The following is a 60,603-nucleotide window of genomic DNA, read 5'->3' as shown; positions in this document are numbered from 1 at the left end:
GGCACTCAAAAAAAGCCAGTAAAGCCTCGACTTTCTGGTATGTTTAAACCACGGAGGCCGCAGCAGGTTTTTGTTTGCAACAGATACAGAATCACGTCTAAATTTACGACAAAAACAATCTGAGAACTTACGTCTGAACGACCCTTCGCTAACATCCTCATCTTCAGTCTCAAACACACTCAAGTCACTTTCACTACTTCCCTCCCTTTCATTAACTCTTACTGATCACATGAATTGGTCCATGCTGTGATTCTGTTGCATGATGAATACCATGGCATAAATATAGTATACATAGTGCAAATACCCACTGTAACTGTACGAGTGCTTTAAAGCTTTAATAACTGGACTCCCATTGATAGTCACACCTGGCGAGGACGGACGTCTAGAAGGTAAACCTGCGGCTGTTGGCGTGGCCGACTTTGTCCAGATTAGGGTTGCAGGCGAACTGGATCATTGGTGGAGGTCCGCACATGAGGATGAGGCTGTCGTCGCTGGGAGGTGGAAGATGATCCCTAATCATGTCTTCATTGATGAAGCCTTGACTGTACTCCCAGTCTGAAACAGAGAGAAGACATAAACGTTTAAATACAACTAAGTAGAAGATGGTTTATGCTTATAATGACGCCTGTAAGCTGCTATTAGTTACTTGAGGCCTCATTTAACACACTGTTCATTAGTGACATCTGCTGGTGAGAATGAGTTACAGCAGCTGGTAACTTTCTTTTACAGATCCCTACATTTTAACAAGGCTGCAACTAAATGATTTTCACTATCAATTCATTTTTAGATTATTTTCTCGATTTAATTGATAAGTTGTTTGGTCCAGCACCCCAAGGTGATTTCCTTATATGTCCACAACAGTCAACAAGCCAAAGATACTTGGTTTACTTTCATAGAAGATTAAAGAAAGCAGAAAATATTCACATTTGAGAAGCTGGAAAAAGAGAAATTGAAGGATTATCAAAATAGTTGCATATTAATTTAGTCGTTAGAATGAATTAAATGTATTTTTTTGACATTTTACAGATCAGATTAATCATTATCGAAAATAATCATTAGTTTGCAGTTCTTATAAACTAATCTACAACCAGGAACTAAAAATGAAACAAAAACGAAAACATGATTATACAGAAAGCTAAATCTTATTAATCATTTCCTGAGATCAGGGAAACATCACTATCTGCTGCCTCAGTAGTTGCTATCTTTCAAAAGGAAACACAGAAATAACACAAGACTGTCACCGGTTAGAGACTAACAGGTCCAAAACACAGATTAATTACAACAAAGATGGAAAAACAGAAGGTATAATTAACAATAATACTGTAGTTGTGATAAATGATGCTGCTGACAGGTTTTGACAAGTGCTTACAGAAACTCTCCCATAACAAGAAAATCAGACACGCTCTGCATGAGTGCATGAACAAAGACTCTGTGAAACACCTGAAATGTCAATGAGACAAATCAGCATGTTGGCAGCACTAATATGCAATTTGTTCTGAGATATTTTATAGTTAGAGAATTTACCATCAGGTGCTCTGTCCAGGGTGAACCACAGATTGAACCGATCTGGATTATTGGCCTGAATCTCTTCCAACTCCGGTCGCAGCAGGATGTCTTTCTCCGTCTGGGGGGGAAAAAAAAGAAAAAAGAAAAAGGTGCTTGCTTTAAAACTACTGCATGAACCAATCAATCAACTCCTTCTTTGTATTAGCAGGCAGATAACACATTTACAAGCATGCAAACGACCGTGCAGGATGTGATGTGAAACACACCTGGTTAGCAAACAACAGGTAGCACACTGTCTGGTCCTGTGGATCCTTCATTATAGCTGTGATGATCTGCAGCATGGGTGTAATCCCTGGAAGAAAATAGCCCAAGAAGAAGAAAGAGGTGCATTGTGTTATGTTAATCTCAGACAAAGAATTTCCATATTCAGACTTTCACTATATAAGGTCTGAAGTATGTGAACAGCTGACTAGAGCCTTTATTACCATTTTAAGAGAGACTTTACGCTACAGTATACAATAATATTTTAGACAGTTACAGTGTTGCCAACTTTATAGCAACAGTTTAATGTTTAAGCACTTGACTGGCCTGCGTAGAGCCCCGTCTGAGGGCTGGATCAGTGAGCCAAGCCTTATCGCACAACATCAGTCACGTCCTCTCTAATGCTAAAGCGACAGAATGGAAGAAAATCCCTGCAGCCAAGATCCAAAATCTTACAGAGAGGCTTCCCAGAAGAAGAGTGGAGGCTTTTCAAACAGCAGATTAATGCCCATCAGTTTAGAACAAGATATGGGTGTAGTGTGTGGGTGCCTGCATACTTTTACACTTCTGTATTCAAGCACTGATACAAATATTTGACACATGGGAGATGTTTGCAGCTTAAAAGCGTTGCATTAACTCATTGAGAAATCAAACTTAGGAGACAACCCTTAAATAGAAACATGAGCTTTGCTTTTACAAGTTGAAGAATGACTCACCAATATTTATTTAACCTTTTCTTAACCACATCAATCCCACTGAGGTCAGAAACTTCTTTACCCGAGGGAGACCTGGCCATCAGTGGTTGGCACTACAAGGGTTTTTTGTGTGGATATTTTATAATATATGCTCTGGAATAATTAAAATCCAAGCATGAATAATTCCTGCACCTAACCTAAACTGAAGACCATGATTTAAAAAAAAAAAGCACTGTAACCTTTAACAACAAAGAGCAGATGTGCAAAATCCTCTATTTATAATGACTGTGGTTATTATTGTTGTCTCTGGGTGAAGAGAGTGAAAGGTTTCTCTTACCCGTCCCTCCAGCAATCATGCCCAAATGTTTGGCCGTCTTGATCTCAGCTTCAGATTTTTTATCTGGTTGAATGGCGAATTTTCCTGCAGAGAGAGAGAGAGAGTTACAGCATCACACATGTATCATCTGACTCACTTACTACAAACATCTGTTCATCTGCATATATTTTAGCGCTGACCTCTGCCTTTGTAGACGAGAAGGCCGCTGGGTCCTCTGAAATCAATTACGTCATTGAGCTTGAGGCTCTCCAAGTACTGACTCATCTTCCCGCCCTCGGGGAATTTAGGGTTGACATCTTTGAAGTAAATCTGTGAACAAGGGATGACAGGAAGATTGGCTTAGAAAAACAAAAATGAAACCATTGAACTGTACAGCAACAACTTTTTTTATTTTATTATATTTTAACGACAGTACCTTCACCACCAAATCCACACAGCCTTTGTCATCATCACTTGAGGTCGGCGTGTAAGGACGGACCACAAGCTTTCCGTCTATCTTTGCAGACAGATAGATATGCTGGCCTGAGAAAGGAAACAGATGTACTTTTGTCAATTTGGTTTCTTATATTGGTTTTCATATTTTGCATATGCACGTGACTTGAGTGCACACACTAACCTATGGGGAGACCAAGGATGTGTTCAGGGGACGGCAGAGCAAAGCGGAACTTCCTTGTATCATGGCTGACAATCTAAAGAAGCAGAAGTGTTTAGCAGATAACACAGTTGCAGCTAACAAGCATGACAATACACAAATAGCAGTGGGGGTCCTTGAACGCATCTGCTGCGTTTGCAAAAATGTAGACTTTAATTTAGTTTATTTGCACATAAAAATATAAAAATTAAGACATAATACAAGTAAAGTAATACATGCAGATGTGTTGGAGATTAATAAAGTAAAACAATAAGTAACAAAAGGAGAAATGTGCAGGAGGAGTAATATCAGCTGGCCCTCCTGTAGTGAAACATACAACCTAAAAACTTAAAGAAAGAAAGACTTCTGCGTTTTTATTATTTATTTTCACAGTGGTCACCTGTTTGTCTATCAGCCGCAGTGCATACTTGATGTTGGGGTCCTCTAAGGTGATGGCAGGTCTCCTTTTTCGGAAGAAAAGGCTGAGGATGAGGTTTATGATGCCGTCAAAGCCGCCTCGGATGAGCTGCAATATAAAGATCAAGAAGTGGGATAGTATGAGTCAAGCAGTCTGAGGGGCGTTGACTCACTAATGTCAAGCCATTTCTGTGTTTTGGTTAAATCCAAAAAGGAGGAAATGAGTCATATCTTGGCAAATCCTGCGGTCAGGCCCGTCCAGCTCCCAACAAACACCCTTGGCAAAGCTATACTAAACCACAGCTAATGCTAGTCTTAGCTAAAGCGAAAGGAATTAGCTGATATATATACAATTAGTCTAAGATATATCTTTCATTAAAGTATACTTACGCCAATGATGTAGGACAGCATTTTTAGTCAGTTCAAGTAACTGCAAAAGTGTTTCTTAATGCGCCACAGGAGTTTTTCTGCAACTAACGCTGACAGGAGTACGAGCTGTCAAGAAAGCCCGTCAAGCTACTGTAAGCTAATATAGTAACATCCGGTTAATATGTCAAAAATAAAAGACATGTATTCCGTTTTTTTCATGTTTTTTACCTGATAACATCCATAAAGCCTGTTATAACTATCAATGTAATTATGAATTGATTATTTAACGAGTAATACGTTTTTAAACATCTCAAAACACCGTCTTTATACTGTTTTTAATTTACATATTATCGAATTCTAGGATGGCGTAGTCTTGGCCCGCCCACCTCTGCACCTGATTGGTTGGTTGTAATATTTTGACCGTTACTATAACCAATTGAATTCCTCAACTAATGAAGGCTGCGAGTTCTAGCCAATCAGAAGCACAGTAAGGGCGGGTCATGACTTCGCCACTTGACACTGTTGGCGTCACTTCCGCATGTCTGTTACTGGATTTCAGTCTAAAAGTCCTCGATAAGTACAATCAAGTAAAGAAATACTTCCCACTATAAAAGTTTATGATTGACAGAGAGAGTTTTATGAAGCTAAATGACAGATCAGTATTATTCATGGGCAATATATGAACATTACTTCCATCACACTTTAGCTGGAATAGATCCTATCTTTGATTATTATTTTATTGCAAGAACACAGAAGCAGCAGTGATGTTCTGCAGAGTGCTCAACAAAAGCCATTACTACTACTACTACTACTATTACTATTAGTACCACTACCTGTTCTTATTTTATAGTGACACCTCACAGTCCCAGAGGTTAATAAAGTTAGTTTTCAAGTCATAAAACTAAGCTTTTACTGCGAGCATGTGTGAAGAGGTCTAAACTCCAGCAACAACTTTCATAATGAAGTTGTTCTTAACTTCCCCACAAACCATGGAAGTAGGTCACTTTGACACTTACTCTCATTTGTCTTGTTTGTTCTATGTAGTCATATTTTCTTCTGTAACATTTTTTAGGTCTTCATTTGCTAGTGTTTACATTTCATACACTGACCACTGTTACTACAGGTCACACTGTCTATATGTTATTAATATCACTCTGTTCATACAGTAAATATCTTACCATAGTCATACATACCCATATTTCACTGTACAACTGTATATGTGACAAATAAAGTGCTTTTTACTTTACGGTTTATTCTATTTATTATACCTATGTGCATTACACTGCACTGCACTTTACTGATTCTTCTGCATTTCTGGTTAGATACTAAACTGCATTTTATTGTCTCAGTACTTGTACTCTTTGCAATGACAATAAAGTGGAATCTAATCTAATAAAATGTTGTACAGCAGTATGTTAAGTCTTTGGTGTCAGTGTCAGTCACTATAAACATTATATAGCTGGAATGAAGAGCTACAACAAGTTGACAAAGAATAAATAATGTGAAATAAAGTAGTTTTAAAAATGTTTTTAAGGGAAAATTAATGGAGCCTGGATGTTAAGGGCTTAAGCGTACATGTATGTGTCACTGACTACTAAGAAATTCATTGATATTCTTGACTGAAGTTTTGAGTCCATACTCCTAAATGAGCTTCATTTCATAGCAGTGACCTAAAATCTATAAATCTACATCATCCAACTCATTCTCCTCTGAGCTTGACATTGATTGACATTATCCATTTGGTGGGAGGACAAACTCTTGTTTTCTGGCTCTAGTAGACATCAGTGAATATTCACTAATAGAAATTGATCAGTGCTCTGGGCAAAATGGAAAAACATAATCCATTTTCTTTCTTTTTTTTCATTGTTGTGCTGATCTTCTGCTGTTATGCTCCTTTACGTCCATTAGATGGCAGTAGTGACCTATTTAACAGGCCGGTTCGGCTGATTCTAAACCAGTCCGAAGTGTTTAGAAACAAACATCATTTGAATTGAATTTGTCATGCAAGCAGCACATGGAGACACTTTTCTTAAGAGCAGTTATTCACACTTTTTCTGCCACTGTAGTTGTAGTAATGATTGTTTTTGTTAATAAAAGCTTGATATTAAAGGCATCCTTTGCTACTACAATGAACATATGACATGATAAAGTTCTGTATCAACAGGAAATAAAACATTTTTATTGATCATTTGTGTATATGAAGTTATATAACAACAGTCAGAAAACTCCACAGAGTGAATCACTACACAAAGTGAAACAAAACTGTAAAACACCTCGTCAAAAATGAAGGTATACACAGCAAATATAACTGTCAGCGGCTCGCCGTCACTGCGAGCGATATGGCAGGAAAAAACACCCCAAACAGTTCTACAAGATTACAGAGAAAATTTCCACACACAAAATACTCAAGCAGGCAGTTGATATACACAAAGGCAACTAGGATCTTTCTACAGCATCAGATTCTAATACTTTACACAGCTTTGTTTTTGAAAGGTCAGTGTGGCTTTTCGTCGGTGTCAACCGGAGAGAATCTTGACTTCCTTGTCACACAGAGAGCTTGATTATGTATCTTACACAAGGAGAATTTGGGTTCGATTATGCATGCATACTTTGGTAGGAAATCGTAATAAGAGGAGCATTGCGATGCAGTGCAGGTAATGGCTTTTGCTTTGTAGTTTTTCCACACACCTCGCAATCTGATGGGTTCTGCAATGCTACCCATTACCCAATTCCCTGATTCCCGTTTTGCACGTGTTACGTCTGACGTATTCTGTTTGATTTTCTTTCAGCTTTGATCGGATTACTCCGTTAGTACAACCTATTTGCATTAATGTTTAATTGCTCAGGCCATTTTTGTAGACCTTTACCTTGTACTTTAATCTTTTTTTTTCTCCTCATTTAAATCTGAAACTGTACTTGTTAATCTACAAATGTCAAATAAAAAAAATCCCCTGTTTGAATAGTGATTGGGAATGCAATTGTATTAAAGTATATTCAATGATTTTTGGAATGCTATCGGACAGGGGAGATTTCTAACCCAAAGGGTTATGAAATAAATTAATAACAGTTGAAAAAATATAAACAAATGACTTTTCTTTTTTTTACAACAAAAAGTGCAAAGTACATCTAATCTCACGGTTAAAATAATCTACACCGACACAGTCCATACTGTACATTCAAAGTTTTCATCTCAAATATAAAAGGGTTCTTAATCAACAGAGCAGTCAACAAATTAAAAATAAAATAAAAATCCAGGATGAAATGAAATGATGATGAGATATAGTATTATGAATGATAGATATTATAACATGATATTTGCAGCTGAGTAATCAAATTCATGTCACTTTATATTTATTCTAGATATACATTTTTGACATGATTATGTAAATATATACATGGCATTTTTAAGGGGGTTAAGTAAATGTAGAATCTCGTTTGGTATTTAACTAATACTCCCTGAAACTTCTGATGCTGGAACTGTGTGCAAGAAGAAAAAACAAACCTGCGAAAAGGGAGGGAACCCTAAACAGAGTTCAACAAGTGGTGTCAAAGCTCCAACCTACAAGCTGAATCTATGTGTGCTGTGTCCTAACCATTTCACTGGAAAGGAGAAACATCTCTCTGGACTATAATCATCCTCTAGAGTAAGAATCTTTTTTCCTCGAGCAACGCCACCCACGTTAACACCATGGAATGAACATACAAGTATTGCACAGTGCTCAACAAAATGCTGTGTGAAGCAACCCGCTCTTGCTCAGATAAAACGTCTTTCCGCCTTTTTTTATTTGTATTTTTTTGGCCGCGTGTGGTCAAGGTGACGTCACGCTCTCTCTTTCTCTCAGTCTCTCTGCGTGTAGAAGGGAAAATGGCATTAAACGCTACGACATCACTACAGAACAAACTGGTTTCGCTACCTACTGATAAGTCTACATTTCTAAGCACACACGGCAGTCACAGTGATACACAAAGCAGTCCTCAGAGACTCCTATGGAATGACAAGTAGCTTTTTCATAATAGTGCTATCAACTACACAATAACATTGAAAACATTTAGAAAGTCCTCCTGAAGCTAGCATCGAGTATATGCAAGAGGTTCCTCCAAGATAAGAGACTTCATGGTTTTCATGGATTAAACTTATTCCTTTTCTAATTGGACCCGTAGTAAAGGACATGATGGACTAATAGCCTACGCAGACCATTAACTTTTACGGTTGTTTTTCGTATTCGCTTGGTGTAGTCCTGTGCCAACAAGAAAATAAAACTGATGTAACCGCTGTTGGCTGAAACGTGATTTGTCAATATTGCGTTATTTTTTTAATTGAGCCGACGGAGCGGTATTTCTGGCTCCCCCTGTAGGTGTCCTGGAATAAAGCCAGCCAACAATCGTCCAAAACAATAGTCGTAAAGAAGTCAACAAGCTAGGTCAAAGACATCCAGTGCAAAACAGCAGCCACATAAATGTTAAAATTGGCAGTAAAACATGGCTAGCTCTATTGTCACTGTGAGAAGGCAACGCAAAGCAAAGACTGCGATTCAGGGCACCATTGCAGCCAAAGACATTGTTCCCAATAAACCAAAGCTACAACCACTAGCAAGTGGGAGTGTGCATGAAAGAGAGGGCCTCTACACAAGTCACCTCCCTGAAAATGGCAGTGTTTAGAAACTCGCTTCACTTCTGTCAATATAGTCATACATTGACCCAAAGTTGAAACATTACTCTTGATTTTTTTTTCTCCCTCTCCTCTGATTGAAGGCAAGGGGATCGTATCAGAAGAGACAGCCCCTGGTGTCAGTAGATCTCCCCCCGTCCCAGCCTTTAGTAAAGATTGTAAAAAAAATCATGCAGTTTACTAAAAATAGTCAAGACGTTTGTTGAATTGCTCTAAAAAATAGTCCTCTTAAAACCAGAGTCACGATTCTTTTTTTTCTTTTTTCTTTTTTTTAACTCCCTCTCAAAGATCGGACCCCGGCCTAAATGCGATAATATCTCCGACAATGACAAGGCTGTTTAAAGAAAGCAGTTAACAAAAATATTGTTAAACAAGCTTAAGGACACAATGGCTACAGCTTGGTGCTTTTTTTTCCACAAGGGGTCTGTTTCTGAAGGGTTAGGAAATGAGTCTTTTTTTTTTTGGAGGCATTTTCCATTTTTGGAAAAAAAGAAAAGAAAAAGAAAATAAAGAAACAAACAAAATTAAGCCAGTAGAAGTGAACGATAGCCTTTAAAACGAGGACCTATTTCACTTAGAAGAAACTGCTAAACATGGAGAGATGAAATGCTAACTGGTTTGCATTGACTATTGTTTCTGGTAACAGTGTGCATCAAGCTAAACATATAGGTCCTCTGATTGAGAAATAAGTACAAAAAGTTGTAAGAAATCATGTGCTTGTATAATTTCCAGCAGCATAATTTTTCCCACAGAACCATAGTAGTTAATGGCCTTGTATTTTGGAGTTTAGTGTGTATATATATTCATCTCTTGGTCTTTTCTGTAATGATCCTTTGCTGAACTTAAAGCCAGACATTGTCCTTTACAATGTGAATATATTTCCACTAGCATTTTGCAGGTTGAAATTACTTTTTCTTTTAATATCTGGAATGCAATAAGGTAATAAGGTAGAATTTTTAAATCCTGGGATATATAATATTGGCTTTCCTCTATATCTGCATTTACATAATTTAAAATAGAACATCTTATTAAAAACATCAAGATATACACAGATTAGGAAACGGGTAACAACATACAAACACATAAACTAGAAATCATTTTTGTCTGCATACTTATATATACAACTGTGGTACAATAAATTCTTTCAGTCATGCGCTATCTATACAGATCATATTGCTTAAAAGAAGGGGGCATTTGGTCGGGGCAGTTAAGTGCGTGGCGATGAAAAACAAATAACTGCTGAATCAGAGACAAAAAAAATAAATAAAGAAAAAAGCAAGAAAAGTAGGACCCTGATAGAAAAAAAGCAGAGAATGGGAATGTCGCAGGAAGTTTGAACAATTAGGGTTGATTGTGAAATTAGGAGCAGTAAAGCTGGGAGAGGCTGGGAGGTGGGGTAAAGAGGAAGGGGGGGGGGGGGGGGGGTTACATGGATGGACCCATATATCACTGAGGTATTTACACATACTGGCTAAAGAGTACTACAAGGCAGGTGCTGAAAGGGCCCTGTCTATTTCTTGGTGGAGAGCTGAGCGTCCACCTCCTCCTCGGGCTTTAGCACGTGCCACTGGGCGATGGGTCTCCTGGGGTTGGCCAGCATGTCGGACCAGTGGCGCAGCTCCGTCCCCGAGCTGTTGAGGCCCACAAAGACCTTGCCGATGGCATCGTTCTTGCCAATCTTGTCATAGTCCAGAACAGTTATAACAACTTGCACTTTCTGTGAAAAGGGAAGAGTGGGCGAAGAGGGGAGACATAAAAGTAGAGCGAGGTATCGTCAGCATAAAGACGGTTAATGTTCATTTGTATCAGCAGGGATCAGATGTGCTGTGAGAGTTTTTAAAATGACATCCAGAGAAATAAAGCAAACAGAGGTACACATTCTAACATCTGATATATCATAGTGAAAAGTTAAAGTTATTTTTATCAGGCAGACTTTTGTCTCTGCTATCACATTCAATTTAAATGATAATTCTGGAAGATTTGTTTCTCCCCATCTTTGGTGATATGTGCTTTCTGTTACAGTTTTTGCCTTTCTGCCCTGAATTTCTCAGAGGCCATCTGTCAATAAGGGCTTTTAAAAAAACAAACATTTTATTTGGTGAACTTGGAGTTTCTGTGGGAGTTGGTTTTCTTCTTTTCACTTGAACTACTGCTTTGTATTCAATTGTATATTCCTTGTAAATATACTATTTTTATGTACTTCCTGTACTATTTCATTGCCAATTTTATCGTTTTATTTTGTTTTCTGATTTAAAACATTTGTCTATACATTTTCTGTGTGTGTAGTGTGGAGGGGGCCACATTACATTGTATAGTACTGCACTGTACTTAACTGAACTTTGAATCATATATTTTTATTTTCCCCAGAAAGATGCAGTATATTTAAAGGCTGCAATTAAATAAATAGTTGCACTTTAACATAAGTTATTGTAAAGTAGACAAATGTATGTATTTTAGAGTATTAACCGGTTTGCCTATTACTTGAAGTGGTACAGTACTGAGAAGAATGAGGGACTCCTTCGGACATTAATGTTGATTAACAGTAAATGACATTCCAGACCAGGCCTCGGTTATACTCACAGCCAAAAATGGCAGAATGTTTTATTACTCACAGGTCTTAGACTCAGGCTCGGCATGTGTTTATTCAAAGGGACGATGCAAAAGAGGAGTGACCTGGGCATCAATCTCTGGCAGAGAATATGAATTAGTGCACAAAGAGCCCTGATTAAGTTTCGATCCACTTGCACGCTGAGATGGGGCTACTGCCACCTGCGTGAGCTCTGAGCCACTGTTCTAAAAGAGCATGCCTAATATGCCATGTAATGAAATACTGAAAAAGGCTCCCAGATGGCCAGTTGGGGTTAGTTGGCTTTTAAAGGTACAGTTCACCTTCAAATTGCCTAATGAAACGAGGCTTTCTTTGACAGCAGCAGACCCTAAACACCAATAACAATCAAACTGTTGACAATAATTAAAGGAATAGCTCAACCTTATGAGAATTATGTTTATATTTTTTGAGAATGAAGTCGAAGAGGTTTGAACTTTCAACCACAAATGCACAGTGTTGCATTACTCTCTACGTCATATAGGAGAAATTCATCTATGTGTTTAAATGTGCTATTATTGCAAAACTAAATCAATATGTAAAGATTGAAGTAAATTAATCTAAACAGTGTCACGGAGTGCTGCACTGCTGAGAAAGACGTAGATCTACCTCAGTCAATAACACTCCTACTGTTAGTGTAATGAGATACAAACACTGTTTTTAATTCCCATACATTCTCTTAGACAATTAAAATCTTAAGATTAATTACTCAAAATGCCCCAAAGTCAAGTTTAACTCAAATTCGACATCCAGATTCTGTCGATAAAAGCAGATAATTTTCAGCTCTGTAAGCATTCTGTATAATTTGTTGTAGACAGGACTTGAAAATAATCTTCCTGAGAAATTGATAACCAAATTATACTGTATAATGTATGTATTTGTTTTCCTTAAAACACTGGAGAGAGGTAATAATTGTGGCAGTAAGACTTCAATTAAATTAAAAATCCCCAAAGCTCTAAGTGCCCTTATGCAAAATTAAATGTAATGCAGCCAGATAAGCTGACACTCGTGAAGTTTAAACAGTTTTAAACTCCACCCTCTTTGAGCAGCTTAGTTGGTGTTTGATTCAAAGTCAACTTAAGTCATTAAAGTATGTTTTTAACTTCCAAAATGTCGCACAGCTTGTGTCGGAGTTCAATACATCTAATCAATGAGAAGTTAAGTTTGATCCTATCAGTGGGACAAGTAATTATTCAATGATTTATTTAATGATCAACTGGCTCCTGGTGGTGAGATGAGAAATGTAAATTTAGCCAACATAGTGATATCAGTACTACTAAGTAAGGGCTTGATTTGAATGAGGTTGATTGGGATCAACACAGTTCAAATAGAATCAGAGGCTCGTGGACTCAAACCCGTGATTTGTGAGCTGTGACAGACTTAATCAATTTGACTCAATTACTGTCTTGCCTGAAGAGATAATGTTGTTCATTGCTATTCCCTTGCTGCAACAGTGCATTTTTCATCTTTTCCTTCTCAGCATTCTTGAAAAAAACATTTTTTAACTTCTTCTTTATCTTGAGACAAAACTGCTGTGTTTTCTTTATGATAATGATTATAAGACATGTAACAAATAGCAGTGAGATACACACTACGGGCAATAACAGGGCACAAGATCACATCCGCAGAGCAATTGGCTGGTCAAATTGCAAAACTGACACTAATTTAAACAAGAGTGACTTTGATTATACTGTTATAATGAAAAGCCTCTAAACTGATTATTTGGTAAATGAGCACCCACTTATCAATTCTTATTATACAAATTGTCCCTACGGTGTATCTCACTGTCGGACATTTAAGCAAACTGTCACATGGATGAAAATGTACCTGGATTTGTTCAAAAGGGACTTCGAAGCTAAAGGACTCGTTGTAATAAGGGTTGAGGGTGTTCTTCTTGATTGTCGTCTTCTTCTTCTTCAGCCTCTTGCCGTTTTGCATCAGGTGGATTTTCACGTATGGATCTGCAAAGAAATAAACATTTTAAAGACATTCTCATTGATCTTCATTCATTTACCCTTTAAACCTGCATTAATGGATTTTTATGACCTGAACAAGCTCCTCTGAGATGGTATCACTTTAGTTAGTCAATATGGAAAAACAGTTGCATCAAGCGGATTGTTAGGTACAAAATAACAGCATTCATTTGAAAATGAATCTGTTTCTTCTTTTTTTAGATATGTCTTTTTTTGGCATTTTTGCCTTTATTGGACAATTGATAGTCGAAAGGCAGACAGCAAACAGAGTGAAAGATACAGGGATGACATGCAACAACAGTCCTGAGCCAGAGTCAAATCAGGGACGTTGCATCCATGTGGCAAGTGCTGTAACCATTCAGTAACCAGGTCACAAGGTGATACTGATGAGAGCAGTGAAAGTGACCTAAAACAGTAAAGGTTCAGGTTGCAAACCAAAAAAACAATGAGCAGAAAGATAGTCAAACACTATCTAGACCTGAGGGGCAATCTGCAGTGTCTTTTGATGCAATAACAAGCACTGATTATAAAAGCTTTAAACAAACTTTCAAACCTCTAGTAGTGACATCAGTAGACTAATATCAAAGCAAGAATTAGGTTTGATTATGAAACATGACCATGAGAGTGCTGTGTGATCCCAGTACCATGAAGGGTTTTAAAGGGGAAATACTTATGATTATTACTTAGCTGTTGTTTCAGAACCATGGACAGTGCTGTTTCTTGTGTGTAAGGGGGTGCTTGTGCTTCATGCAAAAATATTTTTTTAACAAAAGCTTGCCTGTTTACTCATAGTTCAGCTCACGTTAACATTCATATATCTTGGTAGAGACCCAAGCCAAGACCAGTAGCCCAGTAGCAGCAATGAGATCACCAAGACCAAGCTAGCTAAACGCTGCTCTGGCAGTGACCTCCTTCCACAAAAAGCCTGGTCAGAATGGGTCCATTGCTTAACAGTAGCCTTATGTTGTTGTTGTTGTTATTTAGCCTTTCTGAGTCTATGGTGTGGTTAAATCAATACATTTTATTCACTTCATCCTGGTGTCGGACCTGGCCCTGTGCGTTTTTATCACTCAGTTAACCTTCCTCATTGGAGAGCCTCATTTTCATCTGTCCGAATGCCATCTCAAGTGGAACCCAAGTGGTCTGCTCTGTCCGTCCTCATCCACTCTCTGGCAATCATGTAGAGAGTGTGTCTGAATACAGCACACCACCCATTGCTTTCGTTTATGACGCTACTCCTCCTGATTTGTTTACGTTCTCCAAATTGGCCTCCCAACTAAATTTGAGGAGAGGACAGTCAGCGTCCTATTTTGGACACAGAGGGAAAATAGCAGCAGTCGTCTTCTGAAATTGGATAATAAATGCCATGTTTTTTGGCTTGTAATTGAGCTATTAAATGGATTGAGGCGACAATGTTAATTTGCACATGCAGGGAGAATTTAATTAGTCCAATATATAGGGAGTTCAAAAATTGTAATAAGTCTCATTGCAATTTTTAGGGGAAGACAAAAAAGGATTTAGAGGATGAATAATGACTGAATGAGTAATGTGGTTCAAAGAAAATCTATACCCTTCTTGTCCCCTCACTTCATTTTTTCTTTTTAATACTGTTGCTTATCATACAACCAAATACGTATGTTATGGAAGACAAATCAACATGATATGCACCTATTTATTATTACTCAGGCCGCACAAACTGTTGAACCTCCTGTAACCCCTAAAATGTATCACACACAAAAGAGAACCATTGTGCCTAAGAGGTGAAACCAATCAGTAAATGTACATGCAGCTTTCTGCAATTACCGTCACTGCTCACATACTGTACTTCCATGCGTCCTTTACGTTGGCATGGACGTTAACCAATACATCCACCAGGGGGCAGCACCGAGTGAAAAGTTTATGACAACAACAAACTCTTCAACAAACATGGCGACTGTGGAGGAGATATTGATAATGTTCCTCTCGCATAAAAGACAAAAACGATATGTTTAAAGTTTCTAACTAACTCGCAAAACCTTTCCTCAAAAAGCAGATTGTGGCAGTAAATGTTAAGTAAAATATTACTACCATCTATAGATAGCTCTATTAGATGATGCCTAAACTGATTGTAGTGAAGTTAATGAAGAAAACATCCAAACATGTTTTTTCCCAGAATAAATTATGGTGTCAGTTGTTACTTTCACTTTATTTAAAGTTTGTTTTATAGGCATTTTTTTGAATTATTCTTCCATTAAGGTCATATGAAGACTTAAAGGGAAGTACATGTTTAGGGGTCTCTGCTTATCGTCACTTAAATCAACATTGGATAGACATGTTGGAAAACCTGTGTAACTAGATATGGAGGGAAACAAAACAGCAGCAAAACAACAACAGAAGCAAACAATTTTTATTTTAAATGAGTTAGACATAAAATAAAGTAACACTTAAAAAGCAGGTCGTAGTTCGCTGGGTGAAAAATGTCGAACAGATTGTTGAAAATTCTGGTTCCCCATGTGGATAATGATGTTTAATGATCTCTGATATTAGCTCACAATCATGAAGACTACAGACTATAGGAAAAAAATGAATGAATACCACTTTGTGTCATTTATCACTTAGTAGGACAACTCACTGCTTGAGAAAGACAAAAACAAATAACCATAATAATCTCAGAGATGCTAATGAGGTATTCAGCCGCTTGAGGCTAACAATATCAACCCTAACTACTGAACCTCAGAGTTGTGCATCGGCACAAATAAGCAGTAAGACTTTAAATCACAGCGTATAATTAATTGTTTAAACATCGCTTGCTCTGATAATCTGGATTTATCTCTGGATCCCATATGCATAAAGTCTTTATAATGCCTCAGGTTTTTTTATGTGTGAGCTGCACTGAAAAAAATAAATCTCTGTTTTGAGAGAGAACATGGTGAGATTTCCAGCAATGGCAAACACTGAACAAGCTTAGCTCCCTTAATCTTTTATCCAATTTAGGTGGATAAGGACCTGATTGGAGACAGGGGGGCTCGTCCAGGGCAGCTGACATGAATATAGAGAGAAAACCATACAAACAGAATAGTGTAAGAGGAAAAAGTAGCCGAATAAATAGATGACGGAGACATGAGTGAAGAGGTAAAAGGCTCCTAATGGAGTGGGTGTCCATTATTATGCTCTCTGCTGAGAGGAGCTGAGAGTGTTGGGATGATAGAAGCAGTGAATGAGGGTTGTGAGTGTGTTGTGTGACTTTGTATACGGAATGAATACGTCCGAGAGGATCTAAATTAGGAACTTCTCCAGCCTCGTCTCACATGTTTCAAACAGCAGTGTGAGCCCTTTATACACTGATTGTATAGATTGAATCAGTACCATGTTCAAAATGTAGGCTTTCATTATATTCTCCTTACTCATTGCAGTGGTGTTTCTGCACTGAATTCCCAGAAATCACTTCCCCTCCTTTAAAGTTATCTCTATGAGTGAAGTTTCTGCTGGGATTTTTACATCTGATTAGCCACGGGTGGCTGTGATTGCTCCTAGGAACTCCTCAGTTCTGTTTTTGACTTATTCTAAATGAACCTCCCGTAGGCAGACTTCTGTCTCGTCAAGCTCAGAGAAGTCTGGAGAAAGTCAAAAACAAAATCTGGGAGATAGTGTTGATACAGATGCAGAAGCCCCATTTTTCGCTATACCTGCTACACCTTTTAAGATTTCCAAACTTGCCCTGCACCTACAGTATATAAAGATTTTTTTAACAATGGGTCCTTGATTTCAAACAGATGTAGATAAACGCTGCCTTATCATTTCTAGCTGGTGATTATTGGTTTTTCAACCTTTCCTTGGCAGATTTGTCAGCTTCGGCTAACAGTCACTCAAAATAGGGTATTCAGGCTGTCTTTCACACATGAAATATAACAATAGTGGTAAAAATAGAGCTTTATATAGCACATTTTATACAATGCACTTCTCATAGCATGACAATACCCATAATAAGACAGATGCAGACAGATAGTAATGTTTCCATGTTTCTATCTGACTTGAATTTAAATGAGGATATTATAAAAGGGTCTTAACTATGTATTTAAAGGCTATACTGTGTTTTATATTGAGCTACTGAGGCTAAAGCTACATGCCATCAGTTGATGATCCATGTATAGGACATGAAAATAAAGGAGCTGTATTGTTCTTGTATTGCAATGCAGAGCATGTGAGTTACTGTTTTAGGAGGGTAATGGGGCTAATGGGTAACACTGGCTGGGGTCATTCTCTAAATCCAATAAAGAGCAAGACAGAGCTGCTAATATTACCCTTAACTCTGATATCATCCATCCAGGACCCATCATAGCATAAAGCTCCATAGGCCCATGTTAAACTCTCTGTAATATGTAGAGCCCAGGTCATGTATCCTCTTATATTAGTAACTGTGTATGCAAGATAACCCTTTCTCAGGCTGAAACGGAGGAAAAAAAGCAAACACACCTGTGGCGCCACATCACTGCTATCCAGACGCTCCTTATCTTTCTGGCCAGCAGATGAGAGTTTGGCATTATTGAGTTTTGGGAAGCTCGCCGTACCTCATATCCGGCCCATTTTACCGTCTCATCCCAGACGGATGTAATCTCTCCCATTTTATGGATGAATGGCAACGCTCTGAAAGCAAGAGCGCTCCCCCACATGTGTGTACAGCACAGAGGCTCGCCGTCACCATCCTGAGGGTTACTCATCTGAGTCCTGGATCTCGGCCATGGTTTTTATGAGGCGATGCCCTATCGGAGGTCTATACATTTCCCCCTGGAGACTAGAACCAGGTTTCTGGATAAGTGACGAGCTCTGAGCCAAATCAGCTGCAGTTAAGTAGAGCTACTACAGCTGTCTGATATTAATGTGGTTACTTACAGTTTGGAGCTGTGAATAAATGCCAGCTGAGTCATTTGGATTATTTTTGTGAGGGTAGTGCCTGTGACAGTTGAAGCTACAATATTATATTATGTGCACAGACTTTCAACACCAAACCGGGAATTTGAATCGTTCCACAAACATTTCGGTGTTGGTCGTGTGTGGCTGCTGGCAGAGTTGGGCCAAATGAACACTGATACAAACAGGGTTAAATATAGCCTGGCTGTCATTTTAGCTTTCCTGCCATCATTTTGGATTTGTCATGGTGGGCGCACCCAGGGGTGACTGTCGGTTCAGTTTTACACACTCAGATCAGCGGTGAATCACAGACATACGACACAAACACAAAATGTTTACCATGAAACTCCTCTGAGAGACACAAACCTCCATAAAACCACCATCAAAAAGTAAGCGAGGAATCTTTGTGATATTGTGTTACAGTCTCATTAGCACTAAATGAATCTTAAATAAATATCTAAATGACATCTTTCTGTAACTCCTTCTTCTAATCATCACATCTTTCAAATTTGTACAGATGAAAGAAAAATCTTAACACATTCTTTATTCTGACAAGTCTAATTTGCATTCGCTGATAAGTTTCAAACCACTTGTTTCTCTCAAGGTCTCCTCTTAAAATAATCTCTTGGATCAGTTTTCTGACTGACTGGGAGAAAACCTCTCAGCCAGATGAACAAAACAAACAGACCCTTCAGCTGAGAGGCTTGATAGTGAGCGGGAGCATCGGGTCAGGGCAGTGCAGCTACTGCAGACACAGAGCCTGTGTGTGCTTTAATAACCTCCCCCAGTGTGGGTCATTACCTGGTTATGTGCCGCTTCACAGCCCTCTGGGACATCTTCAGTGGTACAAAGAGCGTGGGACAAAACACCTTTTGCTGCCACTACCTCTATAAGCTTGCATGTCCCCATTCTGAGTCACTTCCAGACACTTGTGAGCTGCAGCAGTTCAGCAAGGTGGCAGTCAAGCACAGGTAAAGGTAAGAGATGTCTGACACAAAGGCAGCACCGTGCCAGAGATACACTATAAAGTAGCATGAAATACTTTTAAATGCACCATTTTAAACAGACAATTAGTACGATTTTTACTGCCCTAAGGTAACAAAATAATATGCAACATCTGTGGGAGGTTGAAAGAGTTGCTGACTCACGTTTGCCTTTGCCTGCTGCTGCAATTACTGGCTTTTATAACTCACTTTGTAGTCTGTTTTGCAAAACTGTAAAATGCACCACCCACTAGAGTTTCAAGAAGCTTTTAAATCTGATTGCCTACAACTCCACAAAAAGGATATGTATTGTAAGCATACGTTGCCGTGGTACTGGTTGAAGCAGGAGTTACTTATCTGTAATGAGCTTTTATTTTGAGACGACAGCTAAAGAGCATGGTGCCCGGTGCATCACCGCACTTAAGTAGCAGCAATCCTGAGGAGCACTAAAAGTCAACTCTTCTCTCAAGATTATTATTTCATGTCTGAGTTTTTTTTTGTAAGAGGCACAACATAGAAGTAGATTTGGATGCTTCATGAGGAGCCAATCAAAAGAATTATTTCTGATTATACATTGGTTAATGATAATACCCACATCTTTCTCTGTGAGCCATAATTAGGCACGGTAAACAGGATAACAATAGAGGAGAAGGCTGATCCCAGGCCATCAATTACTTGTCCTCCTCTTTAAGCTCTGGTTGAGCCGCCCTGTGGATGGAGGCTAATTATTGTTATTACAGACCTGCCCATTATTTCATCCATCTGCTACACTTTTAAATCCATTCTCGGAGCAGAAAAGCAGTTGCTACTAACAAAAATCAAAAACTCAAAGTGCAATTTGGAGTATATTCTGGTTGTATGTAATTAGAAAACATGCACTGTGCTATTACTGTATGCTAATAATTCACCCTGGAACCCACAGACCAGTGCACACAGATAAAACATGCTCCAATTAAATGTGACATAAAGTCCATGTAGTGTCGAGCTTGTCTGGCTTCCCAGCTATTTCCTCTCTCTCTGTGTATGAGGGAGACCTGGCCTTCAAAGAGGACAGATTCACACCTTTTTCATACTGGCTCGTTCATGTGTCTGACAACTGAAAATGTTGACAATCAACGATGCAAATTGGGACAGGTGAGAGCTAATGCCAGTAGCATAAAATGGCAGCAGGGGAGAGCTTTTTTTCTGCCAAATGGCTGCTCGCACTGGTCTGACAGATGAAAGGGAACTCTGGAGCTTTTAATGTGCGGTGTGCTACTGTACTGCAGGATGTTTAGGCTTATATGGGGAGACTGGGCTGTCAGGCAGAAAGCAAGTGGACCCAGGTGTGTGGTAATTGCAGGAAAAAGAGTCGAGGTGGGAGGGAAGTGTACACTGGGGAATTTAAAATGAAACCGCTGAAGAAAGTCAAAGGAGAGACAGGAGAGAGGGAAAGAGGGCAGCTTATTATCATTATTATTATTATTATTAATATTAAATGATTTTGTATTTGGGTTTTTCTGTGTGTGCTTGTGGGGCTGATAGGATCAAATATTAGATATTGCCCGATCAATATATTGTCTGGCTCCAGATTGATGAGCATGAAGCAGAGTGTTCAATCTACTGTATGGCATGGTGTATAATATCGATTTCAGGGGTGAAACTGCAGCTGGACTATTTATGTACTTAGTCCATTAAGTGACAAATAAAAGCTACTGTTAAAGCTTCCAAACTAACTCATTGTAACTACAGTACATCTTGCAATAACTACTTAATTGTAAATATCTCATATGTACAGTACACACTTATTATGCACCTTTAAAGTGGAATGACAAACTACATACAGATCTTAAAGTTTTATTACCTGATGTTTTTTATGGCTCTTGTAATTGATTTCATTTATTCTTTGTTGATTGTGGCTGTCTGGTCTTAGTTGTGTTGTTTCTGTTTGTTGATTGTGTCCTTGTCTATTTATGAATGTTTCTTGTTCTCAGGTCTTTCTAGCAAAAATAAATGTCAATCTTAATGAGACTACCTGATTAATTAAGATTCAATAATTAAAAAAACAAAAAACAAATTGGAAAAAAATTCCCATTGCAAGTTTCTGGAGACAAAGGTATCACATTTAAATGGCTTATTTTGTTCTATAACAGTCCAAATAAGCAAAATATTCAATTAGCAGCGATCAAAAATGTAAAAAAATGCAAAATTTGAGAGGTTTGATAACTGACTCAACTTTCAGCACTAACTTTAGGCTTTAATAATCTATACAAAAATCTGTTTTCGAGTCTTTTACAACTGAATGAAAGAAAACTGTGTGCAAAAATATCAGCTTGTATGAGTTCTCAGCAGTGTTCAAGATCTAGTTCAAGATCAACCTTAACAAGAGGCGTTCTTCATTCTGTTACCATGACATCAGACCTGCAATTTATACTTGACTGTATTGTGATAAATGTCGTCTATTGATCTTAATCCTACACAAGTGTATCGTTAGAGCCTCGCCACAGGAGGAATATGTTTCATTTCTTCTTCTTTGTCATTGCAGCTGAAAATATCATCTTCATTATGTCTGAATGTTGCCATTTTTCAACCAAGAGTGATTTTTGAGGATGGGAACATCTGTAAAAGAACTGTTTAGATTTTTTTTGGGGTAAAAACTCTGCCTCAGACATGTCATCTTTTTTTCCTTGACAAATACAATCTTGGCCAGTGATGATTATGGATAGTGAAAAAAGCTCAGAGTGTTGTTGGACAAGCAGTGTGAGTGCTGCAGTGCATGTATAATTACAGACAAAGGGCCTGTCAAAAGGAAAGTCAGTGGGCACATATGCACACCCTTTCGATTCTCCTCACCTGACAAGCCTCCCACATCCATTTTCTTCAGGTTTTTGGCCTCGAGGACGACCACAGTCAGCTTTCCGGCGGTGGGAACGTATCGCAGAGAGAAGCAGATATCGCCCAGCTTCTCTTGCTGTTGGAGAGACGTTGTAAGAGGTGAGAATAGTTTTAACAGCAACAACTAAATTCAGATTTACTGCATCACATGCGCACAGCAGATGCTCACTGAGAGGGTAGATGAGGAAAAAACAGATAGCTCGTAAATTCCCCTCCAAAGCACATCGGAAATTGTTCAGTCAACTAAATCTGGAGCATTTTGCCTTTTTAATATGCTAGACGTGTTGTTTATATGTCTCTGAGCTTCATAACAAAACAGACAGGACAGCCTTTAATAATAAGATCTAACTGTACCCTGCAAGCACTAGCATGGATGTATGAAATGTGATAGTTTGATAGTATTAAAAGTTACAGTACAGTACTCTGACACTGTTATATAAAGGTTATACTGTAGAGTTGTTTGCAATAATTAGTGCACAATTTAAATCAAGGTGCATCAAATTTACATAATTGACTGAAACAGGTTTTTATAATCATGCATTCATATCTATGTTTTCAACTTAGTCTGAAATATGCATTAAAATGTCAGCATACATAATTTAGTGATCATGTCAAAAACAAATAAAAAACAATAATCTTAGATAAAACTGTTTTTGGAGGGAGCAATATTGTGAGTTTAATGAGCAGTACGTCATTTATTTTTCATGCTAACAACTGATGGAGGGCTCGACTCATGCATTTCCATCAATGTGATTTGATTTTGAGAGAATAAAATATTCCAAGAGAGACAACTTAAGATATCACCGCTACTAAAATTGGTCTTTGACGATATGAGAGGTTGCAATCATCAGGAACATTAAAATTACTGCTTGGAGAAACTCTACAAGGGCATGTCTAATATAAGCAGTGATTATGAGGAGGGGGGGGGGGGGGGGGAGAACAGAAATGCAGCTGTAGAAGGTTCATACTGGAAAATTGTTTCTTTTATGACTACTCCCAGAAGTCTGTTGATTAAATACAAGTAGCCATCAATCAATTTAATTGTATTTCATTTAAAGTGACTAGAAATATTACAAACAAGGCTCCCAGCAGCTCTTACTAAAACCAATGATGATAATTATACAAACTAAACATGGACTATATCGTACTTTTAAAGTGCTTTCTGTAGTTTTACTATAATTGACACAGTCCTGGACATTTTAATAGGTGTGTTATTAGAGCTAACCAAATGGAAAATGATTAAAGGGCTAGGGTTTAGGTCAGCATTAAATGGAAAAAGGAACAAAAAAGAACAAAAAATACATTTGAGTTACAAAACACATACATATAATCTATAAAAAGTGTTGCACTGTGCACCCAAAAAAAAAAGTAGAGCATATCAAATGTAATCACGCTGCACCTCTGAGTCATTGCTTCAGAGGCTTTGCATGTTTTCAATCTCTAAGTAAAGGAATTGGTCTCTTGTTTGTGTTTGAACGCTCTCTAATATCAGCTCCCACTTTTGTTTGACACTCATCACTTCACCGGAAAAAGTAGTCAGAGCAATCACTTCACTGGTTCACACAAATCACCGTCACAACAGGGCCGTCATTATCATAACGCTAAGCAGAGAGCCATTCATTTTCTTACCATATCAAATAGAGGAGCGGATGCAGTCTCTCTCTCTCTCTCTCTCTCTCTCTCTGTCTCTCTCTCAGTCTCTCTCTCTCTGTCTCTCTCTCTCTCCCTCTCTCCCTCTCTCTCTCTCTCTCTCTCTCTCTGGTCGCACCTGTTTTTACGTGTGGCCATTTTGATCGGAGATTATAAATCAGTGGCAAACCCAACCTCAATATCAACCCCTGTTATATTTCAGGAGTCTTTCATAAAGTTCCAATCAAGCTTTATTTCCACATTCAGCTCATCGTCAGTGAGTTGGAAATGTTTTGTACCGTAAATGGAAGTGCCTGAAAAGCCTCCACCTCCATTTAATGTATCATCCACTATCCTGAGTGCTAGTTATACTATAAAATCGGTGACTAAATACTCTTGTTTTGTTTTGATGATGAGGGCCAGGTTTTAATCAACACAAATACATGCTCCCCTGGAGGCCAGCGGAGAGAGAGAGAGATAGAGAGAGAGAGAGAGAGAGAGAGAGAGAGAGAGAGAGAGGGAGCAACAGTTAATTACACCTGTCGAGAGCAGTGACCAGGCCCTTTAATATTTCCCATGAACTGTAAAAGGCCAACCGCTGCCTTTTCAACTTAAAAGGGCATTTCCTGAACTCACTACTTCATATTTGACCTTAAAAGTAAAGAGGATCGCGTCACCTGTGTGTATGTAGAGTGCGTAGCTTACTGCTAAAATATTTATACCAGAAAGAGCGGCTCTTGGGTTGTTCAACTTTCAAAGTCCCATGAAATGGAAGTTAGAGCGTTTTTAGCTTCTGTACTGTGACTCATTTCCCAATGAAACTGAATATTTGAGCGGCGATCGGTTCCAAAATGGATTTAAATCGATCCTTCATGTTTGATTGGATTGTGAGCGGGGCTTTGAGTTTAGCTTGATATGCAGCTGCAGAGAGACACGGAGCTAGAGAAAGAGGACTGTTGGCTCCACACACACCTGTTGTTACATCAGGAGGAGGACGAGGGAGAGATGAATGAATCAGACCTCAGCTGCATTGTTCTGCTCACTGATATTCAAACACACATCTCTTCATGTCTTTCTCCATATTGTTCCTTAACCCACCTGTTGGCCTCAGGTCAAGGAAGGAAGGAAGGAAGGAAGGAAGGAAGGAAGGAAGGAACGAACGAATGAACGAAGGAAGCAAGGAAGGATGGAAGGAAGGAAAGGAGTAAGTAGGAAGGAAGGAAGGAAGGAAGGAAGGGAGGGAGGAAGGAAGGAAGGAAGGAAGGAAGGAAGGAAGGAAAGGAGTAGGAAGGAAGGAAGGAAGGAGTAAGGAGAAAAGGAGGAAAGAAGAAAGGAGTAAGGAGAGAGGGAGGAAAGGAGTAAGGAGAAAAGGAGGAAAGAAGAAAGGAGTAAGGAGAGAGGGAGGAAAGGAGTAAGGAAGGAAGGAAGGAAAGGAGTAAGGAGAGAGGGAGGAAAGGAGTAAGGAAGGAAGGAAGGATGGAAGGAGGAGGGAGCAAAGAAAGAAGGATGAAGGGGAAGAAGGAAGGAAAAATCTAAAGAAAGAGGGAAGAAGGAAGAAGGAAGGAAAGAACCGTCAAAAGAGAGATGGGGTCAATTTGACCCGGGAGGACGACAGGAGGGTTAAACTGCTACGACACACAAACAGTGAAGTGCAGTGTTTTTATGATCAGTGTGGATAGATACTTGATCATATTTGATTGGATGAACTTTTGTAAATGCCTCTGAATGCTTGCTGAGTTAGCAAGCATTTTACAGGAAGAGCAAAGACAGAGATTTTAGTGTAAAAATATTGTATGTGATGTGATTTTTTGAGACAATTGAACAATTAACACAGGGACACAGGATTAAAATGGGGAAGAAGTATTTTTCATTTCATGGGGCTTTCAAAAAATGAGGCAACGTTTACCTGAGATTACTTTGTCACAAGTTGCATTGTGAGTAGTTACAGCAAAGATGGATTTTCTTTCATTTGAATATCTTAAGAGGCCCGAAGCAGTAAGGGTATCCCTCCAAGGAAATAGAAAATATGGAGAAAATGAGAAATAAACAATGTCCTCTAGTAGAAATATGCATTTCAGAGGGGTTTCTGAGTAGCCTGGGGGTTTAGGGAGCTGACTGTGAACCATGCATCTGATAGAAATTAAGGTTATTCCCCTTTTTCCTCATTTCCTGACAATTCCTAATAAAATGTTAAAATTGCCACACACAAAAAATAAATATGTATTTTCTTCTTTTATATACTGTGTAATTATCTATTCAGTATATGACTCAATGTGTTTTGGATTGATATTGTAGGTGTCAGACTGTGGGGTGTTCATACAGAATAATTAACATAATTACTTCCTTAATTAATTCTGACTGTACAATGCTAAGATCTTACAAAACATCTTAAGAAATGTGTTGGTATAAAATCTCTATTAATTGTTAGTGTGCTATGAATTCTTACTACTTATTACAAAGATTTAGTATTGCTTTGCCTAGAAAAGAGATGGAATGGAGGGCTAGTATATTTAAAAAGAATAAAATATAAGTATATCTTGAAAAAAGTCTGTTTCTGATCATAAACTGCTTATAATGTTTAATATAATGTTACATATATATAATGACTTAGCTGCTCAGGGAGTCCTTTTCACTTTGGCAGCTGTGATTTGCAGCTACTGAAACTCACCATTTCTGCAAACCATCTAGCACTTCATGTATTATGAAAAAGTTCTTGACAAATGGATTATATATTGTCACTTTAATGCATTCGCAATTACCGTTCAGTTGTCACATTGTGATTGGAGCGTTCAGTTAATAAAGAAACCGTTTCAGTACTAATGAAAAGTAGTAATTTCCATGATCTGCCTCTTCAACTTCCTTCCACTCAGCTTGAACACAGCCAAGCACAGGCTCCGGTGTCTCAAGCCTTGCGTAAAATTGTCAGGTGCAGCTGTGTGACCAAATGCTTAGGAAAGTATAGTGATGCCCTTAAACTCACACACAACACCAGCAGCCATTCGACACCGCTATATAATTAACCTTTAAATCAAAACCACCGTAATGCTAAAAATGAAGTTCCCCCAGCAACACGTGCTATATGCCATGACATTTACCATGAAAATTGAATCTTTTGAACTGTTGCCTGGAAAGTCACACTTGTATTAATTGAAGGGGAAGTGTGGACATCTGATTAAATGACATTTCAAGGAGAGATGGATTACATCAGCTGCGGCAGCACCACGTTTGTGGTTCAAGCACAAATGGCTAGCCGAACACAGCAAAGTAATCATTGTGTTATCACTTACGCAAGCACCAATACAAGCGGTCTTATTACAGCTACAGCAGCTATATTACATGTACAATTCTGAGGCTTGACACTTACATGTGTGTCACAAAGTGATTTCAAACCTCATTTCCCATTTTTCTATGTACAGATTGAACTTTTAGCATGTTTAGCATTTAGCCTTACCTCCTCCTTCTCTGCGCTCTGCAGATCCCGCCACTCCTCTGTTATGTGGCTGAAGTCCACCTTGTTCATGGGCACCTTAATGTCACCAATGGCGTCATGTTTGGAGAAGCGGTCGAAATCGTACACCGTCATTACCAGTGTCTTCCCACCAAGCTCTACATAGGGGACCTGAAGAAGAAGGAGAGGACAATAGTCAAAAAGGGTTAAAAACTTTAGCATTTAGAGTGTTTCCAACAAATAGTATATAACTCGGTTGCATGCCAAGTATAACGATGGCTATCAAACTTTATTTTCGGCAATTAAATTATAAGAATAAGCTTTATTTATACAGCAAGTCTTTTCAGAACAGTTATAAAGTGTTTCACAATAAAAACAGAAGATAGGTCAAACACAAAAAAATTCAATAAAACATAAAATAATAAATGATCCACTGACAACTATTTTTAGCCCTGATCTGCTCAGGCAAGTCAATCCAATGTCTAAAATAATTATATAGACGTTATTTTTCTCAAAGACAGTTTGACATCCAGGTTGTTTGCAAATTTGTCTGACACTCTTTCTAATTCCAAGAGAACAAAGTGTCATATTTCTTGACAAGACTCAAATAAACATGCCTGAACTGACTGACTCCAATCTCCAATCCAGAAAGCTGACAGAAGGGAAATTAAATATATTGCTGTGTTGAGAAAGGAAAAACACTACTGGTACTGAAAAGGAGCTTGTCCAAAGGTTAGACATGTTGTGCAGAGTAGAAGAAGTGAGATGGAGTTAGCTGTTTTGAGCTATCATGATTTTTGATTGATTTTTTTCTCTTCCCTGCATATTAATGTGATGGAAACTAGGTATGCATGCTAAAATGTAGTGGAAACCATGTCAACAGTAAGTCCCATCTCTTGCAGTGATTCAACTCTGAAGCTGTGATTAGTGTTGTAGATACATTGCACCGCCTTATATCGAAAGGTATTTCAATTTCAGTTATGGTTTCTGTGTGTGTGTGTGGGGGTTGTGGATGAATGTTGATCTTGTGGTTGCTTCTCTGTCCACCTCCACCTCCCTCCCCGACAGGCCTTAAAACTCTGATACGTAAAAGGACAGATGAGGGTTTTTTTGCAGCTGTACTTGTGATGCTGCATTATCTTCAATTTTGAGACGAAAACTAATAAAATGGAAATAACTTGTTACATCATGCCAAAAAAATAGGAGAGATAAGACACCCTGGTTTGTCCTTGACATGATTTCAGTACAGTTTATTCTTCACAGTGTCACCTCTGCTTATAATCACCCATCCTGTTTTTTTTCCACGATGCATTGCCGATTTGGAATTATTACAAAAAATGCAAAAATAAATCTGGTATTGAGATGGATATCACATCACATTATGCTTAACTTTCAGCAAACACCTGCGCTCCCCTCTGCTGGGTGAATAACAAAACTTTCCCCACTGCTGAGCAACAGCCATGCATCCATTATGACCGAGGCAGGGCCAGGGTGTAGCGGTGCATCTGCCTGTGTTAATCCCAATCACACTGAGCCTCAATGTGTGTGTGTATGTGAATGTAACAGTGTGTGTGTGTGTGTGTGAGAGATATTCTGTCAGGAGCTTGTTAATGTGCCAGCTGGTTGCTGTCTCCACACCTTCTCAGCATTCATGGCTGCACAGCGAAACCAAAAGATCTCCAGCTCCAAAAACTAAATGTTGAGCATGCAAATTAAACTTTATTTTTTTCAGATTTATTCTTAAGAATTATACAGAACACCAAAGAACTCCCTATTCCCTAACCTTGCTGTATAAACACAATTAGAAAAATGAAAACAAAGAAACAATAGAAAAAGGTTGGTACGTAGACAAAAAGAGACACTACAGTGTTTTATCCTTTAAAGAGGCGCATGGTTCATGGTTACCAGAAATGAGCACATCCCTATTGTGGCATCAGTGTTGTACCTATATACTCAAGGTAAGGTAGCAATTTTCAGAAAGGTGTTTTATCCTTTTTAGGAGGAATACAGCTGTTCATTTCCAAAGTCTATCTTTCAATGAGGAGATGGGAATCAGATATCCATGTCACTATTATTTATTTCATGGCCACACAAAGCCATTTTCATACATTTAATTTGACGTGAAATTCTCTGTTAGAAAAGCTCAGGGTCTTATGGGAAGGTAACTCTTGTGGTCTTGTTCATAGTCTCACAGGGGTTGGACTAAAAGGGTCTCAACTTTTGTACAAAGCAGGGTACACTGCAGGAAGAAGCCAACCTCCATACCACTTCTGAATCACATTTCTGACTATTCAGGTTTGGCTGTATGTAGTTTCTGTGGAGTGAGGTAGAGTTGATGGACGACATTATAGCGAACCAGTCTGTACCAGGCACTAAGGGTAGCTGACAAACTCGCTTGACATAAATCTGACATGATCAATTGTGATGTACAGATCTGATCTTGCTCTAAATTTGTACAAACCTGGCTTTGGGCCCTCGTTCAGCAGTAAGGAGTACATTTTAGAAATAAATCTGTTCACATTTTCTTAATTCAAGTAATTTAGAATCCACATCAGTAAATATAGGTAACATCATTCTAGGGCCCAGTTTGTCCAGCAGAATAAGGTCCTGCTGGACAAGTCATATTTCCTCTTCAACTATTGAAAAGACATGAGAAGTCCTTTTTGGAAACAGCCTCCAAATGCCGTTATGACACCAAGTATGAGTTAATCTTGTCTCCGAGACATTTTTGGAGACAGTCCAGTTTTCAGTACAAGACTTCCATGAGTCTCACACTGTGTGTCAATCAAATGTTTTAAAATAGGATTGTCTGCCCTGTTGGACATAATCCCGAAGTTCAACTCATAAATAAAATCACTGATTACCTCTTCTTTCAGGAAAAGCAATTCAATTTGTATTCAAGAGGGCACACCATCCCCCTAAAAAAAGGATGCAATCTATAATCCCACATTAGTTTTATCATAGATACCTTGGCACTTCATAATTCTATATTAATTGTCTAACATGTTTATTCAATGTTTTAAAGAAGTTTGAGGTAGTGGAATGGGCAATGACTGGAAACGATACTGTAGCATCAGTAGTATATTCATTTTCACACAGTTAATTGTTCAAATTACAGTAATGGGGCAAACTCATCCACCTACCTACTACTGTAGATCATCTTCAATTCTAATTGAATGGGAGGTAATTAACTTTGTACTAACTTCTAAGGCAATTATCTACAGTTAATTCAATGTATTTTATACCATTCGGAAGCCACTCAAATGGGCTTGTTTGCTAATACTCATAATCAAAACTCATTAGTGGAATAATTTCACTTTTTTTCCTGGTTCACCTTATATCCTGAAATAAAACCACAAGCCTTTAATAGAATCTGTAATTTGGTGAGGGAGTTTCCAGGGTCTATTAAGTACAAAATTACATCATCTACCAGGAGATTAATTTTATAATTTGTCTGAACTACTTTGAAACCCTTTATACAAGGATCCTTTTTTAATTGAGACATGACAAGCCGTCCTGGAGACAAAGGACTGCCCTGTCATTCCAATCTACACAAGGGTAACACTGTCGAGATGTGTCCATAGAGGTAAGTTTGGCCAGGGATTTGTGATAAAGCATTTTTATATAATAATCAAACAACTGACCAAATTCAAACTTAGACAAGACTTTATATATGTATATAGGACAACTCCACCCTGTTGAAGGCCTTCTAAAACTACAGATATGAAATTAAACTTTCAATGTTAAGTATACCTTGAAGGTGAACTGCTCGTTGAAGACAGGATTGAGGGTCTTCCTGTGGACCTTGGTCTCGAATTTCTTCTTCTTGTCAGGCAGCAGGTAGACCTTCACGTATGGGTCAGATGTGCCACCCATGTCCATAGCAGGCAGCTCTGCTGCCTGAATGATCCCCACCATGAGCTGTGGAGGGAAGATGAAGGGTAGAGAATAGGAAATCAGAATATCCCCGGATCTGCATCACATTAATGTCTAACCTTCATCCCACCAACATCCTTCCAAAGCACCCATATCTTGGTTAAAGTAGCACCTAGAAATATTTATTATTCAGTATTGCAAGACCTTCAGGAACATTGGATTTTTAGTCACATATCTCATTCTTTTGATATCACCAGCAATCACCTCTTCATAATGGTGCCTTAAGGATGATTCAGTGTCATTTTTCTGGGATGAGGTGCTAGAATTATAAGGTTATATTGGCAGACCCTGGCAGCGGCTGACGAGTTGGTGAAGGTCAGGAGGTGTCAGACTAGGAATGAGGGGACTGTTTCTCTTCACATAAGGCTGATAATTGATAACCACAATGGGAGGCTGATTGACCTGCCAGTCAGTGGCTATACTCAAAGGCCTCTCAGGAGGCCAAGCAAGTCAGTCAATCAACTTCCTATCAGGCAGCCATCAAGTTGCAATCTGGAGGCTGACCAGGGCACTCAGGCATGGAGCACTACAGCTGTCAGGAGCTGCACTGGTTTACTGCGTGGTAACACCAATAAAAAAAGTAGGAACATTGACCTCCCGGTGGCAATCATCAAAAGGCAAACAACCACCATTATGAAGGAAAATCAATTATACAGACAGAAAAAAGGTGATGTATGCCTGTTTTTAAGATTAGTTTTTTTCTTTTTTACTAAACAAAGATAGTATTTTGAGATAGTTGTACAATTCTTAGAAGCAGTGGTGCTCTGAAACAAAATCTTATTAGTTAAGATCATAGTTTCTTGACTAAGTTACACAGAAAAGGGTAAGGTAAGTTATCCAGTTAGCCTAACCCTTACACAGATGAGAAGATTGATACCTTTCTCGTGCATTACAGCTGGAGCCAAGAGACCATTAACTTATTTTAACTTAACATGAAACAGGAAGAACAGCTCACCTTGCAAAATATTCCAACCAGCACCTCTACCGCTGACTGATTAACACTTTATATATTGTGTTGTGTAATCAGTTCATGAACAGAGATTTACAAATGAGAAAATGTGTTTTTATAGTGAGTTACATAACTATAACTATATCTTGATAAACAACAGCTGGGCGCAGTTACTTCCCAAAATGTGTTTAATTCAGCTGACAGGAGCCAGTATAGATATAGGTTACACTATTTATATAAAGGCTAGCTCTTTCTCTTTGCTTCTGGTCCTCATGCTGATCTACAATAATCGGCCTCCAGGTTTAGCTCCATTCAGTGCAAACACGAGTGGTATTGAGCTTCTAACTCTCGGACTGAAATCTTTGCTTTTCAGCTTTGTCAGACACGACCTGATGCTTCCGCTTCACAAACCGTGGCTGTTTGCCTCCACACATTACTGTTTAACTCGACTAATGAGATTATTTCTGCCTCTGGAGCAGCTCTTTCCCTGAGAATACTTTATATAACTAAAACTCCAATGTGCTAAAATAACTTGCTTTTGTGTGCTTTACATCAGTTTGTCAGTACTTACAATGTGATGTACTATCTTCACTATTTAGGTGAGTTTATCCTCTACTACAGTATATCAACCCATGATGTCATTAAAAACATGCACGTGGCACAAGTTCCCATGTTATATCTGTCTCAGTGCTAAGTTCAGCTTTGCATCGGATGGTGGTGAGATTCAAGTAGAGAAGTAGTCTTCATGGAATGATGAAGCAATGAGGATGATGATTACACACAACGTACTGTAAATGTACCACAAATATACACATGTAAACTCCACACACACACACACACACACACACACACACACACACACACACACACACAATCATACATGACAATCTATAGCACAAGACAAGCACATTATGGAACATTTAGGACATCCTACATTAACTAACAGCTCAGGTTATGCACAACAATTTCTTGATATTACCACAAAAACGTACAGCAAACACTGAAATGAGATCCTGTCAAGACTTCAATGGATCACTTTGACATAAATATTATTTCTATAATTGCATATGTGCATGTTAGCTCATCAGGATCAGCTCAGAAGGCAAACATAAGGTGTACAATCACTGGAGCTGTCATTTACCTAAGCCTAAATATAAGGACCACATAACCATGTTTTGTACTATAGTGATGTGAAGCAGCTCTTTGGTTTTGAGTGTTGCAAGCCATCCTTGCATGCTGTCCTTCTGATTTCCACCCATCCATCAGCACCATCAGTGGCAGACACAGCATGTCACACTGTCTTTACTGGGAGAGGCACTGATGTGTGATGAGAGATAAGAGCAGGAAGTGGTTTGAAACGTTGATATGCAGTTTGCTGCTTCATCTTATTGTATCTTCCCTGACATTGTGTGATGCTCACAACAAACTCAAGAGGGGCCTTCCTAAAACTAATTAAGAACAACTTTGATAAAAATTCAAACCAAACAGATAACACTCCTGGCAGTAAAACCATGCATAAACTATATATCCTTCCTCCAGCCACAAATTTCACTTAACCCCCAGCTGTGAAGCTACTGAGCTGTTGCTAAATTCACCTCTTCTTTCTCATTTTCTCAAAATTGGTTAAAGTGAAAGGAGTGACTTTTTGGAGAACCCTCTTCAATTATGGTAATGGTTGAGTTTGATATGATGCTAATTTTCCAGCTGCTACCATTTCATTTAACCTGCTTTATTTCTTGTACGCACTGTGAGTAGAGTTTATGCTGTAGAGCTGCAAGTCTGAATAATGTTTGCTAAAATAAATAACTGACCCTCTGAGCCTTTTATAGAAATGAAAATATATGACTAACCACACTAACTAGTGTATTTATCTGTGACCCGATTTCAAAGCTTGACTTCTTCAGCAGGGCCAAATGGGCTTTTGGCTGAGTGCCACAGACAGGGCAAAGAAAACATAAAAACATTGGTCTTTTCATGCATTTCTCAAAAATACAAAAATACAGAATATTGCCAGACTTCAGTCCAATAAAATACGGTAGTTAAAGATTGTATCATTTCTCATAGACCAAAGATATTTGATTTATATCAATTTATTACAGAGAAAAGCATGTTTTTGATTATTTACCTGGATTTTAACTTTTAAAATGTTCTCTCATTCATTATAAGACACATTATAAGCACTATTTAAAAATTCAAACACCTGGCAATTGACCGTTACACCTTTTAGAGAAAAAGAGCAACAACTGTGGCTGCATGTTTGCACATCTGTGTGTGTGCTTCAGTTTAACTAAGGATTCAGACCTGATCACAGCACAGGGCTGCTGATATTAACCCCTCGCTGTCTGTGTGTTACTTTACAGTTCAGTGAGCAGCACACTGTACCCAGAATGTGTACAGGGTGGTGATTCAGCCCTTGGCAGCTTATCTTGGAGGGCTTTGTCCTAATGCATCACGGCTCTGCTGTGACTGCAAACACAAATACATACACACTTCCAATAGTGCTTTTCCAGAGCAATATTTACGGCAGATGCTTTGTGTGCTATTTTTGGGAATGAATTGTCTAGGGGACATTCTGAAATATAAAAATAATACAAATCTGAATGTTTTGAAATTCGTTCCATCTTAATGATGAGTTTAAAATTCGCATACTCTGACTGGACACAATACAATAGGCCGGCTCTTGACCTGAGGAAAGAGCAATGAATATGGTAATGATGTTGAAAGTAGGAATGACATTATAATTCTCTTCCTGCTGTGCTGAGAGGGCTCTTTGTGGTTCATTTGCTGTGTATTTGCCTGATGTAGCCGCATCGCCGCTCCCTGAGTGATTTGGATCCTTTACAAAACCTTTCGTCTCATTAGTGTATAAACCCGGTGTCATCAACACTAGGGGCAGCAGCCATTTGTGGTGGTTAACAGACAGAAACAAAGATGAGGCTTTTTGCCATGAGGACCTGACATTAATCTGCAAGTCCTTCGCACTCAGTCTAATGTTCTTGCCTCAGTCTAAATACAAACACAGCCTTTGTCTTGGCAGGGTGATGATTTTACCGACACAGCTTTTAAGTCATCATACGACCCAAAGACAACAAATTAGTTATGACTTACTGCATAATTTTAAAGGGTCAATTTTCTCATTTTTTAGTATGACTCCGACATGTTTATGAAGCTTACTTGTGGTATTATTTTACCAAATATTGTTAAATTTAACCAAAAGTCACTTAGTGTCCGGAACTCTAAAAGCACATTTACTGAAATAGCCTGTTTCGGGTTCATAAACATAGCAATAATATTATTCAGGACCCACTACACTGATTGGCTGGTACTATTGATGACTCTGTCCCCTCCCTTGATTATAATATCTAAACATCACATCTAGCACTGATTCAGACCCTAAATTAGAAAACTGAATATCATTTGTTTGTTTTTCCAATCCTGTTACCAAACATAATACTGATAATGGGTAATCTGCCACAACACCAATTTTTCATTTTTCATAAGCTGCAATGTAGTTCTGCAATATCCACACATGGCAATTACAGAATAGCAAAGCCTGCAATAAACAATGGATCAAATGATGTGTAATGTAAAATGGATCACATGTAGTGACATGTAGAAATCCATAAACCTAATCTGAAGTTCCTTTCCTTTCAGGCAGCTGTTTAACATCAATTTTGCAATGCAGTTCTACAATATCCACACATGGCAATTACAGAATGGCAAAATCTGCACTAAACAATGGATCAAATGATGTATAATGTAAAATGGATCACATGTAGTGACATGTAGAAGCTGTTAATAGTAATAAGAAAAGCTCAGATAAATCCACTTCAAATGTTACCTGTTCAGCATTAAACAGACTAAATTAGCACCTAGCTAGTGAGCACAGCTGAGCCTTAATTAGCTAAGAACAGGAGCTGATGGAGCCCAACAAAGAGCTACACGGAGAATGAACATTTAACGTACACTGGCCAGAAACACAACTCCAAATCAATGCTAATGTTGCAATTGTTTGCTATCAGTCTTATGAGGTGATAATATATAAGTGTTGTGTTTACAGGTTGTTCTGCAGCCAACCTATGATAACAGATTTGCATTGCTTCCTGTGCTGCCACTGAATGTTAGCATTGAAAGGTAAATGACGCACTGCAGAATCATCCAATATGAACACAACTGCCAAGGATTTTTGGGCTTTCTTTCCAGTTGTGACATCGCACAGAGAGGCACATCAAATTGGCTTTTTGGAGCAATGCATTTTCATCACATGAAAAGGCAAAGGAAACAATGAAGAGTAATAGCTTCATTGTTCAACAGTAATTGAATAGCATTGTCTAACTGCAAAATCGACCCTCAGAAGACCATTTTTGTTCTCCATAATACTCGCTCTTTAAAAGCTGTCACCTATTCAGTGATAAAGGAAATTTCACACAGTTCCCATCTCTCAGCCTTTTGCTGTATAAAGAAACATACAGCCAAGGTGTTCAACCAATCATCCGTGCCAGTTCCCCTTGAGCAGTTATATAGTGTTCACATTGAACACATGAAAGCCTGGGGATTAAGAAAAAAACATTTCCTGGAGGCTTCTGCGCCTCTGGACTGTGTCTGTCACTGAGATGAAAGTGGGTCGGATGAGCGGCTGCCTACCTGGGTTTTTAGGTCTACCTGTTGTGAGCTTCTTTAACTTCAGAGGCAGCCATAGTAGCGGTGAGCCGAGCTCCTCTGAGGTCACTGTCACAAACCATGAAAACCGTCATCTATTCATTACACTTTAGCTCCACTGTGGATCTTATCACCAGTGTAATCAGGAACCTCACATAGAGACCTGTCACCGCCTCCGACTATATGACAGATCAACTCTGTGAAATGTAATAAGTCCACATAATATCCTTTTCTATGAAATGACTCAATACTCCGTCATATTGTCTTTAAAAGAAATAAGGGCCTGGTTGAATGAACTAATGGTGTCTGCACCCTTGAATTTTTATTACTTTCATTATTGACTCTGTAATATGTGTATTGATGAATACTGCACAGATGAATTGCTAGAAATGTTGATTATTGACCAGTCAAGGAGATACAAACTGCATGAGGACACTTTTTGTACCAATATTTGTGGAGATAAGGTGGATGTACCTACGCCAGTGTATGAGTCAGTCTTTATACTGTAGGAGTAGCGAGTGTTACTGTCTAATCTCAGGCTGTCAGTTCTGTTTATAATAGGGAGTTAGCTAGCCCAGTGAGGGACAGCGCTGTGTTCACGCACCGCATCTATTATCTGTCACACAACATCTGGCACCAGGAAGTTGATGCGCTTCCTCATTCTGCTTTTTAAAACTCAGTCAGTGGAAAAAATAAAGCAGATGGATATCTGCAGGGGCTGTTCTCAATCAAGTAGAAAGAAACAAATTCAGAGAGGAACCAAATCCCAATTGTGTATCTTTTACAAGGCTCAGTGGCAAACGCACAAAGTCGACCACCACAATATCCCTGTGAGATTGCTCTTAAGCCTCAGTGATCAGACTGTGTTTACAGCAGTGGTAAGACAACAAAAGAAGAAAGTTGTGCAAAACCTGAGTTGGGTCATGTTTAATTCCTGTGGGTAACAGTGAACAGATGATAAGTTGGACCACCTCAAACGCTGGGTGTGACCATACTTACGAAGGAGGACCTTTTGCAACAACGACACACAGTGACAGAGATTCGGAGAACTGATCCTTACCGTATTCTCTGTGAAATTGTAATCCAGGGAGTATTGTAATTTGCCAAGTTTCTGGTCCTCCTTGGGCTCGGCCTCTTTCTCCGTTTCAGTCAGCCCTGTCTCCGCATCCTCCTCATCCTTCAAGGCCTGAAGGAGACACCCACCAAGAGTCAGTGTCGCCTGTTTGTCGCTGGTGCTAGCACCCAGCCAGCCGTTCCCTGCCCAGGTCCTGCCAGTGGACCTACTCCTGTAAAAGCTGCCACTTGTTTTATGGTGTATAAGGGGGGAAACGGGGGAAGCAAGCACTAAAACACCATAGCAGTTAACACCAGGACATGCTCTGTGATGCACTAAAGCCCCGGGCCTGGTCCCCTGATGATGCTTTTCTATCAATCTCTGGGTGTTTCTGTCTAAAGGGAGGAAAGATCAAATGATGGCACCAGAGATGAGAGCAATGGGCAGGCATTAGAGGAAGAAAGGGGGGAGGGAAAGGAGGAGCTTAGAGAGACATAGAGAGAGGAGACAAAGAAGGAGAGAGATATGCTTCCAGAAAAGATCACAGTAAGACAATTCCCTTGATGTTATTTCAGGCAGATCAAGTCTCTGGCAAAAACACATATCAACTGGGAAGTGTCAGAGTGAGAAGTGAAGTTGCCCTTTCACTGGCCTAGCACTTAGGTGAGGGTGTGGGTAGCAGGTGGTGGCATTGGTGAGGGGTAGGAGGAGTGGGGCGGAGGAGTTTTTCATAAAAACAACATGCGATTGAAGAGGCAAAGACTAGTTCTCAAGGTCATTCATTCAGCTTCAAAAGTTGCCTTCCAAGATGTCTCTTTTTCGTTAGGCATGCAGAGCATTCTCTGTCGTTCAAACCAGTGCTCTCATGTGATTCCCCATTCCCCAAGTCTGGTAACATCCTCAGACATACACTCACATTGTCATCATAACCCTAAAGCTTTTATCTTATCCCCTACGCCGATGGTAGCTAGAAGCATCATGCCAGCGATGGGTGGTAAGGTGTTGGTAAAAGGGGGTTGTAATGTTCATTGGGGCCTGCTCCTATTAGTTTGTCAAGTTGCTCATGTGAAAGCAAAAAGCTGAACAACACTGATTGGTTTTCAAGTTTCAGCTGAGCCACTTGGTCTCCGCCTTTTGCAAGCAAATCCAAATTGAGTGGTGTTTAGGTTTTGTTTAACACATAAAAAGTAGAGCAGGTAAAATGATTGAGGAAATAAAATCATCTAATTTATCAAAAGTACATTTGTACTCCAAGAAAAGTGTGATTGGGTTCACCTGGGTTGACAGATGTGACTGCAAATATTACTTTGTGTCAAAAGTTTCTTTTTTATCACCAGTTTTAAAAGAACATTTACTTGTAGAGCCTCTCAATCATTCTACGTTTGCTCGCCGCCACTCGTCTCAAATGTTAATGAAAGGTTGAAAAGGCAGGAGACTTTAGCTTGGCACGAAAATCAGTGTGGTTCAACCTTGTCAAGGTGCACCAAGTGCTTCTTTCATACATATATATGTGCATATGCAGGTTGTACACACATATATACAGTAGATATACATGTACTGTATGCATAGTTACATATATTTGGTTCAATGGGAGTAAGTTGTTGTCAAGAGGCTATAAAAAAACGTCAGAGCAGCAGGCTTAAGAAGATCCAACAGCATTTAGGAACCTACCGCCAGTGACCATCCCGAACAGTCATCAGACACAACACAGATAAGGAGGACATAGAAGGAAGAAACACAAATTAAAACAACCACACACAGGAGTTAACACGCCAGAGTCTGGGCACACCAGGAGAAATGACCGCTTGCCTCAGAAGTAGCAGATTCACTGATCTTAGAGATTAGTTATCAAGCGCGACCAATAAATGAGGTCTTTTACTTTGATTAATAGCTATTTGAAAATAAAAATTGGATCGTACAAATGCAATCGGAATATTGGGAATTAATGGAAAATCTGATCGACCTTGCCAGTTGTTAAAGCTTTCCACTGTTCGTTGTTTTATAATGAAGTCATAAAACATTTACGTGTTCATTTACGCATTCCTCTACAAGTAAGTAAGTCAAATGAAGTATGAAAATATTGTCAGTGGTTTCTGTCGTTGATTCTGATCCTCCTCTAATAGCAGAGGTGTTGCAGAAAATTAAACACAGTTTGTACGAGATTCCACCGAGGATGGCAGTATAATGACGCTCCGCTGGTGCAATTAGTGTGCTAACTCCATTTTAAGTGTCAGTGTTACATTTTGACATCCCAGTCTTTATTGTTGAAAGGGAAAAGTTGAATTAAATTCCCTCCCAGTAGTTTATTAGTTGGTGATGTCATTTCTCTGGGTGGATACCACTTCATTACACGGCAAATGTTACTCACACTCTTCAACAAGTGAGCAGGTCCTCATATGACAAAAAAAAAAAAAGAAACACTCACAGGAACAAAAATAGGAGAGAAGAGAGATTGAAACTCTCTCTTCAATCTGAAGCCATTTAAATGACTTCAATAAACTCTCCTATAATTAGACTGAATTCTAATTAATTCTAATTATTTTAATTAAACAGTGAAATCTTATCTAAAAAATGAACCTGAAAGTAATACTGTATATATATCTTTGGCACCAGTAAATACATATTATATACAAAATACATATAGTGCAAAAGCTGCCATTGCAATAAAATTGGGAAGTGTTTGACAGCCATATTTACAGTGAAATCATTTGTCGAATGTGTCGAATGAGTTGATGGAAATAATGCAAATGTCACCAATCAAATTTGTCATTGTCATAACATTAGAAGCAGCAAATTTATAAAGAGATAAAATTATGTGGCAAATAGGAAATAACATGAAAACACTAAACATTACTGGATATATTTAAGACATACTCTTTTTATATACTCATTTACAATTTCTAGCAGGAGAGATTCAGCAAAAATACAATGTTTCAGCAGTAAGTGAAACATCGAATTAACATGTGAGAAAGGTTATTTTTCTGAAGTGTAAACAATAGTTCAAAGTCTTTACCTCGGTTTTGGCTCCATCTTTGACGTCCATCATGTTGATGGCATTTTTGCCCTTGTCTTTGCCCTTCTTTTTGTTTTTCTTCTTTAATATCCATTTTTTGCAGATGCAGAAGCAGCATGCTAACACCAGGATGACTGCCACAAAGGCAATAGAGACAATGGCCCAATATGGCACTGGAGAGGAAGAGCAAACAGGAAAGTTTCGGAGATTAGACTTTTCGATGCAATAAAATATGGCTGGATCCTGCAGACAAGAAAGCAAAATTTTAGTGAACTACAGGCCAAAGTAGGATTTGAACCAAGCTCCAAAAAGTTGGGATTATACCAACTGACAGGTGAGATAAAAGAGGAGAATTGTGTGCCTGCAAAGCTGGCATGCCAAATCAGCACCTAAGCCATCAATAAAAGGCAGACTCCTAACGATCAGCCCTGACTGGAAGGACAAGACCCAACTGAACAGCTTCAGCCCATTTAGTGGAAGTAACAGATGTTGGCATTTTCCATTTGCCATTTAAACAAAAGATTCACAGACAGCTGACACTTTCACAGCAATCACCGGCAACACAGAACTTGCCGGGGACCGAGAGCGGTGGTAATTTTGCAGGATGTGCTCGAGAGGCATTACCAGTGGTACGACCATGACAAGCCAATGATGCAGTCAAACCAAACAGGTTCACTAGGTTTTGTCACACACTGTTCACATGCTTTCAACTCTCACATTACCTTTAAAATAGTACACAATTTATCCTTTGTATTGGGTTTTGAGGCATATATTGTTTTTTCTCCACAGTTTAGAAATAATATCTCTCAGAGGAAGTACTTCTCCACATAGACACATTTAGAGTTCAGTCAATAGGAGGTTAGAGAAACAATGTAGGAAAGGTCAAGGGTATGGCTGCCTTCTTAATTTGAAAAATGGAATCACCTGTCAGCGATCCCACAGTCGAATTCTCAATTTACCGGTAATCATGTCCTTGTCAAACAGCCAACTCCCACTATGCCCCTCAGCTGAGCCATTTTGTTTTTATATGGAGAGAACGGAGCCATTAAACCAAACATTGCTCACACAGCTCATCATGTGTTATAACCTTTAGTGTACGTTTTCAGAGTCTTAACCATGTCTATGGTTTTGGATGCCTTTCAAGCACTCAAAAGACAACCTGTGGTTACTATTTTCAATGCAGACCATATTTTAGGATTTCTGAATGTGTTTTTTTTTCATTTGAACATTTTAACACAGACCTGCAATAAGAACTGTCCATTTTCGTGCATTAAGGTGTTTTTTGGATGGTGGGAAAGACATAATTATGATGTGTCAGCCATGTTTGTGAGTAGTTTGTTTGGTGCTGTCACATTTATTTACAGTGAATTCTTTTTAGTCAAATGGATTTCTTGTAGAAATATCTCTTTTATCATTCTGTCCATCTTCAATTTCACAAGTGTCTACTTCTATTAGAGCTGCCAGCTTTCACCCATTCTTCGACAAGTGTAATAAGCAGTACCACAGTACCACAACACATTAAGACACTGAATAGAAACACGTAAATAAAAACAGTCAAATGGATTTCTTGCAAAGTTTAGCAGAGTGAAGAACTAACGCTGTTTGGGTTTAAAAGCTGCATATAAGATAAATACATTATCTTTAGGGAAGGATTCAGTCCTCTTAAACATGAAAATACTGAAGAGAGTGTTGGTGCAATTAAACTAAAAGTGTGAATCTGACAGACCAGATAAACACTTTCCATGTGGAATCCTAATTTAAATTATCAGAGGACATACTTTTTGAACATTTAATTACTCCAGAAATTCAACAAAAGAAAAAACTCAACTTTTGAACATTTAAAGATAATTTTGTACTCCTTTTGAGATACAAAATGAGTGAAAATAACACATTTGCTTAAGTATGCTACTCATATTAATTATAAAGTGTCTATACAAAAAAGGCCAAAGGACAAAAAATCCTTGTACATCCTTGGATGTTTCATCTTTTTTATTTTTTTTATTTTATTTTATTGCACAGTTGGTGGCAGAGAGGCCAACAGGAAATGAGAGAGACATGCAACAAAGGTCACATGGCATGAGCTGTACTCACTCAGATACGAGGGCGCTCCTGGACTATCCATCTTTAACACATTTCAAGTCTTTTGCATTATTTTTGTACCATAGTGAAATAAATGGAAACCAGTCACTACCACAGTAGAGGACTAAATTTGTATGTCATGATTTAAAAATAAATAGTTACAGTGCTAAAACATGCAAAACCACCAGTGGGGTCTGTTAAGCAGCCAAAAGTCTAGCTGTATTCATTAAGGTTTAACCAGGTGGGGAGTTCCGGTCCTCTGAAATGAGGCCAACCCGGAAGTAACTTAGAACTGCATTCTATCAAAAGGCCACCAGGGGGCGACCGTTTTGGTGTCAAAAGGACTTCCGTCTCTATACAAGTCAATGGAGAATTCACCAACTTCTCACTTGATTTCTAACCTCAGTAAACGTTTTCAAAATGTGTTTATGGTCTCAATCGCTAGTTTAAAGCCTTCTTCAATGCAGTATGATGTTCATTTGTGACATTTTGGCCTTCCTGATTTTATATTTGACGATAAAGCAGGGTATGCATTAGGGAGTGGCTACGTCGTGATTGACAGGTTGATTGCCCAATGTCCTCGAGATCCAGCCCTCGCAACCTATCGCAACCTTCCTGCTCCACCCATGGCTCCACACATGGCCCCGCCTCATGCCCATATAAGTAGAATTCATGTTTTTATTTTTCCCAGCATGCACCTGAAATTTTCAAGATGCCTAGATTCTAAACTATTGGCTTCCGAGCAGCAGTATGGGTCTAACTGATCCACTGACATTATCTCTTCCTCCTGAGCAGCTCAAACAACCTATCATGTTTGTATAATTGAAACTGATTATAACATGCAAAATCTGAAATGCACAATTGAATATAAATGGTGTTCTCCCCTCTATCATAACTTCTCAGCCTACTGCATAGACTATATAGAGACTGGACAACAAGCTGTGTCGCCTATAGACTGTCAGACACTCAGCTCAATAGCTCAATAGCTCAGTGACAGCTCTAACAACCAGCTGGGAAACACACTGACAGTTACAGTAACCTCCATATAGCCAGTAACCTGTTAATTCTCCCTGTTGCATGCACAAAGATATACAACACACACACACACACTTACACACAGACACAATGATGGAAGGAGAAGCAGGTTGTTCAAAGCGTCACAGAGACAGCATAAAGTCCAGATGGGCTGAAAATAATGAGAGACTTTGCAACAGACTTCTCCCTTCAGCAGTCATAATCGTTGCTCCTACACTCCACTCAACAGACACCGAACACCTGGCAGCCCACCCCTCATTTTAATAGACAGGAATAACAGACAAATTAGCCAATTTCACAAGCATGTTTTTGGCTTGGCAGTGTTTACTACAGTGAAAGGTAAAGGGAATACTAAGGACTAAGGTAGTTTGAATATGCCATCTATGAAAAAGTATAAATTATCCTTGACCTTGAGAAAGTTCAGTACATGTAATGGTTCATTTTAGGAATAAAACTCAATGGTGTTCATAAATCCAACAAACTAAAAGATAACACATAAGCCGGGTCAAACTCCAGCCTTTTGAAGACTTTATCTGAAAACTCAAGAAAGACCCATCAAAACAGAAAAGTATATCACAGTCTATCACTCTGAGGTTTTGCTCGCATGTATTCAGCTGTGGTTCTTTTGCCGAGGTCCGAAGGGAGAGGGAGAGAAAAAAAAAAAAAAATCGATGCTCTGTTGACAAAATCAATAAGCACTCTCCTCCAAGGAAAAACTGTGAGTGGAGCTCTAAAATAACTTTAGGATCTACGGCTTTGGCCTTGTCTCGGAGCAGTGTGGTAATGGAGGTGACACTGGATGGGTCTCGTTTTTACAATGAGCCGCCCAAAACCAATACTTTGGAAAACTGAAACTACATGACGGGTCAGGTATTTTTCATCACTTAATACTTTAGATACATAAAAAGTGACTGAACTTTGACTGTAAATGTGTAAATATTTTTATAGTGATGTTTAAAAACGATTAAATAGCCATATATGGAGTGGTAAAGGGCAGTCTCACTCTAATTTTGGCACTTAGGTTATGATCTCTATAAAAATGTGTGGTGGCCACTGTATTGGCACCTTTTATGAATGTTTTACAAGGTGTCACTAATGGCTTCATTAATAATTAATATGTCGCTTGAAAGGTTAATAACATTCAATTTGGGGTTTCCAGGTTGTGAAAAATCAAACCTTTGCCAGGTGCCTGTTCTAATTGGTGATAAATGTTGATAATCAATTAATAAATGCTCATGTTTCTTACTTGCTAATAAACCATTAAGTCTGGTCTCATTAAGTAAATTTTAATAAGTTGTTAATAAAATGGATTCTAGACCAGATATCTGCTTCGGTTTTCCTGAAGGTCAGAAGATCCAACAATTAAATTGAAAAATTCACAACCTTGTGACAGAAATTCTTTATTCTTAGATGCCAATCAGCTTCCATAAAATGGTTTCCAGTCTTCTTGTGGTCCACACAACAATAGCAATATCAAAGCAAACAACAGTTTAAAATAACATTGATCAATAAAACAATAAAAAGCTAAATAAACCAAACATAAAGATTTAAAAATAAGTAAAATACACAACTTATGAAAGAAGCAAAATGGTCAAGATAGAAACAAAAAGAAAGTGAAAATAATTTTAAAAAGGTTAAAAATATCCAATAATCAAAAGTAACTTGATCAAATGTTGTAATCAATGACTTATGACTAGTATATAAAGCTTCATTGATTGGCTTATTAACTATTGATTACAATTTTTAAGACATTTATGTGGGTGGGGGGTTTGTGCCGACTTTGCAGAAAACCCTGTTGACCCCAAACTTTGGACAAATCAGGAGCATTTGTGTGACACTTCCACCTCTGAAGGTTCTGTGGCACATTTCAGCACTGGTACAGCTACTTTTATCTCGCACATTCAAATACAAACACATGGTAAGGTAAGGAGACAGTCTTTTAATGGAAGTGTCGAAGCTGTGACAGGTTCGTATTTCAAGGTGGCAAACCGCACCGATAAGCAATCACGCCTCTAAAGGAACTGTCGATCTGTGATTTCTTTTTTTTCCAAATGGAAGCTGTGATTAACGGAAATCAACATGAATACACTGTAAAATTTTTCTTCCATAGCTCCAAATCCTCGTGCTACTCTAGAGTCATTTTGGCATTTCATCAGTACTCAAAGCGTCTGATGAAATGCCATTTAACCAGTTACAGTGGAAATCAATGCATGAACCAAGCCCTTATCTTATTCATCAAGCACGCATCTTCCAGTGAAAGGCACTTCTGTGTTCCTTAATTAAAGGAACCTGAGTCCCAGAAAGCAATAAAAGCATCTCCTAATTAACTACATTGTGTGACTGTCTTTTCTCGAGAGAGAGAAATAGAGCGAGAAACTGAAAGAGAGAGCGAGAGGGAGTATTGCTAGCACGCGCACTGCACTTCAACTCCCAGCACTTATCTTTTGTTCCGCTGTGCAACATGGCATGGAAAATGGAGTTTCTCTAATGGGTGGGTTGTGCATGATGAAATCCATGTTTGCTGTTCCTCAAGGCTCAAATCACTTTTCAGCACTGTCTTCAAAATGGCATGGCATGGGGGAAAACCAGAGCACCCAACAATGAGAAACATTCACAGTGGTTAAACACTGAGTGACATATACATGGGCCCTTTCCCCTACAGCTATATTTCATTTTTCTGGAGTTTTTAGTTGATTCAACATATTGTAGATCTGTACTTTTTGTCTTGAGTGGACAGCAGGAGAAAGGGTTAGGGTTAGGTCAAACTGGCAACCCTCCGATTAATGAATGGCCTGTTTTACCTGCTGAGCCACAGCTGCCCCACTGCAGTCCAATTACTTTTCGACTCTGGGAACTGATCATTTCAACGCTGGTAAACCCTTTAGTTTGGTGTTAAGGATATTTTTAAAAACTAAGAAAATAGAGAATAAAAAGCAGAAAATTAAAGTTGTTCTTGTACAAGGCTGTCATGAATAGTACCTTGACTTGCTGTGAGGAAAATTGTGATATTGCAATATTGACATTCCAGCCAAAAGCAATTTTTATACAACCTTCCCTTACGACATTGAGATTTCGAGTCTTTTGTGCAGTACAACAACGTGCTAAAGATTACAAAGCCCATTCAGCATTGGCACGAAAGTACTGGCAGAGTACTCGTACTAGAATATAAATGCTGCTACACTTATAGGAACATAATTGGATGTTTATAGTCAGCTGGCACCACAGTAGCTGGTTAATGAGCCACAAATGCCAATCAGGTAATGTAATTGTGACTTTGCTTGAACTAATGTGGTACTCTGTAATCTGGTCAGATAATCTTTACCATTTTAATATGTCTGATTTGCACACTCTCCAATATATATTTATTATTTTTTGGGAAATTCTGTGACTATACATTGCTGTGGTAACTCTGGACTGCTCTTCTGACTTTCTTCTGGCATCGATAATGAGCTGATCTTGATGGGGTGTCAGTGGTTGTGATGAAGCTGGCATAATGTAACTAGTTTGGGGTCTAGATAGGTCTTGCTCTTTGCTTGTTGCCTTTTTCAGCCAATAATATAACCACTTTGGGAGCTACAGTACAAGCCAGTGTCCTTTTTCCTCATTTTACTTTCTCATCTTACTTACTTATCCAAGGCTGGCACAGACCGATGCAATCATAATGCCATTTACTACACAAAGACATTATACTCTATTCTTATGTGCTATTTCAGAGTTGAAGTTGAATTACATTTTGCAGAATGTGGGTGTAAACCAACATAAAGAAAAGAGAAATTTCTTCTCATGATGTGGTGTCACTGATAACCACTGAGCCATTACTCCGTCTACCAATGTCATAATTTTAAAAAACTCCTTCATATTTATATCAAGCTAATATTGCCCCCTAAAGCACAGTATATTTAAGTGGTTCCCAGCACAACAGTGAAAATAACAATTGTTCTGAATAACACCTTCATATGACAGAGTTTTGAAAGACAGACACAAACAGTATTTAGCCAGTGAAATAGGAAATATAATATCTGCTGCAACATCTCAGCCCCGCTGATTTTGGCTCTGATGCACCACAGCGCTGTGTTTGGGTTCCTAGAGAAAAGCTTATCAGATATCATTTTTAAGCCGTGAAGGGAGTTCAAAGAGTAGCAACCTCAGCATAAAGCGAAAAGTCAAGTTTCACTCGCTGACATTTTGTGTCCTTTAAACACATACTGCAGGTGTTCAAAAGTCATTGCACAGAAATACAGTAAGTGAAGTATATATTACATGTCTAGGAGTCATTACTATGTGCTTCCGTGCCAAAGGGAGTCAAATCCCTATGATCTCATGAGAAAAGAAATGACTATATGCAGCTATAAAATGGCCTTAGTTACAATTTTTGATTAAGTTAGATGTCAAAATGTTCAGATTAGAATTTAACAGGTAATCATGGTCTATTACAACGTATTGCTTTCTTGCACAAGGACAGATTGGCACTGACATTTCAGATGTGCTTCATTTTGGTTTAATGTCCAAATAAACTGTTGTCTCTTTTATAACCAGTCTGATCCTTTGACTGCTTGTTTTGCTAGTAATTTTCCTAGAGCTCAGCAGTTACTTTGGTGAGTGCATTGCTGTCATTAGTGATAGCAATGATGGCCAGCATCTAAAAGGAAATGCCCTGCAATGTAAGGGTATCACAGTCCAATCTATAAAGTGTTTTGGATGCTGGGAATTAATTTCATCCCTATTTTATAAAAGCAAGAACATTTTGTTATTGAGTCTGAAAATGTGTCCAGAGATTTAATGTTGTACTGTATGTGTTATTTAATGTGTAGCAAACAAAATGATGAGTGCTACACCTCTGATAATACAAAGCACTTTACATTAGAGAGAAAGGTTTTTATGAACTGTGCAGAGTCTGTTGGATGCATTTAAAATGGTGGTGTGTGTGTATATGTGTGTAATATTGCATCTGGGTTACATCCATTTCCAGCGGCCCACACTAATCTAATGTGACAGGACTCTGTTGGTCAATTAACCTTGACATTATATCTTGTTATGCCTACGAGAGCAACACTCTGTCCGCGCCCTATCCCCGCTGTGGATTGTTTAAACAAACAGTATGACTGCACCAGGGAGCGTCTTCCAACTATGTGCAACAATGACTCTTCATACAGTAACCGAGCAGCCTGATGATAATTAAAACTGTATTCAGAGATCCTGTGAGTAAGATTCATTTAATCCAAGGTGTTATGCCTTTCATACAATACAATATTTGATTACAATTGGGCTGGTATATTGTCTTCTTTGTGATGCTGTGGAATTACGTATTTCTATTATGTTTGCTCCATTATTCAGAATATTATCAGAAAATGTGCACTGACCAAATAATACAGTTACTATCTATGGGTTGAAGTGATGCTACATTAACAGGACCTGAGGTGGATTTACAACAATAGATGTGATAATGACCTGAGATAAAAGCGCAGTGATTTCCATCCTGAGGCACAAAGAAAGGTAGCGATATGGTGCATAGAAAGGAGTTGACATCTCTATTGATTCACTCTCAGTAAAGGTGTATTCAAGCCGAGTACATACGTGTGGAATGACTCATTTAAACGTGGGCTGCATCAAATACAGTCACCAACTCCTGAGAGTGCTCTGCTCCTCAGAAGACTGTAATATGATGCATTAAGAGCAAAAACGAGAACTAACAACCCGAAGCAAATACAGGTAATTACCACAAAATGAAAAGTATTATGCATGTACAGAACCTAAATTCTACTCCACAATTCAGTGAGGAAGGCTGCCCTGTTAATGGCAATATTGAGCACTCCATCACTTTGGCCTCCAGTGAAACATCTCAAGTATTGAGGATGGGATTTTGTACAGAGACCATTATGTTTCCTTTAGGGTGAATTGTACTAAATTTGGTGATTCCTTACCTTCATTTTTGACCAAATACCTGCAAAAGAGCCTCAGCTATTTTTTGTATTAAGCACTAAATAACAGAAGCTAAATAACAAAAGCTAAATAACTGGTTAGCACAATGCCAAGACTACTTATGACGTAAAGCTGCAGTTGGTAAGTATTATAAAAGTCACTTTTTGTCATATTTGCTAAGACTGTCACTATGTAAAGACAGCATTACATGAAACTAGTAATCTGTAAAAAAACCCAAAAAAACAAACATTTAGCCCCGCCTACTGCTCCTACTGCAAATTGCCAGAATCCACCGCAACCGGAAAAAAAACCCCAATCAGAACCAGGATTGTGTCTGATGGAGTGTCTGACAGATGTTGATCACTGCTCACGCACACAGGCCCCTCCCCCTTCCTCCTCACAGGCCCCTCCCCCTTCCTCCTCAGCTCGGTCAAGCTCATATCTTCAAGTTTCTAGGTAAGGTATAGCCATGTGAAAGTCACAGGCTTTTGCCGGCTAAATGTGTGTTTTGTCTGTGTTTCTTGGGTTTCATGAAAGGCGCTTTTCAAAATAAAGTTCAGTTAGTATTATTATTTGGTTAGCACAATACAAAGACAGGCTACTCATGACTTTAAGTGTATATTACACTTGTTTTGAAAGACACACACTGCAAGTGAAAAGGGAAGGGAACTATATGTATGTTGGTAGCTAGAGATCAATAAGGGTTAAACTTGTGACAAATTCGTGACAGAATACAGGACAAATTGTTGTCTGGTCTGCTGCTTTCTGAGTGATTACAGATGGAAGATGACAGCAAACAGCTCATACAAGTCATCCGTGTTTACAAAAGTTTCATAACAGATTTCTGACCCACCAATGCTGACAAAAATCTCAACTGTCATTGGATACCATAATACCAAACCTTTTTTTTCAGATGTCTACAAAGGTTAGAAGGCAGAAGGGCTGTTTGAGCTCTTTTATATCTGTTGACTAACGGCTCTGAGGGAAGATGGGTCTGGCTTTATTTGACCAGCCCCCTGATGGTGTCTTGGTGGTGTGGCAGCGAGGGGGCAGAGAGTGGAGAACCAGGCTTGTCGCCAAAGCAGCAGGCAAGCAGAGAAGAATAGCTCTACTGATCCACAAGCATAATCCTCTTTAATATACTGTGCTGTCTGTTGACTGTGAGCGGGCCCCGAAGTCAAACAAGTTGAGACACAGAAAAACTCTCACGTATCGTTTTGTGTTTTTTTTTTTTCCATAGCTGTGTCTCAAGATACACCGAACATTATTTTGGTCTTGTAGTCAGTCTTAATAAATAACAGTCCCAAAAGTCTGCCTCCGTGTACAAGACAGAAAAAGCTTTTTTGTGTATGTGCTGTTACAGGATACAACATATAAACAAAACATGAACCCTAATGCTGTGCTGCTTTTAAGGGTGAGCTCAGCAGAGATTTCTGAGTAAGAGAATTCAACACTTTTAATCTGTAGAGCCTGAAAATACTAAACTAGTCACAGGTAGGGTTGCAGAATTCTGGGAATTTTCAAACTTGGAAACTTTCCATGGGAATTAACGGGAATGAACGGGAATAAACCGGGAATTTACTAAACTGAAGGTATGTTCTTATTAGGGAACTTAAATATAGTTGTGTAAAATAATATTAGCATAATCCTGACTAAAACAACCAGATATCATGCAGTACAGTTGAATATCTATGCTATCACATGCTCACATAGCACACTGTTTACTGCAGGGCTACTGAGACCAAGGCCCCTACATGCACTGTGCATACTGAGGCCACGCCCCCTACATGCACTGTGCATACTGAGACCACGCCCCCTACATGCACTGTGCACACTGAGTCCACGCCCTCTACATGCACTGTGCATTCCTCCATCACATGCACAGATGATTTCTACAATTCAAAGCCTGTGGACTGCACAGTTGTTTTTGCTCTTTGATTGTTGAACTTGATCATATTCAACTTATGAATAAATCTGTTTTAATTGTATCTGTTTTAATATGTCAGCTGGCATATAATATATAAATTTAAGATATGATACCTTTCCACTAAATGACCCTCAATTGCCATAAATTCCCATAAATTCCCATTTAATTCCCATAAATTCCCATAATTCCCATGGAAAGTTTCCAATTTGGAATATTTCCAAAATTCCCCAGCTTAACTTCCCATGGAAATTTACCGGAAGTTTTCCACCCCTTTGCAACCCTAGTCACAGGTAATCACAAGTTATGTTTTAGTCTTTAAAATATGAAATTCTTGAGATAAAAGTGTCAGCTGGAATGAGATGTCAGACAGCTTCAGTAGTAGAATAAGATTAACTACCATTTGAAGCAAAACTTTCACCATAATAGTTGATTTTCATTTCCTTATTAACAACTTTAACAACTTATTACTTGATATGACTTAAAGGCAGATCTTATTTCAGCTTTTTAACATGTATGAGTCTTGCCTTGGTTGCCTAAAAGCGTAAAAGGCCTGATGAAGAAAAGAAAAAAAAGAAGTAAGGAAAAAAAAAATGCCATTTTTTATTTCCCGAAATGTCAATCGCTTGTCTGTGTTATTTGGAGTAATGGTTGGTGGAGCCAGCAGTCATGGATCAAACAGCCTCTGTGTTCAGAGGTTAATTGTTATCGGAAAGTGAAGCCTTGGGTGTTTAGAAAACTTACTAAGAAATTCAATACGCTGGTTTCCTTGGAGGCAACCTCTCTGCTTGATGAGAAGTCACAATATGGATTACTGCGATTACACAGTCGGACCTCTGTGTGTGTGTGTGTGTGTGTGTGTGTACGTGTGTGTGCTCGTGTTTCTGTGGAAGTCGAAATTCATTCACAAAGCCATCAGAAGGTTTCACAAGGTATCAACGTACTCACAAGATTATATGAAACACACATTCATATTAACTTAGTGTTTGATTGCCTCGTTTTATCGACTTCTTCAAAATGTTTCTCTTGTGTATGTTTGTGTGTCGTTTGACTGGTTTCAGCTTTTCCAGTGTGAGGATTTATTTGCATCACTGTAAATGAAATATATGAAGTGATTTAACAATAGAAGCAATTTCAAGATGTCACCCTGAGGTCTGTGAACTACTGATAGACATTTTTCATTATTTTCTGACATTTTATAGACTAATTAATTAACTAGATATCTAGATTCTAAAAAGGCAATTACATCCCTGTATAGAATCATATGAGAACTGAAGATCAACACCAAACTAGAATAAATGAGGTACGATTACTGGCTAGAACAGGTATGTTAACATATCTCTGAGACTATAAAGCAAACACAGTCCATTTGGAAAGATTGGAATAAAATCTGCAGTTTTTTCTGCATGGAGGGCCATCAACCAACAGATGGGACTGAAGCTGAATATCCCCGGCTCAGAGATGTGTCCTTGCAGATCCTGATGGACAGCAACAAGTTAGGCCAGTATGACAGCTCAATGCAACCAGCTTCAAAGCCTTGCAGGGCTTAAACTGGGTTATAAGCTCAAAAGACAAGCTTCTGCAGCAGCAGTGGAGAGGCTGCGCTGAGCATGCAGCTTCTCCTCCTGCATATTCCTTGTTAAATCTGCTACATGACTTTTTCTTGACAGTATAGATATTCCACAGAGTAAACAAGTCTTTGGGCATTCATCATCAGCTTGGCAGCATCAGGGAGCAAACTCAAGAAAATGAGGTGAGAAAAGAGTAATTTAAGATTCTGTATATCTTTTTTGGGGTGATTGCAGGGAACTTTTCTCTGCAGGATCAATATATAAGAATATCCTCCAGATTAATGCAATCATTTGGAAGTGATAATGAATCCTCTGCCTTACAGCCAAAGATGAAGTGAAAAAGGTGTTGAGCGTGGGCTAGATGTGGTAGGAGTAGCAGTACGTCTCAGTGACAGACATTCAATGCTGAGCCAAAGGGGACATCATCAGTAACCCCATACTGCAATCACAATCCTATCCTTTCACCCTCAATACTAAAGAATTTTTTCAAAAATCTAAATGTGTCTCTATGTTTTCCATCAATGAGAAAGCCTTGTTCAAGTCCACACTGAGTTAAATGGATTTCATTTTGGTAAATATGCACTCTAGTACAAATAAATCTCCTAGCACTATTACATCCCTGGAAGGGCTTTATGACTAGTGGTGTCATTTGAAGAAATAGGATTTTTATTCCACAGGATCCATTTCCTGTTGCATGAATTACTTCCACACCAGCCTGTGGATATATCTATATTTAGATTCCCGATGAATGCAAAAACCCTTGGATCTCTAGGGAGAGCTTTATCTTGAATGACACAATGACAACCATATGCTCATATACTTAATACTTCTTCAAAGAAAACCATATGGATGTACAAGTATGTGGTTAAAGGGCAGGCAGGGTTGCAGGTTGTATTATGCACAAATGAAAAATACAAGAAAAAAAAGAGGATATAGAAATAGAATATAATAAAAGGCTGTTACGTGTAATTTAGCAATTTATCGTGTCAAACACTTTTATTGTTGTTGCCAAATGTTCTCCACTTCAGATGCTATTATTTTCATTTAATTCAATGGGCTTTATAAATATGAAGGTTTCAAGAATGATGTTGCCAAAGCATGAAAATATATTTGGTCCAAGTATTTGGACCATTTGTATTGAATAAATTGAATAAATTGCGACAAATATGAACATTAACACAACATTAGGATTGATATATATTAATTAAATATAGAGTGTAATTCCATCTGAGCTGTTCTGTGCATGAAATATACTCAAATCTGTTGCTACTACTTTGACTTTACAATCAATCATTAGTGCACCTGATTCACTGGAAGTCTTAGTCAAAGATCACTGACGTCTTTCTGGTGCGTCATCAACAAAAGTTCAGTCACAATAACTGTTGAATCATTTTTGAGTCACAATTTAACCAGAAAAAATCAGAGTGCACCAAAGGGCCAACTTTCTAATTTATTCATTTCATGGCAGGAGGAGCATAATTAAGCACACATGACACATATGTGCAAGGCTACCGGAAACAGCATCAGTTTGATATATTTATTAATATTTCATGTATTTCTACTCCTACTCTTTGGGATTACTTTACTTGTGATTTCATTGTCATACACTCCTAGAATTGTATTTTTACACCCAGGATGGTTGACCACACTTGTTGTCACAGAGCCGATGAGCCTTTTAGTCTATACATGGATGTTTTTAAGCATTGTGACTTGACAAAGATCCAACTGGGGATGAAATGTTGTCTATTTTAATCCACTTGTGATTTGTAGTCAGTGCGCAGATACAGTATTAATCTTCTTGTTGACTCGTTTCCAATTAGACGATTCCTTATGTTTGCTTTCATCTTTTATCATCAACAAATGTAAAGAACTGAAATAAAGGATTCTTGTCAGTGACTCAAATATGGAACATAAGTTTCTCCCTTCTGTTTTCTCCTGATTTGAATTTCTCCAAACGTGTCCTGCATGCAAATATTATATTTTACTTTTTAATTTACTACTATGACACTAGAACGGGTTTAAATCATCTGAATAACAGATGACAGATAACAGATGGGATTGTAAATGCATAAAATTCAACTTTTTGCAGTAGCACAAACACAGTGTGGATTAAAAGTTGTCTAGGGCAACAACTAACTATTATTTTCTGTTCAACTAATTGTTAAATCTGTTAAATGAAGACACTGAAAAGTTTCCTGCAACCCAAGGTGACATCTCCAATCTGTTGTTTCAGTCCAAAATCTAGACATTTACTTTACAATCATAAAAAAACCCAACAAATATTCACATTTGAAAGACTGAAACCAGGGAATTCATCTTCTGTTGATCAATTTATCGATAATGTGATTAATTGCTTCAGCTCTGAAGTTGCCTCACTGTCAGACGGGAGAAAGGTTACACACTTACATGGGAGATTATTTAGCTCATTCATGAACTTGTTCTTCAGCTTGGAATAGGCCTCATCCTTCTCACCGTTGCCTGTGCCGGCCATGTTGGTGGTGTTGGAGCCAGCCGTAGAGGAGGAGGCGGTGGTGGGCTCGGGAGCCGCCGCCGCCAGTGCTTCCCTTCGACTCTCATTCATCTTGCCGATACTGGGCGGCCAGGCAGAAGCTGGACGTAGAAGAAAAAGGAGAAAAAGAGAAAGATGAGACATGAGTGGGCTAGTTTTTTTGTGATGCCGTGACAGATGCATGTCAGCGCTCTCGCGTTGTCAGATGACTGAGCTGACGCAGACCGTGTGAGCAGCTGCTGGCTCAGCCTGAGTAAACATCAGCTGGGGTCCAGAATGAATTGGCCAGCACTCTGAATTCAGAACAAAGCCACTCACTCATTGCTTAAACTCCAGATTAACATCACAGAGCAGAGATAAAATGATTATTTATTACTCTCATACAACACAGGCAGTAAATCTCAGCCATGCTACTGGCTTAATTGAAATTCTGTGTGTTTACAAGTCAACTGAAAGTACAGTACACTGAACAATGTCTCAGTGCAGAGAAGATTACAAGTCAACTATCTTATCACACCACGGTCTTTGTACACAACAGGTGTATTTACTTTACATTCAGGTCTTTGTGCGTGGGAAGAAAGACACAATGTATTGCTTATGCTAACCAGCGCTCTTTGTGTGTGTGTGTGTATGTGTGTGTGTGTGTGCTTTGTACATGTGTGGATGCACTCATGTGTCCATGCATGTGCAATGCTGTGTAATGTACTGTATATCGCAGCAGCCTCAACCCTGAATGCGTTAATCATCACTGTTGAGAGGCTGTTTCCACATGAAGTTTCCACATAATTTCAATACTGCCTCAGGACAACAATAAGAGTCACAATACATTACTATGACACTAAAGACTCTCAATAAGGGTATTATAGTGTAATAAAATGTATACTGCATAGAGGAAGTTGCTTGTAGTTCAGTATTAAGTTGCAGCAATTAGTTCTGCAATTATTACTTTTTTATTATCAGTAAATAAGGTCATTATTTTGTGATTCATAGATGAAATGTTTACTACAAAAAAATGGTGATTGCCCATCGCACTTTCTTCGAGTCCAAGGTGATATTACAAATGTCTTGTTTTCATCAACATAACAGTCCAACACCAAAAAATGTTTCATTTACTGTCATGTATGACAAAGAAAGTCTTCAAATCTTCACTTGGGAAGCTCAAACCTGCAAATGTTTGGTAATGTTACTTGAAAAATGGTCAACTAATTGACTAATTGGCTTCTTGTTTCAGCTTTATAAGCCATAGTAAAAAAGGAAGACCTATAAAAATTAGCTTTACCTGTTGCTTGTATCATGTTTACATATTTCAAAACTTGTCAGCTGACAAACACGAGTTAACTGGCATCCTTCTTGGTTTGACGTGACAATTCTCCTGCAGACAGGTTTTAATTTGTCTCTGTCACCATAGCGATCCAAGAGGATAATAGCACACTAAAGTTGTGGAGTTTTTCAGGACACAGTAAAGGTTGATGGCCTTATTCTCCTCTTTGGCAACAGTACAGTGCTCATTAAACTCAGATTTTCCCTTTTTATGGTATAGTTTTATAAAGGGCATTGTACTAGTGCCAAGACAAGAACGGTTAAAGGTTTTAATGTAATTGAAAAAGTTTTAAATGTAACCCGGAGATTGACCTCCAATGATGTCGCTGTCTCAACTTCAAAGAACTGAGAACAAAGTGGCAGCAATTCATCCCAATATAATCTTTAAAAACATGTCGGAAAGGAACGCTTCAGAGAGCTGGAGTCCAATTTGTTTCTTTGGATGTAAAAAAAATTACATTTGCAAAAGCAGTGAAGTGATTTAAACTGAATTACAGCCGAATATGAAGTGTCTTTTCAATATGTATGCTTCTTAGATTCACTTCAGCTCAATGTTCACACTATCTTTGGATGTCTAAAGAAAGAGTTTTTATCCAGAAAGAGCCGATATAGTACAAATAATCTTAAAGCTTTACAATCATATCTTAGAAAAAACCCAACTATGATCTGCTGCTGGCCTCTGACACATGAGTTGTTGTGTGGTAGCATATTCCCTTGCTTACTGAGCCTTGACTGAAGTTAGTGAAGGAAGGAAAATCATTTCTCATTCTCTGTACTCTTTGAGATAGTCTGGCAATTTTCCAGCCACAACCCTGTTTCTCTAAAAATCTAGGTTACCACCGCTACTGTCGAGACTGGCACCAGCAAATACCATAGCCGGTGGAGTTTTTTTTTTTTAGATAAAAATCGATTGGCCATTGAATACATCAAAGATAGTTCTTGGAGGAAATCACTTACATTTATTTTTGAGTGAGATCCAAGAGGCCTGCTATGAAGATTATATTTCCAGTTATTGCTACTGATATGAGCAAATATTTACACATTAATGGTGACATCAATGGTAACTTTATATAACTCATAGTTGGCAGACAATACTCAAATCCAACCCAACTGGGCAATAGGAAACTCAAAAGGTCAAACTATAAAAGCAGTCAAAAAAAAAAGTACTTTTCTTTTCTTTTCTTGATTTAATCTGATATTTGGCATTTCAAACATTTGGCCTGAACCTTGAGGATTAGATACATTTGGTCAAGCTGAGGTTATAAGGGGATATAAAGGGGATTGACATTAGAAGCTGCATTCACATCAAGCTTAATATCCAGTAAATATGGACCACAAAAAAGTGATATATACAAATAACATATGTAGGATATTTTATGGATGTACATATGTCATTAAGTAGAGTACCTCAACATTAATAACCACATTGCCTTGTTTAGCCCCAGCACAGATACACTGCCATTTCAAATATCACTACTAATATTATACAACTACTATCGTCACAACAATAGTCAGTGGATCTTTGATTTATACATTTAACAATATAAATAATAAAAAAGTATCTCATCCTTAGGTATATGTATGGTGAATAAGATACTGTGTATAATATGAGCAGTCTCAGGTAAAACAAACCTGACAAAAAGGCCCACGTTTCTCCACCTAAATCAATATTTTGTGCTTCAACATGTCCTCTGAGAAACGTCCTCTGAGAAGAGATCTAAATATCAACACTGGCATCACATTTCATGTCAGGACATTACACGGTGTGGAACAGAAATTGCTCTGTGAGACATACAGTACAAGGAGGAGTATAAGGAGGAAATTCACAAGGCAGAATACAGCACATCAAAGAGGAAATACGATTATTCAAATTTCAATACAAGCACCGTCTGGAGAGGATGCAGAGAGACACTAATGGTGGCGTAGTCCCAAAACACATTTAGTGATGCTTCACCAGCAGATGAGCTAATCTGATTCTATAATGTACATCGTGGGCCCGAACCATTTCCACCACTTTTCTCAGAGACACACACACACTATAAACTGGTAAATTGACAGTGCTGTGACTCAACACCTGCTGCTGTTTTTAAGTTGTTTACTTAATGGAAAAGTTCATATAATTGCAATGCTTGGTCCATTTACTGAAGATTCATATCTCAAAAATTATAAGAAAACGGGTTTGTAAACAAAAGTCGCACAGAATGACAAGTAGCTCTTTAATTAGATAGACTTTGATAATGTGTCATCCCAGCAGTTTAGAGGTATTGGCAGCAGGGGAGAAAACAAATCCGCATGGAATATGAAAAGACCAATTTATTGATTTTCAGTCTTTTTTTCTACTTATCACAGGGATGACATTTATATACTACACCACAACACCTGATCACAACTTTCTATTTAACACTGTATATATAACCAGCTCTAGAAGCCCACTTAGTGACCAATGCTGTTTTTCTGCATGGCAGTATCATTACAGTTAAGTCTCCCCAGAGGTTGACAACACCATTTGGGCCAGCTAAACAAATTCACATTTTACAGTGATTGTTTAAGCTAATGCACATTTGTGGAATCCACTACTAAGGAAAAAAAACAAAGTAAGGAAAAAGGCTTACACACATGATGTTCTGCCACCAACCTAGCAGCAAGCTGGGACAATTATCATCAGAGCCACCAAGAGCCAGCAGGTTGGATTGACCGGTAGTAAGAAACCAAGACACCAGCAGAGAGAGAGCGCTGGTGTGTGAGACAACAGGGTGCTGGAAACATTCTCGGGAAATAAACCAGAGAAAACACACCTGCCAACCACTGTGGTGCATATGGCTCAGCCAGGCACTCCAGTCAACACGACTGGTAGTGTTTGCCAGGAAAGCAAGGATCATATGCCTTAGCCACTGCTACTGGTTGGACAGGCTGCTTGTTCAGAGCAGGGTAAGATCTGAAGGGGATACTACGGGAGTTAAACCAGCTTTGTGAAGCTCCTCAACAAAACAAATGTGAAAAGAAACCTTGCAGATGAGACACACGGACATAGACACTCTCCAAACAGAGGGAGGTATCAAAAAATGATGCCAAAAGAAAGCAAGGATTTGACTGTAACAGTGTTTGTATGACAAGTGCTGTTATTATCAATGCTTTGCTCCATTTATGACTTCTTAACACGGTGAGCGCTGCTAGTAACAGTAGCTAGGTAGCAAAGCTAATAAGAAACTTTATGACTTCTTAACATGGTGAGTGTTGCTAGTAACAGTAGCTAGGTAGCAAAGCTAATAAGAAACATTATGACTTCTTAACATGGTGAGCGCTGCTAGTAACAGTAGCTAGGTTGCAAAGAGTGCTGCTAGTAACAGTAGC

The 60,603-nt window shown here is 38.6% G+C and overlaps 2 protein-coding genes across 2 annotated transcripts; both read right to left on the bottom strand.

Moving 5' to 3' along the window:
- Window positions 1–341: 341 nt before the first annotated feature.
- Window positions 342–46,697, bottom strand: LOC128385253 (NADH-cytochrome b5 reductase 3). Its single transcript, XM_053344109.1, has 10 exons — window positions 46,687–46,697; window positions 4,238–4,305; window positions 3,831–3,956; window positions 3,416–3,488; window positions 3,215–3,321; window positions 2,979–3,108; window positions 2,800–2,883; window positions 1,773–1,858; window positions 1,525–1,624; window positions 342–555 (listed from the first exon to the last, which is right to left on the bottom strand). Exons 2-10 carry the CDS (start codon window positions 4,256–4,258, stop codon window positions 383–385), a joined length of 900 nt encoding a protein of 299 aa, XP_053200084.1. The 5' UTR covers window positions 4,259–4,305; window positions 46,687–46,697; the 3' UTR covers window positions 342–382.
- On the bottom strand, window positions 10,396–56,004 carry syt1a (synaptotagmin Ia). The gene is made up of 8 exons (XM_053344108.1): window positions 55,830–56,004; window positions 40,896–41,068; window positions 37,889–38,014; window positions 31,038–31,205; window positions 27,288–27,455; window positions 22,166–22,283; window positions 13,318–13,451; window positions 10,396–10,602 (listed from the first exon to the last, which is right to left on the bottom strand). Exons 1-8 carry the CDS (start codon window positions 56,002–56,004, stop codon window positions 10,396–10,398), a joined length of 1,269 nt encoding a protein of 422 aa, XP_053200083.1.
- Between the last annotated feature and the right edge of the window lie 4,599 nt (window positions 56,005–60,603).

This window comes from Scomber japonicus, chromosome 23 (assembly GCF_027409825.1).
Source record: "Scomber japonicus isolate fScoJap1 chromosome 23, fScoJap1.pri, whole genome shotgun sequence".
NCBI lineage: Eukaryota > Metazoa > Chordata > Actinopteri > Scombriformes > Scombridae > Scomber > Scomber japonicus.
The sequence above is the reverse complement of the archived record's forward strand: the minus strand, read 5'-3'. Positions and strand labels throughout refer to the sequence as shown.

Bases quoted from the DNA above. Each gene is read 5' to 3' on its own strand.
- LOC128385253 (XM_053344109.1), bottom strand. From the start codon at position 4,258: ATGCTGTCCTACATCATTGGC. The intron at 3,322-3,415 runs GTTAGTGTGTGC...TTCCTTTCTCAG, and splicing joins CATCCTTGGTCTCCCCATAG to GCCAGCATATCTATCTGTCT. The intron at 556-1,524 runs GTAAATTCTCTA...TCTCTGTTTCAG, and splicing joins CCTGGACAGAGCACCTGATG to ACTGGGAGTACAGTCAAGGC.
- syt1a (XM_053344108.1), bottom strand. From the start codon at position 56,004: ATGAATGAGAGTCGAAGGGAAGCACTGGCGGCGGCGGCTCCCGAGCCC. The intron at 31,206-37,888 runs GTAAGGATCAGT...TTCCCTCCACAG, and splicing joins ACAATTTCACAGAGAATACG to CTCATGGTGGGGATCATTCA. The intron at 22,284-27,287 runs GTAAGGCTAAAT...TCTCTCCAACAG, and splicing joins AGAGCGCAGAGAAGGAGGAG to CAAGAGAAGCTGGGCGATAT.